Consider the following 67542-nt stretch of genomic DNA (forward strand, 5'->3'; position numbering starts at 1 on the left):
GGCGGGTGGGAGGGCAGACGGGGAACAGGTGTCACAAGGAGTGTGTGGGTAACTAATTCACAATACTTCCGCTCAACATGGCACTGCTGGTCCTTCATCTCCCATGTCTCTTCACCAGGTGGCGGGCGGCCCGGAAATTAAATGATGTGTTGTGCAGCAGTCAGTGTGAAGTGACTGTGAGTAACACTGGTGGTGCTGATGATGCTGCTGCAGAATCGGGAAGCAATTAATTCATAAATATAATGTACTTTATCAGTGTATTATACATACATAAACATGTACATACGTGTATTTGTGTATACATGTATATACATGAGTGTGTGTGTGTGTGTGTGTGTGTGTGTGTGTGTATATATATATATATATATATATATATATATGTATATATGACTTGGGGTTTGTTTTATTAGATAGAGCATGTCCCAGTGAAGTGCCTTTTGGGGTTGTGGTTTTTCAGAAAGTTACAGGTTTTTTTTAATTAAGAGAAATATGCCCCATTATAGAGATCGGGCATTTCAATTTGTTGCGCCTGCACAGTGGCCGCCAGCAGGGGGTGTACTAGAGTGCCTTCACTTGAGAGCCGCAATATGGCCGCCTTCTCCCCGGTTATTCTGTAAATAGGAAAATAACCTCACAGGTTCACATAGGGCAGAGTTGCCACTACTAGTGCAGGGCTGTAACGTACAGTACTAAGGAAAAGCCATATACTAAAGCGGCACGGTGACCTCACCCTTCTCAGAGACACCAGGGCGCAGCACACTGTACGGGGTACACTTGGTACACACACCTGTTAGCTCAGGGCAGCACTATAGGACCCTCCTGTAATGCTGTGCTGGCGGCGTGTAGTGATCAGGGCACTGGGAGACTGGCTGGCTGGTCTCCGTCTCTGCTGCCTATAGAACTTCCACCTCTGTTATATATCAGGGCTGCTCTCCTGTGTGTTCTCTTCCTCTCCTACCTCACACTGGAACTGGCCGCCCAGAGAACGAGAGGGCAGCGGCTGACATCAGAGAGGGTGCAGCAATCTGTGTGGGCAGAGCCCCTCACAGCAAGGTGTCCTTATGCTGTGCCCCGTGTAATCACTGTGATCCATACAGACTCTCACCCTGGTATGCTCTCTATTTATTATTTTTTTTTTACACTGCGGCATGCTCGAGGGAAGGGAACAGGCACCCCCCCACCCCACCGCCACTACTCCTCCGCCAGCATCACTGCCGAGCCGGTCAGTGTTCCGGCGGCAATGAGCAGTAGGCAGCCACCAGCAACAACAGCCAGGAAGCTGTTACTCCCGGCAGCAGTAGCGTCAAGCTGCAATTCAGCCAGCGGCACGATGATCCGGGAGACAGTGGCAGCACAGGGAAGCAGTACCCCCTCCAATCGCAGCACCAACCAGGAGACTGAGGCAGCAACCCACCCCCAGCAGCAGCACCACCCTGATGATAGGTGAGATGCATTTTGGTGTCACAAGAAGGTGGCCGGAGTAGTGGCTGGCTGTGGTCACACCCCGGGCAAAAGTGATAGTGATTTCAGTGTTCCCTTGCGCGGGGATTGGATGTGTAGATGTATGGAGGCTATGTTTGTATAGATGTGAGCGGCAGTGTGCGGATGTATGAGAGCGGCAGTGTGCGGATGTATGAGAGCGGCAATGTACGGCTGTATAACTGCGTCGGTGTGCGGCTGTAAGAGTGCGATGGTGTGCGGCTGTAAGAGTGCGATGGTGTGCGGCTGTAAGAGTGCGGCAGTGTGCGGATGTATGAGAGCGGGGTTGTACGGATGTATGAGAGCGGCAGTGTATGGATGTATGAGAGCAGCAGTGTACAGTAGTGTGAGAGCGGCAGTGTGCGGATGTATGAGAGTGGCGGTGTACGGATGTATGAGAGCGGCAGTGTATGGATGGCAGCGTCATAGGGAGGGATGTCGGAATGCTGTTATAGGGTTCCTAATACAAAATGGAATCCGTATAGTGGGCGGGGCTGGCACCATGGCACCACGTTGGGCTTGATGGGCAGGTAGTGCGGCAAGTACCCCCAAATTGGCGTCTGACGTCGCCCGCAGTCCACACTGTTGTGAGGAGTCAGAGTTAATTTTGACTGTGTAGTGTACTCACAGAGGACCTACCGCCAGTCCCCTCCTCGCATCTGAGCAGCAGCTCAAGCTCTTATTTTCTTTTTAATCAGGAGAGGCCGAGTGAACTGTGAGCAGGGGGGCAGAGCTACATGGGACCCAGAGGGGCTGCTGTGCTGTCAGAGAGGGAGAGGAAGAGAGAGATGAAGCTACTGCAGATCCCCAGCTGATTGTGAGGTGCCGGGTTGAAGGGTGATGTGATCACCCTTCTCCCTCGCTGCCGCTGGGGACCGCATCTAGGCTTCCTCCATCGAGGGCATGCGGCGCAGCAGTGGGCAGCGTGAATGAGTTTGTCTGACTCATTATACTGCTGCCTGTTGTGGACACCTCCGTCCGTACGGACTGGTGTACATGCCCAGCACAGAGGTGACAGTGTTGGTGGAAGTGCTGCCCAGCTCTGACCCTGCAGGCCTCCCTGATCTGGCTGCGGCCGCTGCTGCTGCGGCCTGAAACCCCTGCCGGTCCCCTCCATAGACTTCCGCCTGGCCAGCGCTGAGGTACTAGGGGTAGCCCAGCTGCGGGAAGGGTATGTCTCTGGCTTTCTCTCCGGCAGGGGAAGGTGACAGCGGCGGAGGAAGTGCTGCCCACCTCAGACACTACAGGCCTCCCCGATCCAGCTGCGGCCACAGCTGATGCTGCCAGAACCCCCTGCTGGTCTCCTTTGTTGACTGCCGCATGACCAGTGCTGAAGTACTGGGGGTAAGCCAGCTACGGGAAGAGTGTCTCTGCCTCGGGCTCTCTCTCTCTGGCAGGGGAAGGAAGGGCTGATTCTCTGGATCAACAGGGAGGGCTGGGCTGCAGGAACACAGCACTGGAAGAAACAGGAGGCCGAACTCATGACCAAAAAGTGAGCAGTGCAGTGATCAGCCCCCTGGTCTTTCCCTCTCTCTGGGTGCAGAGCTGTATTCTACAGAGAGAGCTGGGATGGGAAGAAGGGGAACGGCACTTGACATACACATACACGCGCAACACCTGACACACACACACATACACGTGCGGCACCTGACACACACACACGTAGCATCAGACACAATAAAATAAACATGCAGCACCTGACCCACACATACACGCGCAACACCTGACACACACACATATACACGTGCGGCACCTGACACACGTAGCATCAGACACAATAAAATAAACATGCAGCACCTGACACATGCATATACACGCAGCACCTGACACATACATATACACGCACACCATCAGACACACACATACACATGCAGCACCTTACTCACACACATAGACACGTGTAGCACCTGACGCACACACATGTACACGTGCAGCACCTGACGCACACTCATGTACACACGCAGCAACTGACGCACACTCGTGTACACGCGCAGCACCTAATGCACACTCATGTACACATGCAGCACCCGACGCACACTCATGTACACGCGCAGCACCTAATGCACACTCATGTACACGTGCAGCACCTGACGCACACTCATGTACACGCGCAGCACCTGACACAGACATACGTATTCATGCACAGCACCAGACATACACTTGTACACACGCGGAGCACCTGATACTCACACACATATGCACCCGCAACACCTGACACACACACGTGCGGCAGCTGACGCATACACACGCACCATCAGACAAACACACACACACACACAGGAGCTGATACACAGGCAGCACCTGACACACACACACATACACGCGCAGCACCTGACACCACACACTCACACGTACAAGCAATGCATTTCACGCTTACCTCCAGCCTCAGTCACAGGCTGCTGCCGCCTACCCCCCTCCCTGCATCAGCTGCAAAGGCAGCAAAATATTTTGACTAAAGTCTCAAGGCCAATACACATTAAACGATGTCGCTCTGTGAGCGACATCGTCTAATGTTTCCCCCTCCCGGGCCGGCCGGCGGCCGACTGTACACACTGAGCGATATGACCGCTCATATCGCTCAGTGACGTCACGCCCCCGCCAGCCCTGCATGAAGGTCGTGGACGACAGTCCACATCCTTCATGCATGACCTACCGACAGCGACGATTGTTGCCGACCCGCGGGGCCGCGCATCGTTCGTCGCTGGCGGCATACACACTTAACGATAAAACGAGCGACGTCGCTCAAGGAGGGGGAAAATGAGCGACGTTGCTCATTAAATCGTTAAGTGTGTATGGACCTTAAACAATTCGGTTTGGTTAATAAAATAATTTTGCACAGAACAGTGATGTTATACGAACATTTTCATTAAACATTTAAATAATCAAATGTTTATTCTTACAGTGAAATTTTACATTTCTGAATAAAAAAAATAAATTTAAAAAAAGCGATGAAATTCCATAGACAAAAAACCTTACGGTTTCACATGTCCCATTAAGGCTTCTTAGACATGATCGAAATTTCAGAAACCTGTTGTAACTCTTCCACTCAAACTCCAAAAAGCAATGAAATTCCGATCATTAAGGCTGACGCCTTAATGGACGTGTTCCTTGCGCAATACAGATATGGTATGCCATCACAGCCTGTGGGTAAGTGCAGATTCAGCACTCTCACAGAGTGAGATTGCTGTCACTCACACAATGGTGGAGCTGCTAATTCACAGATTTGTGTGCTCATTGGAATACACACATGCAGTCTATGCAACTGAAAGTCTGAGCGGAAGACAAAGCTGCTCAGATGAGGTAAGAGTGTTGTTGATTGGAGGGAGGAGAGCGGTGTGGATGGGGGAACAGAAGTGTGTGGATAGAGGGAACACTAAGCAGCACTGATGGGGGGGACAAAGAAACACAGGGGGTAATTCAGACCGCAGCAGCAGCAATCGCAGTCTGAATTAGTTTGTGAGGTGCGCACGTGCAATGGCCGCACTGCGCGTGCGTACCCCAGGAGCCCAGTGAGGTGCTATCAGCATTTCAATGGCTGCGATCACCCTGCCTGATTGATAGGCAGAGATGGTTGCGGGGAAGGAGGGGGGCGTGCAAACAGCGTTAGAATGCCATTGGCAGGGCATGGTCTGCACAACGGAGGCGTTTCCGGACCACTGGGGGGTGGGCTGTAGCGGTTATCCCCTGCCAAGAGCGCAGGATCCACGAAATTTACCTTCAGGATGTCAGCTACATGAATGGGGTAAGAGTGGTGTGGATAGGGGGTAGATTAAGCAGCAAGTATGGGAAGGGAGACAGAGCGGTGCAGATGGGTTGAAAACACTGGCATGGATGGGTAGAAAACTGATGCAGATGGGAGAGAAGATAGTGTGCCATGTACTGAAGGAGGCAGAGTGACGTTGAAGAAGGAAACACTGAGCAGCACAGAGAGAAGGAAACGGTGGTACAGACAAGGCACAGGTGGGGAAAAACAGATGGTACAGATAAGTTAGTACAGACTAGCACAGATGGGAGAACACAGCAGTAGGGATTGGGGAAGACAGGGCAGCATGGGGGTGTATAGGGGAAGTAAGTGTAGATGCATAGACCGTAGATAGGGTATTATAGTTTTAGCAATTAACCAAGATGTTTGAGGGAGCTAAATGTGTATACTAAGTGAGATGGATGTATGGAGTTAGAAGGATGTTGTAACAAGGTGGGATTGTTGTGGTGACCGAATGGGATGGTTGTGGGCACTGTGTGGGATGGGAGCACCACAAAACTGCTCAGACCTTCAGTTGCATAGACTGCATGTGTGTATTCCAATGAGCACACAAATCTGTGAATTAGCAGCTCCACCATTGTGTGAGTGACAGCAATCTCACTCTGTGAGAGTGCTGAATCTGCACTTACCCACAGGCTGTGATGGCATACCATATCTGTATTGCGCAAGGAACACGTCCATTAAGGCGTCAGCCTTAATGATCGGAATTTCATTGCTTTTTGGAGTTTGAGTGGAAGAGTTACAACAGGTTTCTGAAATTTCGATCATGTCTAAGAAGCCTTAATGGGACATGTGAAACCGTAAGGTTTTTTGTCTATGGAATATATATATATATATATATATATATATATATATAAATATATATATAAAAAAACAACAACCTTGAGTTGGGCTTTTTTTGGGGCTTTTTAGGATTGGTTTGGGCTTGTTTTGGGCTTATTTTTCAGTCATCGGTTGCTTGTTTTCCATTTCAGAGTTGGCAACACTGGTGTAGGCTGGCCTGTGCTGTAGTTCTTGAACTGTACTATACCGACAGCATTTGTATTGTGTTTTGGCTGTGCTGCAACACAGTACTTATGTGTGTAATGTTTATGTATGTTTTTTTGCTTCTTTATGTCAATAAAGACTGCTTTTTCAATCCAATATCTGAAAACAATCAATGTTTATCTTTGATGGCAATAGAAGTGGTATGATATTTGCTGCTTTTGAAAGGCAATATCTGATATGTCCCCTATCTGGGAACCATATATTAAATGGCTTTTCAGAAAAGGAAGATGGTAGAAGAGCTTTCAGTACTTGTTGGACCGATGCACATTTCCTATTCTAGCCTCCAAAAACAGATTCAGTTGCATTTTCCAGTGTGTTTTAAATGCGCCTTTGCAAATGTCTTACATCGACAAACTTATTTAGTACTATTTTGCAAATAGGGTTACATTGTTGCAACATTGTGTTCCCTAATTGCTTGATTTTTTAAATGCAACAATTGATAAAGACACCTGATAACTGCTCTGTGGAGTCTTATTTTGCGTCTACTTCTTATCTTCATTTAATTCCCTACCTCTAATCAAGGCATTTTTAAATGCTGGGGGCTGCCAGGACGTGAGGCCTACCTAGACTTTAGATCTGAATTTGAATGTACTTGTGAACTAACTTAATTTCCTACTTCTAAATTCATTCCTAAATTCACTACTTACATGAATCCTGTAGTTGGGCATTTTGGGACTTCGATTGTGGGCATTGTTTTGTGTCCAGACCAGCAGCAGGTGGTGTGCATTTGCTGGAAAGGCAACGAAGACCTCCGATATGCTGCATCTCCTGATGTGTGTCTACTTCAAGTGGCTGTCAGCAAATGCCTGCTAGATACCCCATTCCAAGCTGATTGTGACTTCACGGAACATGCATCATAGAACAGGCATGCTAGAACATGGGTCTTCAACCTGCGACCCTCCAGCTGCTGTGGAACTACACATCCCAGCATGCCCTGCCTCAGTTTTAGCATACCTTAATAGCAAAACTGTGGCAGGGCATGCTGGGATGTGTAGTTTCACAGCAGCTGGAGGGCCACAGGATGAAGACCCATGTGCTAGAGCCAAGCCGCAGGTACATTGAATGCTAGCAAGCTGAATGTTTAAATCCTTTTTGTTCCGCAGCATTCCAATGCGGAAGATTCCATGGAACCAGAGATTATTCCATTGAGAAGGACATGCTGCCTGGATGACTGCACTGTGCAAATTAAGTCACGGAGCCAGTTGGCTTGTGGGTGGCTCTGGTGACTGGGTGGTTGGGTGGGCGGTGTGTCGGAGGTGGAGCACATGCAAATGAATGTGTATCATCCAGCTAGTGAGAGTGAAAACTCATGCAGGAGTGTGCCTGCTTGTCAGTGGGTTATGCACCTTGCCTGACGTCAAATCTACATGGAGCAGCTGGAGGGGACAAGAGCAGGTTTGCAAAATATAGATAGAAGAGCATATATGCTGGCGCATTCTCCATGATTGTGTCAGCTTATGTTTTGGTGCACTGCACTTTCCTCCACTAAGTTTTAGCTATTTTGGTTAAACGCAAGTGTAGTTGCTTCTCGCCCTTTTGGCTGTGATCTTGTATCGTGGTTGAAGAGTCTGCTGGAGGGATTGTTTTCTTCATTGGCGAGAGACTGAAGATATTCCAGGATGGAAGGCTTGGGAACACTATCCGTTTTTAAGTTGTGGAAGAGTTGAAAGACCGGATTGGACTACATTCTATAGTAAAGGATATCTTTGTATTTATTAATCCTCCCTTTATATGTGTCGGTCTTTCAATAAAGCTTCGGGCTTGTGATTCCCTCACCCTCTTACACTCCACACCCATAGCCTTATTAACTGTTGTATTATTGTATTGTTTAAATGTATAGTGCAGTTCATGATTTATAGTGTAGGCTGGCCTGTGCTGTAGTTCTTGAACTGTACTATACCGACAGCATTTGTATTGTGTTTTATCTGTGCTGCAACACAGTACTTATGTGTGTAATGTTTATGTATGTTTTTTTTCTTCTTTATGTCAATAAAGACTGCTTTTTCAATCCAATATCTGAAAACAATCAATGTTTATCTTTGATGGCAATAGAAGTGGTATGATATTTGCTGCTTTTGAAAGGCAATATCTGATATGTCCCCTATCTGGGAACCATATATTAAATGGCTTTTCAGAAAAGGGAGATGGTAGAAGAGCTTTCAGTACTTGTAGGACCGATGCACATTTCCTATTCTAGCCTCCAAAAACAGATTCAGTTGCATTTTCCAGCGTGTTTTGGATGCGCCTTTGCAAATGTCTTACATCGACAAACTTATTTAGTACTATTTTGCAAATAGGGTTACATTGTTGCAACATTGTGTTCCCTAATTGCTTGATTTTTTAAATGCAACAATTGATAAAGACACCTGATAACTGCTCTGTGGAGTCTTATTTTGTGTCTACTTTTTATCTACATTTAATTCTCTACCTCTTATCAAGGCATTTTTAAGTGCTGGGGGCTGCCAGGACGTGAGGCCTACCTAGACTTTAGATCTGAATTTGAATGTACTTGTGAACTAACTTCATTTCCTACTTCTAAATTCATTCCTAAATTCACTACTTACATGAATCCTGTAGTTGGGCATTTTGGGACTTCGATTGTGGGCATTGTTTTGTGTCCAGACCAGCAGCAGGTGGTGTGCATTTGCTGGAAAGGCATCGAAGACCTCCGATCTCCTGATGTGTGTCTCCCTCAAGTGGCTGTCAGCAAATGCCTGCTAGACACCCCATTCCAAGCTGATTGTGACATCACGGTACATGCATCATAGAACAGGCATGCTAGAACATGGGTCTTCAACCTGCGACCCTCCAGCTGCTGTGGAACTACACATCCCAGCATGCCCTGCCTCAGTTTTAGCATACCTTAATAGCAAAACTGTGGCAGGGCATGCTGGGATGTGTAGTTTCACAGCAGCTGGAGGGCCACAGGATGAAGACCCATGTGCTAAAGCCAAGCCGCAGGTACATTGAATGCTAGCAAGCTGAATATTTAAATCCTTTTTATTCCGCAGCATTCCAATGTGGAAGATTCCATGGAACCAGAGATCCTTCCATTGAGAAGGACATGCTGCCTGGATGACTACACTGTGCAAATTAAATCACGGTGCCAGTTGGCTTGTGGGTGGCTCTGGTCACTGGGTGGTTGGGTGGGTGGTGTGTCGGAGGTGGAGCACATGCAAATGATTGTGTATCATCCAGCTAGTGAGAGAGAAAACTCATGCAGGAGTGTGCCTGCTTGTCAGTGGGTTATGCACCTTTCCAGACGTCAAATCTACATGGAGCAGCTGGAGAGGACAAGAGCAGGTTTGCAAAATATAGACAGAAGAGCTCTCCAGCCTAGTTTGCTGTCTGTTTCCACTTCTCTTTTCTTGAGCCGCTCCCTTCTATGCCCTTGCGCACTATCCTGACTTCTCCCATCTGCTTACTTTGTGCCTTCCAACGCACAATGCGAACTACAGGTAGTGCTGCAGGGCCCACACCCTTTTACTTGCCATACAGAGCAGCTCTGGAGCTGTTACAGTGCCCAGCTTCTGCAAGAAATCAGCTTGAATGCTTCAGGGGCTGGGGCATAGCCAACATGAGCCCCACACCGAAGGAGGGTGGAGGTGTTTAATGCGAACTAGGGGTCATCCAAGCGCCGCAAAAGGCCGCCATGCCCTGCACGCCCCTTTTCTCTTTTCATATGCAGACGAGGGTTGAAGCCAAATTTGACCCACTGCTTGGATGACATCACCATATGCAAATCCATCTGCTGCAGGCCTTCCCCCAGGAATGCTTGCACTAGTTGTTGCATTTGGTTTGTTGTTTGGGGGTGCTTCAGTATTAGGCAGCCTTCTGCCCTCCCATGTTCATCTGAAAATATGTGTTCTCCCTGCAGTTGTTGTCCCCAGATGAGAGTTCCCTTGTGCTGCCTCAGTTGAATCTTCTTTACTTGACAGAGATGTGCCTGAGCAGCGGCCCTCCCCAGCCCTATCCCAAATCATACTTATTTTGCATAGGAGATACCATGGTCATGAAGATTGTTCTCCCAGGGTGAGGTTCATTCATTGCATTCTGGGTATGCTGACCCCTGTGATTTCCCCAAATGTGGGAAACTTGACTGCATTATTTGTGGTAGTGGGGGACTGTGTTTGTGCTTTCCTCTGGTCAGCTCTGGTAAAAGTCAGATTTATTTATCTCAGATCTTCCTCTAGCCTTGTTCCTCTTTCGAGAGTTCCCTTGTGCTGCCTCAGTTGGATCTCCTTTACTTGACAGGGGGGTGCCCAAGCTGCGACCCTCCCCAGCTCTAGCCCAACTCCTACTTACCTGCCAGGTGAGATACTATGATCATGAAGGTGCTTCTCCCAGGGCAAGGCTCACCCATTGCACTCTGGGTGTGCTGCCCCTGTGATTTCCCCAAATGTGGGAAACTTGACTGCATAATTTGTGTTTCCACTGGTCGGCTTTCATATAATTCAGATCTCTTTGTCTCAGGTCTCTCTCCAGCTTAGTTTGCAGTCTGTTTCCACTTCTTTTTTTTTGAGCCCCTCCCTTCTATACCCTTGTGCACTATCCTGACTTCTCCTCCTGTCTGCTTACTTTGTGCCTTCCAATGCACAATGCAAACTACAGGTAGTGCTGCAGGGCCCACAAACTTTTACTTGCATTACAGAGCAGCTCTGGAGCTGTTACAGTGCCAAGCTGCTGCAAGAAATCAGCTTGAATGCTTCAGGGGCTGGGGCATTGCCAACATGAGCCCCACACCGAAGGAGGGTGGGGGTGTTTAATGCGAACTAAGGGTCATCCAAGCGCCGCAAAAGGCCGCCATTCCCTACATACCCCTTTTCTCTTTTCATATGCAGATGAGGGTTCCAGCCAACTTTGGCCCACTGCTTGGATGACATCACCATATGCAAATCCATCTGCTGCAGGCCTTCCCCAGGAATGCTTGCACTAGTTGTTGCATTTGGTTTGTTGTTTGGGGGTGCTTCAGTATTAGGCAGCCTTCTGCCCTCCCATGTTCATCTGAAAATATGTGTTCTCCCTGCAGTTGTTGTCCCAAGATGAGAGTTCCCTTGTGCTGCCTCAGTTGAATCGCCTTTACTTGACAGAGATGTGCCTGAGCAGCGGCCCTCCCCAGCCCTATCCCAAATCATACTTATTTTGCATAGGAGATACCATGGTCATGAAGATTGTTCTCCCAGGGTGAGGTTCATTCATTGCATTCTGGTTATGCTGACCGCTGTGATTTCCCCAAATGTTGGAAACTCGACTGCATTATTTGTGGTAGTGGGGGGCTGTGTTTGTGCTTTCCTCTGGTCAGCTCTGGTAAAAGTCAGATTTCTTTGTCTCAGATCTTCCTCTAGCCTTGTTCTTCTTTCGAGAGTTCCCTTGTGCTGCCTCAGTTGGATCTCCTTCACTTGACAGGGGGGTGCCCGAGCAGCGACCCTCCCCAGCTCTAGCCCAACTCCTACTTACCTGCCAGGTGAGATCCTATGATCATGTAGGTGCTTCTCCCAGGGCAAGGCTCACCCATCGCACTCTGGGTGTGCTGCCCCTATGATTTCCCCAAATGTGGGAAACTTGACTGCATAATTTGTGTTTCCCCTGGTCGGCTCTCGTATAATTCAGATGTCTTTGTCTCAGGTCTCTCTCCAACCTAGTTTGCTGTCTGTTTCCACTTCTCTTTTCTTGAGCCGCTCCCTTCTATGCCCTTGCGCACTATCCTGACTTCTCCCGTCTGCTTACTTTGTGCCTTCCAACGCACAATGCGAACTACAGGTAGTGCTGCAGGGCCCACACCCTTTTACTTGCCTTACAGAGCAGCTCTGGAGCTGTTACAGTGCCCAGCTGCTGCAAGAAATCAGCTTGAATGCTTCAGGGGCTGGGGCATAGCCAACATGAGCCCCACACCGAAGGAGGGTGGAGGTGTTTAATGCGGACTAGGGGTCATCCAAGCGCCGCAAAAGGCCGCCATGCCCTGCACGCCCCTCTTCTCTATTCATATGCAGATGAGTGTTGAAGCCAACTTTGACCCACTGCTTGGATGACATCACCATATGCAAATCCATCTGCTGCAGGCCTTCCCCCAGGAATGCTTGCACTAGTTGTTGCATTTGGTTTGTTGTTTGGGGGTGCTTCAGTATTAGGCAGCCTTCTGCCCTCCCATGTTCATCTGAAAATATGTGTTCTCCCTGCAGTTGTTGTCCCCCGATGAGAGTTCCCTTGTGCTGCCTCAGTTGAATCTCCTTTACTTGACAGAGATGTGCCTGAGCAGCGGCCCTCCCCAGCTCTATCCCAAATCATACTTATTTTGCATAGGAGATACCATGGTCAAGAAGATTGTTTTCCCAGGGTGAGGTTCATTCATTGCATTCTGGGTATGCTGACCCCTGTGATTTCCCCAAATGTGGGAAACTGGACTGCATTATTTGTGGTAGTGAGGGACTGTGTTTGTGCTTTCCTCTGGTCAGCTCTGGTAAAAGTCAGATTTCTTTGTCTCAGATCTTCCTCTAGCCTTGTTCTTCTTTCGAGAGTTCCCTTGTGCTGCCTCAGTTGGATCTCCTTCACTTGACAGGGGGGTGCCCGAGCAGCGACCCTCCCCAGCTCTAGCCCAGCTCCTACTTACCTGCCAGGTGAGATACTATGATCATGAAGGTGCTTCTCCCAGGGCAAGGCTCACCCATTGCACTCTGGGTGTGCTACTCCTGCGGTTTCCCCAAATGTTGGACACTTGACTGCATAATTTGTGTTTCACCTGGTCGGCTCTCGTATAATTCAGATCTCTTTGTCTCAGGTCTCTCTCCAGCCTAATTTGCAGTCTGTTTCCACTTCTCTTTTCTTGAGTTGCTCCCTTCTATGCCCTTGCGCACTATCCTGACTTCTCCCGTCTGCTTACTTTGTGCCTTCCAACACACAATGCAAACTACAGGTAGTGCTGCAGGGCCCACACCCTTTTACTTGCCTTACAGAGCAGCTCTGGAGCTGTTACAGTGCCCAGCTGCTGCAAGAAATCAGCTTGAATGCTTCAGGGGCTGGGGCATAGCCATCATGAACCCCACACCGAAGGAGGGTGGAGGTGTTTAATGCGAACTAGGGGTCATCCAAGCACCGCAAAAGGCCGCCATGCCCTGCATGCCAATTTTATCTTTTCATAAGCAGACGAGGGTTGAAGCCAACTTTGACCCACTGTTTGGATGACATCACCATATGCAAATCCATCTGCTGCAGGCCTTCCCCCAGGAATGCTTGCACTAGTTGTTGCATTTGGTTTGTTGTTTGGGGGTGCCTCAGTATTAGGCAGCCTTCTGCCCTCCCATGTTCATCTGAAAATATGTGTACCTCCTGCAGTTGTTGTCCCCAGATGAGAGTTCCCTTGTGCTGCCTCAGTTGAATCTCCTTTACTTGACAGAGATGTGCCTGAGCAGCGGCCCTCTCCAGCCCTATCCCAAATCATACTTATTTTGCATAGGAGATACCATGGTCATGAAGATTGTTCTCCCAGGGTGAGGTTCATTCATTGCATTCTGGGTATGCTGACCCCTGTTATTTTCCCAAATGTGGTAAACTTGACAGCATTATTTGTGGTAGTGGGGGACTGTGTTTGTGCTTTCCTCTGCTCAGCTCTGGTAAAAGTCAGATTTCTTTGTCTCAGATCTTCCTCTAGCCTTGTTCTTCTTTCGAGAGTTCCCTTGTGCTGCCTCAGTTGGATCTCCTTCACTTGACAGGGGGGTGCCCGAGCAGCGACCCTCCCCAGCTCTAGCCCAACTCCTACTTACCTGCTAGGTGAGATACTATGATCATGAAGGTGCTTCTCCCAGGGCAAGGCTCACCAATTGCACTCTGGGTGTGCTGCTCCTGCGATATCCCCAAATGTGGGAAACTTGACTGCATAATTTGTGTTTTCCCTGGTCGGCTCTCGTATAATTCAGATCTCTTTGTCTCATGTCTTTCTCCAGCCTAGTTTGCTGTCTGTTTACACTTCTCTTTTCTTGAGCCACTCCCTTCTATGCCCTTGCGCACTATCTTGACTTCTCCCGTCTGCTTACTTTGTGCCTTCCAACGCACAATGCGAACTACAGGTAGTGCTGCAGGGCCCACACCCTTTTAGTTGCCTTACAGGGCAGCTCTGGAGCTATAACAGTGCCCAGCTGCTGCAAGTAATCAGCTTGAATGCTTCAGGGGCTGGGGCATAGCCAACATGAGCCCCACACCGAAGTAGGGTGGAGGTGTTTAATGCGAACTAGGGGTCATCCAAGCGCCGCAAAAGGCCGCCATGCCCTGCACGCCCCTTTTCTCTTTTCATATGCAGACGAGGGTTGAAGCCAACTTTGACCCACTGCTTGGATGACATCACCATATGCAAATCCATCTGCTGCAGGCCTTCCCCCAGGAATGCTTGTACTAGTTGTTGCATTTGGTTTGTTGTTTGGGGGTGCTTCAGTATTAGGCAGCCTTCTGCCCTCCCATGTTCATCTGAAAATATGTGTTCTCCCTGCAGTTGTTGTCCCCAGATGAGAGTTCCCTTGTGCTGCCTCAGTTGAATCTCCTTTACTTGACAAGGGAGGCATTTTGGATTTTTTCTTTGGGTACCCTTACACCTGATGGTCTGAATGAGAGCATCGAACTGAACAACATTGGCAGTCTCTGAAGATTTTATCTATTGATTTACCTAATATATTATTTATTGAATATCCATTTATTGTATGTTTAATAAATAAACAAAATTATTAGAAGTAGCTATTTTGGAAACAGCTTTCCTTTTAGGATGAAACTGTATAATCCTGTTGTATGTGTTCCTTTAAAGTTCTTTAGTAAAATCCACTAGTAATGATGAACATCAGATTTCTTCCTCCATCCTCTTTTTACACTTTCTCTTGGTTCTATATATATATATATTTTTTTTTATTTTTATTTTTTCCCCTCCTTCTCCCAAAAGGCCCCCCTCCCTCCCCCCCCTCCCTGTTTTAAATTTTAAAATCTTTAAATATTTAAATCTTCGAATCCTTAAATTGTCTGTTTAATATTTATTTTTTCTTCAATTCTTTTTGTTGTTTAAACAGCAATGTAGTTATTCCAGGGGTTAAAATAATGAAATATAGAAATAATATTAACAAAAATTAAAGGTAAAAATGAATTGATAGAATGATCCCATTAAAAGTAAATAAATAATATGGATGTTAAGCTGAGCGGGTTGGATTCAAACATGGGACTAGCTGCATAGAGTGCATTTGATGTTTCCCCTGCGCCACAAGAACTGCTTTAGTAGTGGCATGGATTTATGTTACCCTAAAAGGTTTTATATAAGTAAATGGGGATCCTTAGTGCTGAGTCTCTGAATTATGTATATGTGATTATAGATATGAGGTATTGATTGAAAGATTATAGGTTAATCTGTATATAGATTATATATTTTCTGTTATTTTTTAAACCACCTTGTTGCTTATTTTATTATTATTTTTAATCACCATGTTGCTTATTTTTATATTATGAAATGCCTTTATATGTGCAATTGCAATTAGAAAGTTGTTCCATATGTGAGTCATTACATGTATGCATCCAATTAGTACATGTATGTATCCAATCAACTAATTAGTAATGCTATTGGTCCGGTGCATTTTAAAAAGAGCCTGCTAGGCTGCTGATGTATCCTCTGACGAAACCGCTCTTGGATAACAGCGGAGAAACGCGTAAGGAAGGTGATTACCGGACACTCTGATTGCTGAGATATAAGCCCGTTCATGAACGAGCTACATCACGGCGGACGTCTAATGTAAAGACAGCGGTGAAGGGGAAAAAGCAATTTGAGACCGAGCAAAAGGAGGTCTCTACCCCACGGCAGGGAGAAATATCCCGACCGCGAGTGCCAATAAGATCCATCCACGGTTAACGGGGGTCGTAGCATACCGCTGTGTTTCACCAACCATCACAGCGCTCTCCCCCTGTTTTCTTTCATTACTCACGTGAGTTACATATGAACTTTAACTGCAGTAAATAATAAGAATTTACTTACCGATAATTCTATTTCTCATAGTCCGTAGTGGATGCTGGGGACTCCGTAAGGACCATGGGGAATAGCGGCTCCGCAGGAGACTGGGCACATCTAAAGAAAGCTTTAGGACTATGTGGTGTGCACTGGCTCCTCCCCCTATGACCCTCCTCCAAGCCTCAGTTAGGATACTTTGCCCGGACGAGCGTACACAATAAGGAAGGATTTTGAATCCCGGGTAAGACTCATACCAGCCACACCAATCACACCGTATAACTTGTGATCTGAACCCAGTTAACAGTATGATAACAGAGGAGCCTCTGAAAAGATGGCTCCCAACAATAATAACCCGATTTTTGTAACAATAACTATGTACAAGTATTGCAGACAATCCGCACTTGGGATGGGCGCCCAGCATCCACTACGGATTATGAGAAATAGAATTATCGGTAAGTAAATTCTTATTTTCTCTAACGTCCTAAGTGGATGCTGGGGACTCCGTAAGGACCATGGGGATTATACCAAAGCTCCCAAACGGGCGGGAGAGTGCGGATGACTCTGCAGCACCGAATGAGAGAACTCCAGGATAAAGCCGCCAATTCTGACACGCGCCTGGCCCAGGCCAAGGCCAACAGCATGACCACTTTCCATGTGAGATATTTTAACTCCACAGATTTAAGTGGTTCAAACCAATGTGACTTTTGGAACCCAAACTACATTGAGATCCCAAATTGCCACTGGAGGCACAAAAGGAGGCTGTATATGCAGTACCCCTTTTACAAACGTCTAAACTTCAGGGACTGAAGCTAGTTCTTTTTTGGAAGAAAATTGACAGGGCCGAAATCTGAACCTTAATGGACCCCAATTTCAGGCCCATAGACACTCCTGTTTGCAGGAAATGTAGGAATCGACCCAGTTGAATTTCCTCCGTCTGGCCTTACTGGCCTCGCACTACGCAACATATTTTCGCCAATTGCGGTGATAATGTTTTTGCGGTTACATCCTTCCTGGCTTTAGATCAGGATATGGATGACTTCATCCGGAATGCCTTTTTTCCTTCAGGATCCGGTGTTCAACCGGCATGCCGTCAAACGCAGCCGCGGTAAGTCTTGGAACAGACAGGGTCCTTGCTGGAGCAGGTCCCTTCTTAGAGGTAGAGGCCACGGATCCTCCGTGAGCATCTCTTGAAGTTCCGGTTACCAAGTCCTTCTTGGCCAATCCGGAGCCACGAATATAGTGCTTTCTCCTCTCCATCTTATCAATCTCAGTACCTTGGGTATGAGAGGCAGAGGAGGGAACACATACACTGACTGGTACACCCACAGTGTTACCAGAGCGTCTACAACTATTGCCTGAGGGTCTCTTGACCTGGCGCAATACCTGTCGAGTTTTTTAATCATGTGGACGACTTCTGGGTGAAGTCCCCACTCTCCCGGGTGGAGGTCGTGCTGAGGAAGTCTGCTTCCCAGTTGTCCACTCCCGGAATGAATACTGTTGACAGTGCTATCACATGATTTTCCGCCCAGCGAAGAATCCCTGCAGCTTCTGCCATTGCCCTCCTGCTTCTTGTGCCACCCTGTCTATTTACGTGGGTGACTGCCATGATGTTGTCCGACTGGATCAACACCGGCTGACCTTGAAGCAGAGGTCTTGCTAAGCTTAGAGCATTGTAAATGGCCCTTAGCTTCAGGATATTTATGTGAAGTGATGTATCCAGGCTTGACCCTAAGCCCTGGATATTCCTTCCCTGTGTGACTGCTCACCAGCCTCGCAGGCTGGCATCCGTGGTCACCAGGACCCAGTCCTGAATGCCGAATCTGCGGCCCTCTAGAAGATGAGCACTCTGCAACCACCACAGGATGGATACCCTTGTCCTTGGTGACAGGGTTATCCGCTGATGCATCTGAAAATGCGACCCGGACCATTTGTCCAGTAGGTTCCACTGGAAAGTTCTTGCGTGGAATCTAACGAATGGGATTGCTTCGTAGGAAGCCACCATTTTTACCCAGAACCCTTGTGCATTGATGCACTGAGACTTGGTTCGGTTTTAGGAGGTTCCTGACTAGCTCGGATAACTCCCTGGCTTTCTCTTCCGGGAGAAACACCTTTTTTCTGGACTGTGTCCAGGAACATCCCTAGGAAACAGAAGACAAGTCGTCGGAACCAGCTGCGATTTTGGAATATTGAGAATCCAATCGTGCTGCCGCAACACTACCTGAGATAGTGCTACACCGACTTCCAACTGTTCCCTGGATCTTACCCTTATCAGGGAATCGTCCAAGTAAGGGATAACTAAAATTCCCTTCCTTCGAAGGGATATCATTTCGGCCATTACCTTGGTAAAGACCCGGGGTGCCGTGGACCATCCCTACGGCAGCGTCTGAACTGATAGTGACAGTTTTGTACCATAACCTGAGGTACCCTTGGTGAGAAGGGTAAATTTTGACATGAAGGTAAGCATCCTTGATGTCCCGAGACATCATGAAGTCCCCTTCTTCCAGGTTCGCAATCACTGCTCTGAGTGACTCAATCTTGAATTTGAACCTCTGTATGTAAGTGTTCAAAGATTTTAGATTTTAGATTTAGAATCGGTCTCACCGAGCCGTCTGGCTTCGGTACCACAATAGTGTGGAATAATACCCCGTTCCCTGTTGCAGGAGGGGTACCTTGATTATCACCTGCTGGGAATACAGCTTGTGAATGGCTTCCAAAACTGCCTCCCTGTCAGAGGGAGACGTCGGTAAAGCCGACTTTTGGAAACGGCGAGGGGGAGACGTCTCGAATTCCAATATGTACCCTTGAGATATTACCTGAAGGATCCAGGGGTCTACTTGCGAGTGAGCCCACTGCGCACTGAAATTCATTGAGAACGGGCCCCCACCGTGCCTGAGCTTGTAAGGCCCTAGCGTCATACTGAGGGCTTGGCAGAGGCGGGAAAGGGTTTCTGTTCCTGGGAACTGGCTAATCTCTTCAGCCTTTTTCCTCTCCCTCTGTCACGAGCAGAAAAGAGGAACCTTTTGTCCGCTTGCCAACAAAGGACTGCGCCTGATAATACGGCGTCTTATTTTGAGAGGCGACCTGGGGTACAAACGTGGATTTCCCAGTTGTTGCCGTGGCCACCAGGTCTAAAAGACCGACCCCAAATGTCCCCTTTCAAAGGCAATACTTCCAAATGCCGTTTGGAATCCGCATCACCTGACCATTTTACTGGTAGAATTGGACAACGCACTTATACTTGATGCCAGTCGGCAAATATTCCGCTGTGCATCATGCATATATAGAAATGCATCTTTTAAATGCTCTATAGGCAATAATATACTATCCTTATCTAGGATATCAATATTTCCAGTCAGGGAATCCGACCATGCCAACCCAGCACTGCACCTCCAGGCTGAGGCGATTGCTGGTCGCAGTATAACACCAGTATGTGTGTGAATACATTTTTGGATACCCTCCTGCTTTCTATCAGCAGGATCCTTAAGGGCGGCCATCTCATGAGAGGGTAGAGCCCTTGTTCTTACAAGCGTGTGAGCGCCTTATCCCCCCTAGGGGGTGTTTCCCAACGCACCCTAACCTCTGGCGGGAAAGGGTATACAGCCAATACTTTTTAAGAAATTATCAATTGTTATCGGGGGGGAAACCCACGCATCATCACACACCTCATTTTATTTCTCAGATTCAGGAAAACTACAGGTAGTTTTTCCCTCACCGAACATAATACCCCTTTTTGGTGGTACTCGTATTATCAGAAATGTATAAAACATTTTCCATTGTCTCAATCATGTAACGTGTGGCCCTACTGGAAATCACGGTTGTCTCTTCACCGTCGACACAGGAGTCAGTATCCGTGTCGGCGTCTGTATCTGCCATCTGAGGTAACGGGCGCTTTAGAGCCCCTGACGGCCTATGAGACGTCTGGACAGGCACAAGCTGAGTAGCCGGCTGTCTCATGTCAACCACTGTTTTTTTGTTTTGTTTTTTTATACAGAGCTGACACTGTCACGTAATTTTCAACAGTACATCCACTCAGGTGTCGACCCCCTAGGTGGTGACATCACTGTTACAGACACTCTGCTCCGTCTCCACATCATTTTTCTCCTCATACATGTCGACACAAACGTACCGACACACAGCACACACACAGGGAATGCTCTGATAGAGGACAGGACCCCACTAGCCCTTTGGGGAGACAGAGGGAGAGTATGCCAGCACACACCAGAGCGCTATATATATATATACAGGGATAACCTTATATAAGTGTTTTTCCCCTTATAGCTGCTGTATGTTTTAATACTGCGCCTAATTAGTGCCCCCCTCTCTTTTTTTAACCCTTTCTGTAGTGTAGTGACTGCAGGGAAGAGCCAGGGAGCTTCCCTCCAACTGAGCTGTGAGGGAAAATGGCGCCAGTGTGCTGAGGAGATAGTCTTCGCCCCCTTTTCGGCGGCCTTATCTCCCGTTTTTCTGTATATTCTGGCAGGGGTCAAATGCATCCATATAGCCCAGGAGCTATATGTGATGTATTTTTTGCCATGTAAGGTATTTTTATCATGTTTTATTGCGTCTCGGGGCGCCCCCCCCAGCGCCCTGCACCCTCAGTGACCGGAGTATGAAGTGTGCTGAGAGCAATGGCGCACAGCTGTGCGCTACCTTATTGAAGACAGGAACGTCTTCTGCCGCCGATTTTTCCGGACCTCTTCGCTCTTCTGGCTCTGTAAGGGGGCCGGCGGCGAGGCTCTGGGACCCATCCAGGCTGGGCCTGTGATCGTCCCTCTGGAGCTAATGTCCAGTAGCCAAGAAGCCCAATCCACTCTGCACGCAGGTGAGTTCGCTTCTTCTCCCCTTAGTCCCTCGATGCAGTGAGCCTGTTGCCAGCAGGTCTCACTGATAATAACAAACCTAAACTAAAACTTTCACTAAGAAGCTCAGGAGAGCCCCTAGTGTGCACCCTTCTCGTCGGGCACAGAAATCTAACTGAGGCTTGGAGGAGGGTCATAGGGGGAGGAGCCAGTGCACACCACATAGTCCTAAAGCTTTCTTTAGATGTGCCCAGTCTCCTGCGGAGCCGCTATTCCCCTTGGTCCTTACGGAGTCCCCAGCATCCACTTAGGACGTTAGAGAAAAGAGGCGTTGGTTACAACTGTTGCTGTTCATCCACAAGAAGGAATTTAATGTATCAATTACAATTGGAAAGTAACGATTAAATTACAACAGCTGTATCCAGTAGGATTTTTTGGACCCTTTAATAAACATTCCGTTGTCATCAAGAGCAATATGAAATAGATCCTGATTACATTTAGATATGGATAGTGGTGCCTATATATGTTGACTCCATTGTATTTTATTGAATGTGGGTTTCTTCTGTCTATATATATTTTTTAAAAATAAAGAGCTTGTATATTTTATTTTTTGCGCTCCCTTGATAACAAGTGTGATTATCTTTAAAATTTGGTTTATTATTGGTAGAACAGTACTACCTATGGGAGCAGCATTTTATAATATATGGTGAAAATTAATAGATGTATAAAGATTAAATAAGCAACAAATTGGTGAAATAGATAAGTTTTGATAGGAGCGCTGGGTTCTATATATATATATTGACATTTGGTTATATATATGTATAGACTTTATAAATTCTTGACAGAGATGTGCCTGAGCAGCGGCCCTCCCCAGCCCTATCCCAAATCATACTTATTTTGCATAGGAGATACCATGGTCATGAAGATTGTTCTCCCAGGGTGAGGTTCATTCATTGCATTCTGGGTATGCTGACCCCTGTGATTTCCCCAAATGTGGGAAACTCGACTGCATTATTTGTGGTAGTGGGGGACTGTTTTTGTGCTTTCCTCTGGTCAGCTCTGGTAAAAGTCAGATTTATTTGTCTCAGATCTTCCTCTAGCCTTGTTCTTCTTTCGAGAGTTTCCATGTGCTGCCTCAGTTGGATCTCCTTCACTTGACAGGGGGGTGCCCGAGCAGCGACCCTCCCCAGCTCTAGCCCAACTCCTACTTACCTGCTAGGTGAGATACTATGATCATGAAGGTGCTTCTCCCAGGGCAAGGCTCACCCATTGCACTCTGGGTGTGCTGCTCCTGCGGTTTCCCCAAATGTTGGACACTTGACTGCATAATTTGTGTTTCCCCTGGTCGGCTCTCGTATAATTCAGATCTCTTTGTCTCAGGTCTCTCTCCAGCCTAGTTTGCTGTCTGTTTCCACTTCTCTTTTCTTGAGTTGCTCCCTTCTATGCCCTTGCGCACTATCCTGACTTCTCCTGTCTGCTTACTTTGTGCCTTCCAACGCACAATGCAAACTACAGGTAGTGCTGCAGGGCCCACACCCTTTTACTTGCCTTACAGAGCAGCTCTGGAGCTGTTACAGTGCCCAGCTGCTGCAAGAAATCAGCTTGAATGCTTCAGGGGCTGGGGCATAGCCCCACACCGAAGTAGGGTGGAGGTGTTTAATGCGAACTAGGGGTCATCCAAGCGCCGCAAAAGGCCGCCATGCCCTGCACGCCCCTTTTCTCTTTTCATATGCAGACGAGGGTTGAAGCCAACTTTGACCCACTGCTTGGATGACATCACCATATGCAAATCCATCTGCTGCAGGCCTTCCCCCAGGAATGCTTGCACTAGTTGTTGCATTTGGTTTGTTGTTTGGGGGTGCTTCAGTATTAGGCAGCCTTCTGCCCTCCCATGTTCATCTGAAAATATGTATTCTCCCTGCAGTTGTTGTCCCCAGATGAGAGTTCCCTTGTGCTGCCTCAGTTGAATCTCCTTTACTTGACAGAGATGTGCCTGAGCAGCGGCCCTCCCCAGCCCTATCCCAAGTCATACTTATTTTGCATAGGAGATACCATGGTCATGAAGATTGTTCTCCCAGGGTGAGGTTCATTCATTGCATTCTGGGTATGCTGACCCCTATGATTTCCCCAAATGTGGGAAACTCGACTGCATTATTTGTGGTAGTGGGGGACTGTGTTTGTGCTTTCCTCTGGTCAGCTCTGGTAAAAGTCAGATTTCTTTGTCTCAGATTTTCCTCTAGCCTTGTTCTTCTTTCGAGAGTTCCTTTGTGCTGCCTCAGTTGGATCTACTTCACTTGACAGGGGGGTGCCCGAGCAGCGACCCTCCCCAGCTCTATCCCAAATCCTACTTACCTGCCAGGTGAGATACTATGATCATGAAGGTGCTTCTCCCAGGGCAAGTCTCACCCATTGCACTCTGGGTGTGCTGCTCCTGCGATTTCCCCAAATGTGGGAAACTTGACTGCATAATTTGTGTTTCCCCTGGTCGGCTCTCGTATAATTCAGATCTCTTTGTCTCAGGTCTCTCTCCAGCCTAGTTTGCTGTCTATTTCCTCTTCTTTTTTCTTGAGCCGCTCCCTTCTATGCCCTTGCGCACTATCCTGACTTCTCCCGTCTGCTTAATTTGTGCCTTCCAACGCACAATGCGAACTACAGGTAGTGCTGCAGGGCCCACGCCCTTTTACTTGCCTTACAGAGCAGCTCTGGAGCTGTTACAGTGCCTAGCTGCTGCAAGAAATCAGCTTGAATGCTTCAGGGGCTGGGGCATAGCCAACATGAGCCCCACACCGAAGGAGGGTGGAGGTGTTTAATGCGAACTAGGGGTCATCCAATCGCCGCAAAAGGCCGCCATGCCCTGCACGCCCCTTTTCTCTTTTCATATGCAGACGAGGGTTGAAGCCAACTTTGACCCACTGCTTGGATGACATCACCATATGCAAATCCATCTGCTGCAGCCTTCCCCCAGGAATGCTTGCACTAGTTGTTGCATTTGGTTTGTTGTTTGGGGGTGCTTCAGTATTAGGCAGCCTTCTGCCCTCCCATGTTCATCTGAAAATATGTGTTCTCCCTGCAGTTGTTGTCCCCAGATGAGAGTTCCCTTGTGCTGCCTCAGTTGAATCTCCTTTACTTGACAGAGATGTGCCTGAGCAGCGGCCCTCCCCAGCCCTATCCCAAATCATACTTATTTTGCATAGGAGATACCATGGTCATGAAGATTGTTCTCCCAGGGTGAGGTTCATTCATTGCATTCTTGGTATGCTGACCCCTGTGATTTCCCCAAATGTGGAAACTTGACTGCATTATTTGTGGTAGTGAGTGACTGTGTTTGTGCTTTCCTCTGGTCAGCTCTGGTAAAAGTCAGATTTCTTTGTCTCAGATCTTCCTCTAGCCTTGTTCTTCTTTCGAGAGTTTCCTTGTGCTGCCTCAGTTGGATCTCCTTCACTTGACAGGGGGCTGCCCGAGCAGCGACCCTCCCCAGCTCTAGCCCAACTCCTACTTATCTGCCAGGTAAGATACTAAGATCATGAAGGTGCTTCTCCGAGGGAAAGGCTCACCCATTGCACTCTGGGTGTGCTGCTCCTGCGATTTCCCCAAATGTGGGAAACTTGACTGCATAATTTGTGTTTCCCCTGGTCGGCTCTCGTATAATTCAGATCTCTTTGTCTCTGGTCTCTCTCCAGCCTAGTTTGCTGTCTGTTTCCACTTCTCTTTTCTTGAGCCGCTCCCTTCTATGCCCTTGCGCACTATCCTGACTTCTCCCGTCTGCTTACTTTTTGCCTTCCAACGCACAATGCGAACTACAGGTAGTGCTGCTGGTCCCACACCCTTTTATTTGCCTTACAGAGCAGCTCTGGAGCTGTTACAGTGCCCAGCTGCTGCAAGAAATCAGCTTGAATGCTTCAGGGGCTGGGGCATAGCCAACATGAGCCCCACACCGAAGGAGGGTGGAGGTGTTTAATGCGAGCTAGGGGTCATCCAAGCGCCGCAAAAGGCTGCCATGCCCTGCACGCCCCTTTTCTCTTTTCATATGCAGACGAGGGTTGAAGCCAACTTTGACCCACTGCTTGGATGACATCACCATATGCAAATCCATCTGCTGCAGGCCTTCCCCCAGGAATGCTTGCACTAGTTGTTGCATTTTGTTTGTTGTTTTGGGGTGCTTCAGTATTAGGTAGCCTTCGGCCCTCCCATGTTCATCTGAAAATATGTGTTCTCCCTGCAGTTGTTGTCCCCAGATGAGAGTTCCCTTGTGCTGCCTCAGTTGAATCTCCTTTACTTGACAGAGATGTGCCTGAGCAGCGGCCCTCCCCAGCCCTATCCCAAATCATACTTATTTTGCATAGGAGATACCATGGTCATGAAGATTGTTCTCCCAGGGTGAGGTTCATTCATTGCATTCTGGGTTTGCTGACCCCTGTGATTTCCACAAATGTGGGAAACTCGACTGCATTATTTGTGGTAGTGGGGGACTGTGTTTGTGCTTTCCTCTGGTCAGCTCTGGTAAAAGTCAGATTTCTTTGTCTCAGATTTTCCTCTAGCCTTGTTCTTCTTTCGAGAGTTCCCTTGTGCTGCCTCAGTTGGATCTCCTTCACTTGACAGGGGGCTGCCCGAGCAGCGACCCTCCCCAGCTCTAGCCCAACTCCTACTTACCTGCCAGGTGAGATACTATGATCATGAAGTTGCTTCTCCCAGGGCAAGGATCACCCATTGCACTCTGGGTGTGCTGCCCCTGTGATTTCCCCAAATGTGGGAAACTTGACTGCGTAATTTGTGTTTCCCCTGGTCGGCTCTCATATAATTCAGATATCTTTGTCTCAGGTCTCTCTCCAGCCTAGTTTGCTGTCTGTTTCCACTTCTTTTTTCTTGAGCCCCTCCCTTCTATACCCTTGTGCACTATCCTGACTTCTCCTCCCGTCTGCTTACTTTGTGCCTTACAATGCACAATGCAAACTACAGGTAGTGCTGCAGGGCCCACACCCTTTTACTTGCCTTACAGAGCAGCTCTGGAGCTTTTACAGTGCCCAGCTGCTGCAAGAAATCAGCTTGAATGCTTCAGGGGCTGGGGCATGGCCAACATGAGCCCCACACAGAAGGAGGGTGGGGGTATTTAATGCAAACTAGGGGTCATACAAGCGCGGCAAAAGGCCGCCATGCCCTGCATACCCCTTTTCTCTTTTCATATGCAGATGAGGGTTCCAGCCAACTTTGGCCCACTGCTTGGATGACATCACCGTATGCAAATCCGTCTTCTGCAGACCTTCCCCCAGGAATGCTTGCACTAGTTGTTGCATTTGGTTTGTTGTTTGGGGGTGCTTCAGTATTAGGCAGCCTTCTGCCCTCCCATGTTCATCTGAAAATATGTGTTCTCCCTGCAGTTGTTGTCCCCAGATGAGAGTTCCCTTGTGCTGCCTCAGTTGAATCTCCTTTACTTGACAGAGATGTGCCTGAGCAGCGGCCCTCCCCAGCCCTATCCCAAATCATACTTATTTTGCATAGGAGATACCATGGTCATGAAGATTGTTCTCCCAGGGTGAGGTTCATTCATTGCATTCTGGGTATGCTGACCCCTGTGATTTCCCCAAATGTGGGAAACTTGACTGCATTATTTGTGGTAGTGAGGGACTGTGTTTGTGCTTTCCACTGGTCAGCTCTGGTAAAAGTCAGATTTCTTTGTCTCAGATCTTCCTCTAGCCTTGTTCTTCTTTCGAGAGTTCCCTTGTGCTGCCTCAGTTGGATCTCCTTCACTTGACAGGGGGGTGCCCGAGCAGCGACCCTCCCCAGCTCTAGCCCAACTCCTACTTACCTGCCAGGTGAGATACTATGATCATGAAGGTGCTTCTCCCAGGGCAAGGCTCACCCATTGCACTCTGGGTGTGCTGCTCCTGCGATTTCCCCAAATGTGGGAAACTTGACTGCATAATTTGTGTTTCCCCTGGTCGGCTCTCGTATAATTCAGATCTCTTTGTCTCAGGTCTCTCTCCAGCCTAGTTTGCTGTCTGTTTCCACTTCTCTTTTCTTGAGCCGCTCCCTTCTATGCCCTTGCGCACTATCCCAGGATAATTATTGTAGCTCGTCTGCGGGTAACAGCTCTCAGATCCACTTCTAGAAAAAATGCAACAATGTAATTTGAGTGACAAACTGCAGAGATGAACCCTTTCTGTGACTGCTGCACAGGGATCACACAAACTCTATTCATAGGGCTGACTTCACTTAGGGGAGATGTTCTCGCCCCGCAAAGAAGTGCAAGTATATACCGCACTTACGGTACCATTGGATTTACAGATATTTTCTTGCAATACACTATGGGGGTCATTCTGAGTTGATTGCTCGCTAGCAGTTTTTAGCAGCCTTAAAACGGTGGAGTTAACATATCTCACGTGGAAGGTGGTCATGTTATTAGCCTTGGCTTCGGCTAGGCGAGTGTCGGAATTAGCGGCTTTGTCACATAAAAGCCCATATTTGGTGTTCCATGTGGATAGAGCGGAATTGCGGACCCATCCTCAATTCCTACCAAAAGTGGTCTCATCTTTTCATATGAACCAATCTATTGTGGTGCCTTTGGCTACGCGTGACTTGGAGGATTCCGAGTTACTTGATGTGGTCAGGGCTTTGAAAATTTACGTGGCCAGGACGGCTAGAGTCAGGAAAACTGAAGCGCTGTTTGTCCTGTATGCAACCAACAAGATTGGTGCCCCTGCTTCAAAGCAGGCTATTGCTCGCTGGATTTGTAACACGATTCAGCAAGCGCATTCTATGGCTGGATTGCAGTTACCGAAATCGGTCTATGCCCATTCCACGAGGAAAGTGGGCTCTCCTTGGGCGGCTGCCCGAGGGGTCTCGGCACTACAGCTGTGTCGAGCTGCTACTTGGTCAGGTTCAAACACCTTTTCAAAATACTATAAGTTTGATACCCTGGCTGAGGAGGAACTCATGTTTGCTCAATCGGTGCTGCAGAGTCATCCGCACTCTCCCGCCCGTTTTGGAGCTTTGGTATAATCCCCATGGTCCTTACGGAGTCCCCAGCATCCTCTAGGACGTTAGAGAAAATAAGATTTTAAACCTACCGGTAAATCTTTTTCTCGTAGTCCGTAGAGGATGCTGGGCGCCCGTCCCAAGTGCGGACTACTTCTGCAATACTTGTATATAGTTATTGCTTCAATAAGGGTTATGTTATAGTTGCATCGGTCCTGCACTGATGCTACAGTATGTTGTTTTTTCGTACTCATAACTGGGTAGTTTATCACAAGTTATACGGTGTGATTGGTGTGGCTGGTATGAATCTTGCCCTGGATTAACAAAATCCTTTCCTCATACTGTCAGTCTCCTCTGGGCACAGTTTCTCTAACTGTGGCATAGAGGCGCATAGAGGGAGGAGCCAGTGCACACCCAGAACTAAAGTCTTTCTTAAAGTGCCCATGTCTCCTGCGGAGCCCGTCTATCCCCATGGTCCTTACGGAGTCCCCAGCACCCTCTACGGACTACGAGAAAAAGATTTACCGGTAGGTTTAAAATCTTATTTTCTACTTTATTCTTTTCTATCCTAGTTTATTACGACCAACTCTCATCCAAGGAGTTTGATATTCTACTACCTGCATGCAATTTAAATTGCTTAAATTGTTTATATGGTTGATTTGTCCTTCACAACCCATAATCTGCAACTTGGATGTACTTGTGTCATTGAAAATCTTATAATAAAAATGTTTATATATTGAAAAAAAAAGTTATAAGACATATGCATTCAATATTTGAAGAAACAAAATAAAATAAAGCTATGTATTGGGTTTCACTAACAAGCACATTGGAAGACTTGACTACTGTTAAAAGACATGCATTACATGGTATAGAGCCACAAACCACAATGTAGTAAAATAAAAACAAACTTACATGTGCTAGAGCTGGGGAGGGTCGCTGCTCGGGCAGCCCCCTGTCAAGTGAAGGAGATCCAACTGAGGCAGCACAAGGGAACTCTCGAAAGAAAAACAAGGCTAGAGGAAGATCTGAGACAAAGAAATCTGACTTTTACCAGAGCTGACCAGAGGAAAGCACAAACACAGTCACTCACTACCACAAATAATGCAGTCAAGTTTCCCACATTTGGGGAAATCACAGGGGTCAGCATACCCAGAATGCAATGAATGAACCTCACCCTGAGAGAACAATCTTCATGACCATGGTATCGCCTATGCAAAATAAGTATGATTTGGGCTGGGGAGGGCCGCTGCTCAGGCACATCTCTGTCAAGTAAAGGAGATTCAACTGAGGCAGCACAAGGGAACTCTCATCTGGGGACAACAACTGCAGGGAGAACACATATTTTCAGATGAACATGGGAGGGCAGAAGGCTGCCTTATACTGCAGCACCCCCAAACAACAAACCAAATGCAACAACTAGTGCAAGCATTCCTGGGGGAAGGCTGCAGCAGATGGATTTGCATATGGTGATGTCATCCAAGCAGTGGGTCAAAGTTGGCTTCAACCCTCGTCTGCATATGAAAAGAGAAAAGGGGTATGCAGGGCATGGCGGCCTTTTGCGGCGCTTGGATGACCCCTAGTTTGCATTAAATACCCCCACCCTCCTTCTGTGTGGGGCTCATGTTGGCCATGCCCCAGCCCCTGAAGCATTCAAGCTGATTTCTTGCAGCAGCTGGGCACTGTAACAGCTCCAGAGCTGCTCTGTAAGGCAAGTAAAAGGGTGTGGGCCCTGCAGCACTACCTGTAGTTTGCATTGTGCATTGTAAGGCACAAAGTAAGCAGATGGGAGGAGAAGTCAGGATAGTGCACAAGGGTATAGAAGGGAGGGGCTCAAGAAAAAAGAAGTGGAAACAGACAGCAAACTAGGCTGGAGAGAGACCTGAGACAAAGAGATCTGAATTATATGAGAGCCGACCAGGGGAAACACAAATTACGCAGTCAAGTTTCCCACATTTGGGGAAATCACAGGGGCAGCACACCCAGAGTGCAATGGGTGATCCTTGCCCAGGGAGAAGCACATTCATGATCATAGTATCTTACCTAGCAGGTAAGAAGGAGTTGGGCTAGAGCTGGGGAGGGTCGCTGCTCGGGCACCCCCCTGTCAAGTGAAGGAGATCCAACTGAGGCAGCACAAGGGAACTCTCGAAAGAAGAACAAGGCTAGAGGAAGATCTGAGACAAAGAAATCTGACTTTTACCAGAGCTGACCAGAGGAAAGCACAAACACAGTCCCCCACTACCACAAATAATGCTGTCAAGTTTACCACATTTGGGGAAATCACATGGGTCAGCATACCCAGAATGCAATGAATGAACCTCACCCTGGGAGAACAATCTTCATGACCATGGTATCTCCTATGCAAAATAAGTATGATTTGGGATAGGGCTGGGGAGGGCCGCTGCTCAGGCACATCTCTGTCAAGTAAAGGAGATTCAACTGAGGCAGCACAAGGGAACTCTCATCTGGGGACAACAACTGCAGGAGGTACACATATTTTCAGATGAACATGGGAGGGCAGAAGGCTGCCTAATACTGAAGCACCCCCAAACAACAAACCAAATGCTACAACTAGTGCAAGCATTCCTGGGGGAAGGCCTGCAGCAGATGGATTTGCATATGGTGATGTCATCCAAGCAGTGGGTCAAAGTTGGCTTCAACCCTCGTCTGCATATGAAAAGAGAAAATTGGCATGCAGGGCATGGCGGCCTTTTGCGGTGCTTGGATGACCCCTAGTTCGCATTAAACACCTCCACCCTCCTTCGGTGTGGGGCTCATGTTGGCTATGCCCCAGCCCCTGAAGCATTCAAGCTGATTTCTTGCAGCAGCTGGGCACTATAACAGCTCCAGAGCTGCTCTGTAAGGCAAGTAAAAGGGCGTGGGCCCTGCAGCACTACCTGTAGTTCGCATTGTGCGTTGGAAGGCACAAATTAAGCAGACGGGAGAAGTCAGGATAGTGCGCAAGGGCATAGAAGGGAGTGGCTCAAGAAAAGAGAAGTGGAAACAGACAACAAACTAGGCTGGAGAGAGACCTGAGACAAAGAGATCTGAATTATACGAGAGCCGACCAGGGGAAACACAAATTATGCAGTCAAGTGTCCAACATTTGGGGAAACCGCAGGAGCAGCACACCCAGAGTGCAATGGGTGAGCCTTGCCCTGGGAGAAGCAACTTCATGATCATAGTATCTCACCTGGCAGGTAAGTAGGAGTTGGGCTAGAGCTGGGGAGGGTCGCTGCTCGGGCACCCCCCTGTCAAGTGAAGGAGATCCAACTGAGGCAGCACAAGGGAACTCTCGAAAGAAGAACAAGGCTAGAGGAAGATCTGAGACAAAGAAATCTGACTTTTACCAGAGCTGACCAGAGGAAAGCACAAACACAGTCCCCAACTACCACAAATAATGCAGTCAAGTTTCCCACATTTGGGGAAATCACAGGGGTCAGCATACCCAGAATGCATTGACTGAATCTCACCCTGGGAGAACAATCTTCATGACCATGGTATCTCCTATGCAAAATAAGTATGATTTGGGATAGGGCTGGGGAGGGCCGCTGCTCAGGAACATCTCTGTCAAGTAAAGGAGATTCAACTGAGGCAGCACAAGGGAACTCTCAGCTTGGGACAACAACTCCAGGGAGAACACATATTTTCAGATGAACATGGGAGGGCAGAAGGTTGCCTAATACTGAAGCACCCCCAAACAACAAACCAAATGCAACAACTTGTGCAAGCATTCCTGGGGGAAGGCCTGCAGCAGATGGATTTGCATATGGTGATGTCATCCAAGCAGTGGGTCAAAGATGGCTTCAACCCTCGTCTGCATATGAAAAGAGAAAAGGGGCATGCAGGGCATGGCAGCCTTTTGCGGCGCTTGGAAGACCCCTAGTTCGCATTAAACACCTCCACCCTCCTTCGGTGTGGGGCTCATATTGGCTATGCCCCAGCCCCTGAAGCATTCAAGCTGATTTCTTGCAGCAGCTGGGCACTGTAACAGCTCCAGAGCTGATCTGTAAGGCAAGTAAAAGGGTGTGGGCCCTGCAGCACTACCTGTAGTTCGCATTGTGCGTTGGAAGGCACAAATTAAGCAGACGGGAGAAGTCAGGATAGTGCGCAAGGGCATAGAAGGGAGTGGCTCAAGAAAAGAGAAGTGGAAACAGACAGCAAACTAGGCTGGAGAGAGACCTGAGACAAAGAGATCTGAATTATACGAGAGCCGACCAGGGGAAACACAAATTATGCAGTCAAGTTTCCCACATTTGGGGAAATCGCAGGAGCAGCACACCCAGAGTGCAATGGGTGAGCCTTGCCCTGGGAGAAGCTCCTTCATGATCATAGTATCTCACCTGGCAGGTAAGTAAGATTTGGGATAGAGCTGGGGAGGGTCGCTGCTCGGGCACCCCCCTGTCAAGTGAAGGAGATCCAACCGAGGCAGCACAAGGAAACTCTCGAAAGAAGAACAAGGCTAGAGGAAGATCTGAGACAAATAAATCTGACTTTTACCAGAGCTGACCAGAGGAAAGAACAAACACAGTCCCCCACTACCACAAATAATGCAGTCGAGTTTCCCACATTTGGGGAAATCATAGGAGTCAGCATACCCAGAATGCAATGAATTAACCTCACCCTGGGAGAACAATCTTCATGACCATGGTATCTCCTATGCAAAATAAGTATGATTTGGGATAGGGCTGGGGAGGGCCGCTGCTCAGGCACATCTCTGTCAAGTAAAGGAGATTCAACTGAGGCAGCACAAGGGAACTCTCATCTGGGGACAACAACTGCAGGGAGAACACATATTTTCAGATGAACATGGTAGGGCAGAAGGCTGCCTAATACTGAAGCACCCCCAAACAACAAACCAAATGCAACAACTAGTGCAAGCATTCCTGGGGGAAGGCCTGCAGCAGATGGATTTGCATATGGTGATGTCATTCAAGCAGTGGGTCAAAGTTGGCTTCAACCCTCGTCTGCATATGAAAAGAGAAAAGGGGCGTGCAGGGCATGGCGGCCTTTTGCGGCGCTTGGATGACCCCTAGTTCGCATTAAACACCTCCACCCTCCTTCGATGTGGGGCTCATGTTGGCTATGCCCCAGCCCCTGAAGCATTCAAGCTGATTTCTTGCAGCAGCTGGGCACTGTAACAGCTCCAGAGCTGCTCTGTAAGGCAAGTAAAAGGGCGTGGGCCCTGCAGCACTACCTGTAGTTTGCATTGTGTGTTGGAAGGCATAAAGTAAGCAGACGGGAGAAGTCAGGATAGTGCGCAAGGGCATAGAAGGGAGCGGCTCAAGAAAAGAGAAGTGGAAACAGACAGCAAACTAGGCTGGAGAGAGACCTGAGACAAAGAGATCTGAATTATACGAGAGCCGACCAGGGGAAACACAAATTATGCAGTCAAGTTTCCCACATTTGGGGAAATCACAGGAGCAGCACACCCAGAGTGCAATGGGTGAGCCTTGCCCTGGGAGAAGCACCTTCATGATCATAGTATCTCACCTGGCAGATCAGTAGGAGTTGGGCTACAGCTGGGGAGGGTCGCTGCTCGGGCACCCCCCTGTCAAGTGAAGGAGATCCAACTGAGGCAGCACAAGGGAACTCTCGAAAGAAGAACAAGGCTAGAGGAAAATCTGAGACAAATAAATCTGACTTTTACCAGAGCTGACCAGAGGAAAGCACAAACACAGTCCCCCACTACCACAAATAATGCAGTCGAGTTTCCCACATTTGGGGAAATCACAGGGGTCAGCATACCCAGAATGCAATGAATGAACCTCACCCTGGGAGAACAATCTTCATGAAAATGGTATCTCCTATGCAAAATAAGTATGATTTGGGATAGGGCTGGGGAGGGCCGCTGCTCAGGCACATCTCTGTCAAGTAAAGGAGATTCAACTGAGGCAGCACAAGGGAACTCTCATCTGAGGACAACAACTGCAGGGAGAACACATATTTTCAGATGAACATGGTAGGGCAGAAGGCTGCCTAATACTGAAGCACCCCCAAACAACAAACCAAATGCAACAACTAGTGCAAGCATTCCCGGGGGAAGGCATGCAGCAGATGGATTTGCATATGGTGATGTCATCCAAGCAGTGGGTCAAAGTTGGCTTCAACCCTCGTCTGCATATGAAAAGAGAAAAGGGGCGTGCAGGGCATGGCGGCCTTTTGCGGCGCTTGGATGACCCCTAGTTCGCATTAAACACCTCCACCCTCCTTCGATGTGGGGCTAATGTTGGCTATGCCCCAGCCCCTGAAGCATTCAAGCTGATTTCTTGCAGCAGCTGGGCACTGTAACAGCTCCAGAGCTGCTCTGTAAGGCAAGTAAAAGGGCGTGGGCCCTGTAGCACTACCTGTAGTTTGCATTGTGCGTTGGAAGGCACAAAGTAAGCAGACGGGAGAAGTCAGGATAGTGCGCAAGGGCATAGAAGGGAGCGGCTCAAGAAAAGAGAAGTGGAAACAGACAGCAAACTAGGCTGGAGAGAGACCTGAGACAAAGAGATCTGATTTATACGAGAGCCGACCAGGGGAAACACAAATTATGCAGTCAAGTGTCCAACATTTGGGGAAACCGCAGGAGCAGCACACCCACAGTGCAATGGGTGAGCCTTGCCCTGGGAGAAGCACCTTCATGATCATAGTATCTCACCTGGCAGGTAAGTAGGAGTTGGGCTAGAGCTGGGGAGGGTCGCTGCTCGGGCACCCCCCTGTCAAGTGAAGGAGATCCAACTGAGGCAGCACAAGGGAACTCTCGAAAGAAGAACAAGGCTAGAGGAAGATCTGAGACAAAGAAATCTGACTTTTACCAGAGCTGACCAGAGGAAAGCACAAACACAGTCCCTTACTACCACAAATAATGCAGTCCAGTTTCCCACATTTGGGGAAATCACAGGGATCAGCATACCCAGAATGCAATGAATGAACCTCACCCTGGGAGAACAATCTTCATGACCATGATATCTCCTATGCAAAATAAGTATGATTTGGGATAGGGCTGGGGAGGGCCGCTGCTCAGGCACATCTCTGTCAAGAATTTATAAAGTCTATACATATATATAACCAAATGTCAATATATATATATAGAACCCAGCGCTCCTATCAAAACGTATCTATTTCACCAATTTGTTGCTTATATATTTGTTGCGCTCCCTTGATAACAAGTGTGATTATCTTTAAAATTTGGTTTATTATTGGTAGAACAGTACTACCTATGGGAGCAGCATTTTATAATATATGGTGAAAATTAATAGATGATCATGAAGGTGCTTCTCCCAGGGCAAGGCTCATCCATTGCACTCTGGGTGTGCTGCTCCTGCGATTTCCCCAAATGTGGGAAAGTTGACTGCATAATTTGTGTTTCCCCTGGTTGGCTCTCGTATAATTCAGATCTCTTTGTCTCAGGTCTCTCTCCAGCCTAGTTTGCTGTCTGTTTCCACTTCTCTTTTCTTGAGCCGCTCCCTTCTATGCCCTTGCGCACTATCTTGACTTCTCCCGTCTGCTTACTTTGTGCCTTCCAACGCACAATGTGAACTACAGGTAGTGCTGCAGGGCCCACACCCTTTTACTTGCCTTACAGAGCAGCTCTGGAGCTATTACAGTGCCCAGCTGCTGCAAGTAATCAGCTTGAATGCTTCAGGGGCTGGGGCATAGCCAACATGAGCCCAACACCGAAGTAGGGTGGAGGTGTTTAATGCGAACTAGGGGTCATCCAAGCGCCGCAAAAGGCCGCCATGCCCTGCACGCCCCTTTTCTCTTTTCATATGCAGACGAGGGTTGAAGCCAACTTTGACCCACTGCTTGGATGACATCACCATATGCAAATCCATCTGCTGCAGGCCTTCCCCCAGGAATGCTTGTACTAGTTGTTGCATTTGTTTTGTTGTTTGGGGGTGCTTCAGTATTAGGCAGCCTTCTGCCCTCCCATGTTCATCTGAAAATATGTGTTCTCCCTGCAGTTGTTGTCCCCAGATGAGAGTTCCCTTGTGCTGCCTCAGTTGAATCTCCTTTACTTGACAGAGATGTGCCTGAGCAGCAGCCCTCCCCAGCCCTATCCCAAATCATACTTATTTTGCATAGGAGATACCATGGTCATGAAGATTGTTCTCCCAGGGTGAGGTTCATACATTGCATTCTGGGTATGCTGACCCCTGTGATTTCCCCAAATGTGGGAAACTCGACTGCATTATTTGTGGTAGTGGGGGACTGTGTTTGTTCTTTCCTCTGGTCAGCTCTGGTAAAAGTCAGATTTATTTGTCTCAGATCTTCTTCTAGCCTTGTTCTTCTTTCGAGAGTTTCCTTGTGCTGCCTCGGTTGGATCTTCTTCACTTGACAGGGGGGTGCCCGAGCAGCGACCCTCCCCAGCTCTAGCCCAACTCCTACTTACCTGCCAGGTGAGATACTATGATCATGAAGGTGCTTCTCCCAGGGCAAGGCTCACCCATTGCACTCTGGGTGTGCTGCTCATGTGATTTCCCCAAATGTGGGAAACTTGACTGCATAATTTGTGTTTCCCCTGGTCGGCTCTCGTATAATTCAGATCTCTTTGTCTCAGGTCTCTCTCCAGCCTAGTTTGCTGTCTGTTTCCACTTCTCTTTTCTTGAGCCGCTCCCTTCTATGCCCTTGCGCACTATCCTGACTTCTCCCGTCTGCTTAATTTGTGCCTTCCAACGCACAATGCGAACTACAGGTAGTGCTGCAGGGCCCACACCCTTTTACTTGCCTTACAGAGCAGCTCTGGAGCTGTTACAGTGCCCAGCTGCTGCAAGAAATCAGCTTGAATGCTTCAGGGGCTGGGGCATAGCCAACATGAGCCCCACACCGAAGGAGGGTGGAGGTGTTTAATGCGAACTAGTGGTCTTCCAAGCGCCGCAAAAGGCCGCCATGCCCTGCACGCCCCTTTTCTCTTTTCATATGCAGACGAGGGTTGAAGCCAACTTTGACTCACTGCTTGGATGACATCACCATATGCAAATCCATCTGCTGCAGGCCTTCCCCCAGGAATGCTTGCACTAGTTGTTGCATTTGGTTTGTTGTTTGGGGGTGCTTCAGTATTAGGCAGCCTTCTGCCCTCCCATGTTCATCTGAAAATATGTGTTCTCCCTGGAGTTGTTGTCCCCAGATGAGAGTTCCCTTGTGCTGCCTCAGTTGAATCTCCTTTACTTGACAGAGATGTGCCTGAGCAGCGGCCCTCCCCAGCCCTATCCCAAATCATACTTATTTTGCATAGGAGATACCATGGTCATGAAGATTGTTCTCCCAGGGTGAGGTTCATTCATTGCATTCTGGGTATGCTGACCCCTGTGATTTCCCCAAATGTGGGAAACTCGACTGCATTATTTGTGGTAGTGGGGGACTGTGTTTGTGCTTTCCTCTGGTCAGCTCTGGTAAAAGTCAGATTTATTTGTCTCAGATTTTCCTCTAGCCTTGTTCTTCTTTCGAGAGTTCCCTTGTGCTGCCTCAGTTGGATCTCCTTCACTTGACAGGGGGGTGCCCGAGCAGCGACCCTCCCCAGCTCTAGCCCAACTCCTACTTACCTGCCAGGTGAGATACTATGATCATGAAGGTGCTTCTCCCAGGGCAAGGCTCACCCATTGCACTCTGGGTGTGCTGCTCCTGTGATTTCCCCAAATGTGGGAAACTTGACTGCATAATTTGTGTTTCCCCTGGTCGGCTCTCGTATAATTCAGATCTCTTTGTCTCAGGTCTCTCTCCAGCCTAGTTTGCTGTCTGTTTCCACTTCTCTTTTCTTGAGCTGCTCCCTTCTATGCCCTTGCGCACTATCCTGACTTCTCCCGTCTGCTTACTTTGTGCCTTCCAACGCACAATGCAAACTACAGGTAGTGCTGCAGGACCCACGCCCTTTTACTTGCCTTACAGAGTAGCTCTGGAGCTGTTACAGTGCCCAGCTGCTGCAAGAAATCAGCTTGAATGCTTCAGGGGCTGGGGCATAGCCAACATGAGCCCCACACCGAAGGAGGGTGGAGGTGCTTAATGCGAGCTAGGGGTCATCCAAGCGCCGCAAAAGGCCGCCATGCCCTGCACGCCCCTTTTCTCTTTTCATATGCAGACGAATCTCCTTTACTTGACAGAGATATGCCTGAGCAGCGGCCCTCCCCAGCCCTATCCCAAATCATACTTATTTTGCATAGGAGATACCATGGTCATGAAGATTTTTCTCCCAGGGTGAGGTTCATTCATTGCATTCTGGGTATGCTGACCCCTGTGATTTCCCCAAATGTGGGAAACTTGACTGCATTATTTGTGGTAGTGGGGGACTGTGTTTGTGCTTTCCTCTGGTCAGCTCTGGTAAAAGTCAAATTTCTTTGTCTCAGATCTTCCTCTAGCCTTGTTCCTCTTTCGAGAGTTCCCTTGTGCTGCCTCAGTTGGATCTCCTTCACTTGACAGGGGGGTGCCCGAGCAGCGACCCTCCCCAGCTCTAGCCCAACTCCTACTTACCTGCCAGGTGAGATACTATGATCATGAAGGTGCTTCTCCCAGGGCAAGGCTCACCCATTGCACTCTGGGTGTGCTGCTCCTGCGGTATGCCTGAGCAGCGGCCCTCCCCAGCCTATGCAAAATAAGTATGATTTGGGATAGGGCTGGGGAGGGCCGCTGCTCAGGCACATCTCTGTCAAGAATTTATAAAGTCTATACATATATATAACCAAATGTCAATATATATATATAGAACCCAGCGCTCCTATCAAAACTTATCTATTTCACCAATTTGTTGCTTATTTAATCTTTATACATCTATTAATTTTCACCATATATTATAAAATGCTGCTCCCATAGGTAGTACTGTTCTACCAATAATAAACCAAATTTTAAAGATAATCACATTTGTTATAAAGGGAGCGCAAAAAATAAAATATACAAGCTCCTTATTTTTAAAAAATATATATAGACAGAAGAAACCCACATTCAATAAAATACAATGGAGTCAACATATATAGGCACCACTATCCATATCTAAATGTAATCAGGATCTATTTCATATTGCCCTTGATGACAACGGAATGTTTATTAAAGTGTCCAAAAAATCCTCCTGGATACAGCTGTTGTAATTTATTCGTTACTTTCCAATTGTAATTGATACATTAAATTCCTTCTTGTGGATGAACAGCAACAGTTGTAACCAACGCCTCTTATTTACTGCAGTTAAAGTTCATATGTAACTCACGTGAGTAATGAAAGAAAACAGGGGGAGAGCGCTGTGATGGTTGGTGAAACACAGCGGTATGCTACGACCCCCGTTAACCTTGGCTGGATCATATTGGCACTCGCGGTCGGGATATTTCTCCCTGCCGTGGGGTAGAGACCTCCTTTTGCTCGGTCTCAAATTGCTTTTTCCCCTTCACCGCTGTCTTTACATCAGACGTCCGCCGTGATGTAGCTCGTTCATGAACGGGCTTATATCTCAGCAATCAGAGTGTCCTGTAATCACCTTTCTTACGCGTTTCTCCGCTGTTATCCAAGAGCGGTTTCGTCAGAGGATACATCAGCAGCCTAGCAGGCTCTTTTTAAAATGCACCGGACCAATAGTATTACTAATTAGTTGATTGGATACATACATGTACTAATTGGATGCATACATGTAATGACTCACATATGGAACAACTTTCTAATTGCAATTGCACATATAAAGGCATTTCATAATATAAAAATAAGCAACATGGTGATTAAAAATAATAATAAAATAAGCAACAAGGTGGTTTAAAAAATAACAGAAAATATATAATCTATATACAGATTAACCTATAATCTTTCAATCAATACCTCATATCTATAATCACATATACATAATTCAGAGACTCAGCACTAAGGATCCCCATTTACTTATATAAAACTGTCAAAGTCAGAAAAATATCACTATGCACACTGCCATATCTGCACCTCATGCGAGCTCCCGCTGCGCGTGCAAGAGCTCTCCCGTGCGTGCGCATACTCGCAGTCGCGTGCACCCGCAGGCGCACGATATGCGGATTTACGGTAGAGTTTGTATGCGTCTAGCGGGCGACTCAATCGATATATATTTTAACCATATAATGTATTTTGTAGATTATGGTCCCTTTGATAGAATCTGAAAGTTTAGTTAATATAGCATGTTCATGGACAGAGAGATCCCTCTTTGTTTGATACGAAGGGTCAGACATGAGTCATACAGTGGTGTTTAGTATCCATCGGAAGAGTATTTAATTAGCAATATTCCGGTGTTGGTTTGAAGCAGATTAATCGCTCGTGCGAATAGTTATGGACATAAGAAGTTTATGTACTTTTACTATTATTTGCACTTACTTATCCATGCGGCGGGAAACCTAGTTTCCCACCCACCTGAGCAGTTGGAAATAGTCACAGCCCACCTGTATGAATCAACCTATAACCTTTTGTTATAATGCGAAGACGAATTCCTGTGTCCAATGAACAATGAGATTGTAGGGACCATTGAATTGTATTGTGTGTGTGGGGCATAAATAGACAAGCCGATCATATCCAGCTCTCACTCTTCAACGGTTCTCATTGCTGATAATCGGGAGCTGGATATCCAGAGGCGCATGCGATCGTTCCCCTTGGGCGTAAGTTTTTCTCCGCAATCATATTGTCTTTATTGGTATTGTGGGCCATATCTCTCTCTCTCTCTCCTCTCCTCTTTCTCTCATTTTTTTCCTTAAACGTACTTGTATTGTATTGTATTTCCTGTGTAGTTATCTGGTTAGTTAGTCTATGTTATATTGGTAGTGTATGACTTGTATTGTATTATTCTTTTGCAAGTATAACATTCATATAAGGCGTTAGACCCTAAGCCCGGCATTTGTGTATTTCTTAGGGTGTTAAGTATTCTCTGGTCTGTCGGAGACGCTCGAACAGCTTTAAGTTAATAAGGTAACATTGTGTTGCATCTACACCCCACCATTACACTAAGGTTTTTCCTGTATAATACATTGTTCATGGTTTACATGTAAAGGTTTAACATTGTGAGCGTCTGCGCCGCTGGTGATCTCCTCGTGGTCCCGAGCGTACGCTACGCTAAGCGATTGTTACGCAACGTGCGTACCCTTACGGTACTCCAGACGTCAATAGCGTACAGTGTTCTTAGGCCTCTTAAAGGGTTTTAAGTAAGATAAATATTTAGCTTTATCAATTGGCGGCTCGTCCGTCCTTCACATATCTGCACTAGGTAATTTCAGCAGACATTATCCATCAGCAAAGGGCGGGAGGTCATATTCCTCGTAGTGCTGTCTGGATAAGCGTCTGCTTCGCTTAGTAAAGGGTGCTGAGGGAATCCGGAACCGGAGGTAAGAACAACACGCTAGTGTCTTTTAAAACTGTTTATTTCTGTCTTGCGTACGCACGCACATATCTGCATTTCTTTTCATTTTCGTGTATTTTCATATATCACTCTTCTGTTTGCCATTTTATAATTGATAAACGTGCTAAGAGAGATTTGCCGCTATTTCATAGTTAAAGAGTAAAAGTAATACATTAAGGTGTAAATTGAAAAGCACGCACGCAGCTCTACCTAAAGATACAAGGAGAGATTGGTGTGGTGTTCGGTAGATGATCGAGGATCATCTACATTGATAAACGTGTAAAATTGTGTTACGGTGGATATTTGCTTTGTGTACACGTGTCTCTAACAAAGGGTGAGACTCGCGTACGCAACTCAAAGGCCGACGCACGCAGCGTATATTACGCAACGGAGCGTCCGGGTACGCCCACGTAACTCAAATCACACGCTAGTGTTATTGTAACAGGCGAAAAGGTGGCAACGCGATAAATAGCGCAAATCTATTTTAGTGTCCGAAATTTAGATTAACAGATCCTTCTCCAAATTTACAACACATCTGGTCTAAAGGAAAGAAAATTTCTGCGCAGAAATAGAAATAGAAACAAAAGTGTACATGTGGTGAGTGAGTGTTTGCATATATAAGTTTATACAATTTTTTGAGGTTGAACCACAAGAAGTCGAGTTCTCGCAGGGTACATACATGTAAGTGACGTGCATGGTGGCAAGGGAGGCATCCTTTGTTAAACATAAAATCTGAGCATTAGAGTATAGCAGACCAGGAGGTCTATTGTAGCACAGACCAGGAGGTCCGGAATTGACCAGGAGGTCCAGGTACAGCAGACAAGGAAGTCCGCTATAAATAGAGAAAAGAGCACAACCCAGGGGGTTGGTGCAGAACCCATATAGGCCATTAAAGCTCATGCTGAAGGAATTCGCAGCCGCAATTTTCGATTCCACTGGTCGCTCTGCACATAAGATTAGTTGCTTATGTGCAGACTGATTGTACCGCACGTAATTGTGTGCATTAGTTAATCTGACCAGTACCATTTGTGTACGAAACGGGTCATAAACACTATTTGTACATTCTGACGTGATTTGTGTAATTTTTTATTTTCTGAAGGGAAGTTCGCTGGTCACTCAGGAATTATCCAACAACCAACAGTTACTGGAAAGGGTTAATGCTCTGCGGATCACACTCACATGTTTCAGTAAACGAAGGTTCATAGGGGCCCTGGGTCGAGTACGCCAGCACTAGGGCAGTGTGTAGGTCGTATTGGTCGGCGTGGGCGAGTGAGTGAGGTACTCGGTAAACCGCCACCGTCAGCCTATCTTGAACATTTTGGTTTTTGTAAGGGTTCGCTGAAGACCCTGATTGAAGGTCAGAGGTGGTGAAAGCAACACCTACAGGTATGGGGGCCAATTGTTCAGGTAGGGGGCGATCAACCTCGGTTCGGGTTGATTCAGTAAACCGACCAATCGGGTCGGCAAGGTACGTAATGTGTGAAAAATACGGTTCACACACAGAGGTTTTATGTGATGAATGGGAGAGAATGACGGTACATGACGGGGAGAAGTTCCCAAGAGTAGGCAGCTTTAGCCCAGAAGTGTTACAAAATCTAAGGAGGAGGATATGTCTCATTAAATCAACAAAGAGACGGATTAAACATTATGATTATTTGCAGTTATGGCAACAGGAGGGTGAAATACAGAGAGGATTGGCTCAGGCGGCAAGATCTAACCCTATCAGGAAACTGATAGCCACGGCACCGCCGCCACCATACATATCAGGAGAGAAATCGGTTGCGGAGAATGACGCATTAGGGTGTAACAAACAAACACTTAGCAACTGTGTAAATGTTAATAAGTTAACCAATGCAAGTATTAACCCGTGCAAGTTGTACCCTGTTTTGAACTTTCCCCAGGAGTGTGATCAAGAGGACGAATCGGCAACAATATCGGCGCTCTCTCTAGCAGCCACCATATCAGAAACAACAGTAGGCACGGCCCAACCCTTAAGATTAGTAACAAAGGCCCCTAGCGGAGGGACAGGTGAGGTCGTATCAACAGGTAAGTACGGCACCATACACTATGCTGAAACCATTTCACCACAGGCTGTAGAATCTACACAGAATGATGTTATTAAACTTGCTCCCGTTAGGGTAATAGCAGTTCCAAATGGGAAAACGGACACTACAGGAGTCACTCCTATCAGGAACATTGCCATGTACAGCCCGTTTTCCCGAATGGAATTAAGAACCATAGTGTCTGAATTCCCTGACCCTAGGAAAGACTTAGTTGCTAGCCAGAAATACATCAGTGACCTAGGGAACACTTTAGAGCCCAATAACAAAGACTGGCAGGTATTGCTGAGGGCTTGTTTACCCTCCAATGTCGACTCAGCTCAATTTTTAGCTGACTGTGGATTGGATCAGGATGTACCTCTTACAGATGTGTACAACAAAGACAATGTAAAAAGGATAAGTTTACAGTTAAAGGAGTATTTTCCAGCTGTAGTTAAATGGAACAAGATTTTCTCCATTAAACAAAAGGAGTCAGAAACAGCTGCAGAGTATTTTCACAGGGCATTACTAGATATGGCAAAATACACAGGCATAGAGGACATTAAAACAAACATAAACCATCGAGAAGTAGCAGTATCTGTACTAATGGATGGTTTAAAAGAGGCATTAAAGACAAGGGTACAGACCACGCAACCATGTTGGCGAGGTCTGTCGGTGGCTACTTTGAGAGAGGCAGCTGTGGATCACGATCGGAATATCACCAGACACAGGGAATTACAAGGTGATAAGTTAATGGCCGTAAGTATACAGGCCCTGACCACAAGGCAGCCTTTGTATAAATCACCAAACCCTGTGGGTAAGTCGAATGTGGTAACCTGTTATTTCTGTCATAGAGAGGGACACTTTGCACGAGACTGTAAATCGAGAAACATACAAAAGTCTTTTCAACCCCCTAGACAACGACACGACATACGACATTGGGAGCAGGGTCCGCAGAAACGGAGTTATGAGCCACATGCAGGGGAAACAAAAAGATACCCCCCGAACAGAGACTGGCAAGCCTCTGGCAGTTCCCAGTTAACCCCTTCACAAGTAGTTGCTGCCAGCGGGATTCAGGGAGGTCACCATACCCAATAGGGGTGTGGCCATACCTGTAATCTGCAGCCAGTAAAATTGATTGCAAGTCTTGGTAGTGAACCCGAAATTGCAATTGATGTAGCTGGTAAAACATTAAACTTTCTTGTAGATACGGGGGCGGCCAAATCAGTGATAAATTCGACAGTGGGCATGAGAACCACTGGTAAGACAATTCCAGCCATGGGAGTAACGGGAGTAGTCCAGCATTACCCTGCTAGCAAACCAGCCGAGATTACAATAGGGCCTTTACATACCAAGCATTCCTTTTTGCTGGCTGCATCGGCACCGACAAATCTCTTGGGAAGAGACTTATTGTGTAAAATGGGGTGCGTCATTTATTGTACTCCTGAAGGTGTATTCTTGGACATACCTGAGAATCACGCTCAGGAAGTGCGAGACATGTTAGACTCCCCATCAAAATTAATGTCACATACCATTATGACAAATAGGACTCCATCCCAAGTAGAAGAAATGCCATCCCAGATACCAGAGTCACTGTGGACTAAAGACGGACAAGACACTAGATTGATGGCAAACGTAGCTCCAGTAGTTGTGCAAGTAAAAGATGGTAGGATAGCTCCAAAAATCCCACAATACCCTCTGAAGCCAGAGGTGGAGTTAGGAGTATACCCAGTAATAGAGCGCTTGCTACAACAGGGCATCCTGGTAAGAACATCCAGCACAGCCAATAGTCCCATCTTCCCTGTGAAAAAGAGTGGGGGGAGGGGTTACCGGCTAGTGCAGGATTTAAGGGGGATTAACAAAATAGTTGAGAGTCAGTTCCCCGTAGTGCCAAATCCAGCTGTCATCCTTATGCAAATCCCTCCCACTGCGAAATTTTTCACTGTTATTGACCTCTGCTCCGCTTTCTTTTCGGTACCTCTGCACCCTGACAGCCAATATTTGTTTGCATTTACATACAGAGGAGTCCAATACACATGGACTCGATTACCACAAGGTTTCATAGACAGTCCAAGTATATTTTCCCAGGCTTTGCATGATTGTTTACAGTCTTTCCAACCAGAGAGTGGATCAATATTGATACAGTACGTGGGTGATTTACTACTGTGTTCAGATTCATTGGAAGCATCCCTGAAGGATACGAAACAGCTCCTGTTTCATCTTTCAGACACAGGACACAAGGTTTCCAAAGACAAGTTGCAATTATGCCAAACTAAAGTAAAATATTTGGGACACTGTCTAACACAAGGACTGAGACACCTGACCGCTGATAGAATTCAAGCAATTAGAGACATGACTCTGACTCAAACCCAGCAACAGATCAGAACGTTTTTAGGAATGTGTGGGTATTGCCGTAACTGGATCCCAGGATTTTCCATTCTAGCATTACCTTTGCAGGAGATGGTCTCCTCAAACAAGCCTGATCGGATTTCGCACACAGACGAGTCCGAGATGGCATTTGAGAGACTTAAACAGTGCCTAACGCAGGCACCAGCATTAGGTATGCCAGACTATGGGAAACCCTTTGAGCTGTACGGAACAGAAAGTGCTGGTTGCGCAGCAGGCGTCCTAACCCAAAAGCACGGTGATGCCAGCAGGCCGGTAGCATACTACAGCGCTCAGCTAGATACGGTAGCGCGATCCCTCCCCACATGCTTGCGAAGCGTTGCTGCGATAGCATTGCTAGTAACGAAAAGCGAAGATGTAGTGCTAGGTCACAACCTCACAATTCATACACCACATGCAGTGTCAGCCTTGCTAAATTCTGCCCAAACCAGACACGTCTCATCAGCGCGGTTTACAAGATGGGAATTGGCACTAATGGCCCCCGTAAACATCACCATAAGGAGATGCAGTGCATTAAATCCTGCAACATATCTCCCAGGTGTGCCTGGACAGGCACAAAGGGTGGAGGATGAGAGTGGTGGGGAAGGAGAATTTAATACAAAGGAGGACACACATGATTGTATGGAATATTTGACCCAAAATTTTACCGCAAGGCCTGACATCAGTGACAACCCACTGGAAGATGTAGATCTTACCTTCTACACGGATGGTAGTTGTCACAGACAGTCGGACTCGGGAGACTTGTGTACTGGATACGCAGTCGTAGATGATCAAGGCACCATAGAAGCAGAACCACTAGGCCCACCTCACTCAGCCCAGGTTGCTGAACTGGTCGCCCTAACCAGAGCATGTGAATTGGCTAAGGGCAAATCAGCCAATATCTACACCGACTCTAGATACGCATTTGGGGTAGTCCATGATTTCGGAGCCCTATGGCGCCTCAGAAATTTCATGACGGCAGCTGGTACACCGGTAGCGCATGCAGCTCACATCAAAAGGCTTCTAGCAGCGATACAGGAACCCGACAGAGTGGCTGTTATCAAGTGTAAAGCACACACATATAGCCAGGACCCAGTATCACTTGGTAACAGCCGAGCAGATGAAGCTGCTAAGTTAGCAGCTGGTACCCCCAGACAGACAGACAGACACCACACAACTGATGGTATTTAATACCATCAACACACAGAAGTTGTGTGAGATGCAAAATTTGTGTTCCACACAGGAAAAGGCAGTCTGGAAGGCAAAAGGATATGGCCAGGAGTCCTCAGGACTCTGGACGGATGGACAGGGTAAACCAGTGGCCCCCAGAGCATATCTTCCATGTTTAGCTGAGGCAGCACACGGGCTGACTCATCTGGGCAAGGAGGGAATGTGCAAGTTGGTAAGAGCATATTGGTGCGCCCCAGGATTTTCATCTCATGCAGGTAAGAGAGCAATGTCATGCCTTACCTGTTTGAGGAAGAACATCGGAAAGGCAATACCAACAGAACCATCTCATATCCCACCTACAGGCGGCCCTTTTCAGGTAATACAGATTGACTTTATTCAATTACCCCCTTGTCGAAATTTGAAATATGTACTTGTTTGTATAGATGTATTCTCAAATTGGGTTGAAGCATTTCCTGCGGCCACAAATACCACTATGTTTACTGCTAAGAAAATTGTGCAGGAATTTGTGTGTAGATATGGTATCCCTAGAATAATCGAAAGTGATAGGGGTACCCATTTTACAGGTGATGTCTTTCAAGGAATGTGTAAGTTGATGGGAATTGATAGTAAGCTGCACACTCCATACCGTCCACAGGCGAGTGCGAAGGTGGAAAGAGTGAACAGCACTATTAAAAATAAACTGAGCAAAGTTATGGCAGAAACAGGATTGGCATGGCCAGAAGCTTTACCCATAGTACTGTACAGCATCAGAACCACTCCCAGGTCCCCTCTTAATCTGTCTCCCTTTGAAATCTTGTTTGGTCGACAACCGCATGTTATGATTAACCCTCAGGATGATTTGAAGTGTAACAATGAAGTGACTGTAAAGTACCTGATTAACATGAGTAAACAGCTAAGGAATCAAAATGATAATTTGAAGTTATTGATTCCTGATTTACCAGATAGTAATTGTCATGACATTGAACCTGGGGATTATGTAATGATACGGAATTTTCTACGCTCAGGTTGCCTTATTGACAGATGGTCAGACCAAGTCTTATTGACTAGCACTACAGCATTGAAGGTTGTCCAGAGAGAGACTTGGGTTCATTCGTCCCATTGTAAGAAGGTTGCTGATCCAGAGAGGTCCCGTGATAAGGAACAGACGGTAGAGGAAGTTGTATCACTGGAGTGTCTGTTCCAGGAGGACTGAGGCGGCACCTGAGCATTGAAAATCACAAGATCAAAAGCAGTTGTCGATTCCCTGTTCCCTTTTATTGTTTTTCTCCACTTCCCATCCCCTCTCCCTCAAATTATTTTTTCCCCCTTCTCATTCTTCTTCGTTTCCTCCTATAAGATGGACTTGCCCCAAGAGACTGTGATCCGGATTTTCCTGTTGACCATGATGTTGACCAGAGCAGTCTGTTCCGGCGAGAGTACCATGGAGGTCGAGAAAGGTTCTGGAATGGGTTCTGATGACAAAGATGGAGGCGTAGTTTTCCAAGAACAACTTAACCAACAAGTAAAGGCGAGTATCAGAAAACGATCCGATAGCATTGACAATAGAAGGAATTGTGAAGGATTGTTAGCTGAAGAAAACTGTATCTGTAGGCTCTGTGACAATGTAGTTGAGGATGGGTGCATCAAGAAATGCCAATCCAGTTTTAATATCCACATGGACCGGCAGCCCTTGAGTGACTATCACTCCTTAGTGGGTAGTGTGTTAAATCAAACAGATTGTTGGGTATGCTCTCAAGTACCTCAAGGTCATAGCAAATCAGGACTAGTACCATTTCCTTTAATGGTAGGGGAGGTACTTGAGCTAAAGGGTGGGGGACCGGTGGACAGGAGGTTTAATATCTCCAGTCCTCCTAGTTTGAAGCTCCACCAATATCATGTGGATAGATCCCTAATATGTTTTAACATTTCCAATCCCCGAAAGTCGGGAAATTGGGAAGTGTCATGGAGTAACCAAACCATGACCTTTTCATATAGAGCAGATAGAATGCCGACAGATACAGAGCTTATACGCCACATAGCCAGTAGAGAAAAATCTTTCCGATATAGGTATACCCTAGGAAGTAGGATTACGAGAGTTGGAGAGGTATCACCAGGATACTGTGCACATATCGTACAAGCTGATACGTGTACTAGACAGATGGGAGAATTAGGGTTAGGAGATTTCACATGGAAGATGTGTAATATGGTTATGTCCTACTCCGTCCCATATGTTCTCCCCGATAATGCATATTTCATATGCGGGAGGAAGGCGTATAAGTGGCTTGCCCCAAACTCTGAAGGATTGTGTTATATTGGAAAAGTACTGCCTGAAGTAATGACTGTATCACATGCCAAAATGAAAGATATACACTGTGTTGCCCAAGCTCCTTATACTCACACCCACTACGAGCACGTAGTTAAACGGCACCTGATAGAAAGAACAGAGCATCCGGCCTCTGACATGATCCATGAATCCACCGGGATTCAGGTTCTACTCGCGTTAGACATCACTTGCACCGCCAGAGGAGTGTTGAATTATAAATACATATCTGCGCTTGCAAATTTGTTAGACAATATCACAGAAATGTATGATGACACTTTTAGGTATACTGGAAGAGAGCTTCAAGCTTATAAAACAGAACTGGTTCAGCATAGAATGGTTCTTAATTATCTCACAGCAGTAACAGGTGGATATTGTGTCACACTGGCAACGCAGTACGGCGTGAAATGCTGCACATATATAACGAATAGTACCGAGGATCCGGTCGAGGTCATAGACCAAAAGATGGACGATATTCTCCAATTAAAGTGGGAATTTCGCAGGAGACATAATCTCACCCTTGCTGCTGTGGGTAATGAGCTGACTGGTTGGGTGTCATGGTTGAACCCGTGAAATTGGTTCTCTGGTTTAGGAGAATGGGCTCAAGGAGTCATAATGGATGTAGGGAAGTTTCTTCTATGTATCTTAGGTGTTGTCATAACGATTGGCTTGACATTAGATGCGGTCAGGCTTTAATGAAGTGCAAACGTAGTACCAGGGTAATGAGTCTAAGGAGTGAGGAAATTGTAATTCCAATGGATTTGATTTATGACCCAACTGTAGAAACAATGATGTGATGAAAATGCGATTATACGGTCCGTTTCTTTCACCTGTTTTTCCGTTTTTTCCAAGGTAAAAAGACCCACTTTTTGACGAGGAATTTGATGACCCTGTATACAGACAACTGATGGATTAAAGAAGAAGTTTTGACAACCTTATACACAGATATTTGATGAACTATGCCATAGACCCCCAGTTTCCCTAGAAATTTTAAAATTACGCTAGCCCAACACTTTTGTAAGTCTATGGACATTGACAAAGCTTTTTGCCCACACCTTTTGACAAAAGCCCAAAGAAGACTGCATTCAACAGACACCGAACAAGACTTCAACCGACAAATGTTCATTAACCTGACATAGAATACCACTGCATTTACCATAATTGTGTCTTATCTTCATCTCTACAACCTTCAGGTAATTACACACATAGGGGTAAATTTACTAAGGTCCCGATTTTGACCAAGATGCCGTTTTTTTATCAAAGTGTCATCTCGGTAATTTACTAAGCAATAATCACGGCAGTGATGAGGGCATTCGTAATTTTTTGGAAGTCCAACAAAAAAATACAAATGAATACACCATTGGTCAAAACGCGGCTGTTTAAGTATGAATCTCGGTAATTTACTAAGAAGTGCAAAGCAAAAAAAAAACAAACACTGCCGTGAAAAATTACAACTCGTACAAAAGTGCTAAAAAAAAACAGACCTGCTTTTTTAATCCGTGATTGTATAGGCATGCACGGATCCATGAGATCCGTGCATGTATATCAGTGGGAAGGGGTTGGAAAGTGGTTATTTTCTTAAAAAAAATTGCGTGGGGTCCCCCCTCCTAAGCATAACCAGCCTCGGGCTCTTTGAGCCGATCCTGGTTGCAGAAATATGGGGAAAAAATTGACAGGGGTTCCCCCATATTTAAGCAACCAGCATCGGGCTCTGCGCCTGGTCCTGGTTCCAAAAATATGGGGGACAAAAAGAGTAGGGGTCCCCCGTATTTTTAAAACCAGCACCGGGCTCCACTAGCTGGACAGATAATGCCACAGCCGGGGGTCACTTTGATATAGTGCCCTGCGGCCGTGGCATCAAAAATCCAACTAGTCACCCCTGGCCGGGGTACCCTGGGGGAGTGGGGACCCCTTCAATCAAGGGGTCCCCCCCCCAGCCACCCAAGGGCCAGGGGTGAAGCCCGAGGCTGTCCCCCCCCATCCAATGGGCTGCAGATGGGGGGGCTGATAGCCTTTTGTGATAATGAAAATATATTGTTTTTAGTAGCAGTACTACAAGGCCCAGCAAGCCTTCCCCGCATGCTGGTACTTGGAGAACCACAAGTACCAGCATGCGGCGGAAAAACGGGCCCGCTGGTACCTGTAGTACTACTACTAAAAAAATACCCCAAAAAAGACAAGACACACACACCGTGAAAGTAAAGATTTATTACATACATGCACACAAACATACATACATACTTACCTTATGTTCACACGAGGGTCTGTCCTCTTCTCCAGTAGAATCCAAGGGGTACCTGTTGAATAAATTCTACTCACCAGATCCCGGGTCCCAGGGTCCTCGGGGCAACCATTTGTAATCCAGGTACTTGCATAAAATAACAAAACGGAAAGCCGAGCCACGAACTGAAAGGGGCCCCATGTTTTCACATGGGACTCCTTTCCCCGAATGCCAGAAACCCACTCTGACTTCTGTCTAAGTGGGTTTCTTCAGCCAATCAGGGAGCGCCACGTTGTCGCACCCTCCTGATCGGCTGTGTGCTCCTGTACTGAGTGACAGGCGGCACACGGCAGTGTTACAATGTAGCGCCTATGCGCTCCATTGTAACCAATGGTGGGAACTTTCTGCTCAGCGGTGACGTCACTTTAGGTCAACCGCAGGGCAGAAAGTTCCGACCATTGGTTACAATGTAGCGCATAGGCGCTACATTGTAACACTGCCGTGTGCCGCCTGTCACTCAGTACAGGAGCACACAGCCGATCAGGAGGGTGCTACAACGTGGCGCTCCCTGATTGGCTGAAGAAACCCACTTAGACAGAAGTCAGAGTGGGTTTCTGGCATTCGGGGAAAGGAGTCCCATGTGAAAACATGGGGCCCCTTTCAGTTCGTGGCTCGGCTTTCCGTTTTGTTATTTTATGCAAGTACCTGGATTACAAATGGTTGCCCCGAGGACCCTGGGACCCGGGATCTGGTGAGTAGAATTTATTCAACAGGTTCCCCTTGGATTCTACTGGAGAAGAGGACAGACCCTCGTGTGAACATAAGGTAAGTATGTATGTATGTTTGTGTGCATGTATGTAATAAATCTTTACTTTCACGGTGTGTGTGTCTTGTCTTTTTTTGGGTATTTTTTTTAGTAGTAGTACTACAGGTACCAGCGGGCCCGTTTTTCCGCCGCATGCTGGTACTTGTGGTTCTCCAAGTACCAGCATGCGGGGGAGGCTTGCTGGGCCTTGTAGTACTGCTACTAAAAACAATATCTTTTCATTATCACAAAAGGCTATCAGCCCCCCCATCCGCAGCCCATTGGATGGGGGGGGACAGCCTCGGGCTTCACCCCTGGCCCTTGGGTGGCTGGGGGGGGGACCCCTTGATTGAAGGGGTCCCCATTCCCCCAGGGTACCCCGGCCAGGGGTGACTAGTTGGATTTTTGATGCCACGGCCGCAGGGCACTATATAAAAGTGACCCCCGGCTGTGGCATTATCTGTCCAGCTAGTGGAGCCCGGTGCTGGTTTTAAAAATACGGGGGACCCCTACTCTTTTTGTCCCCCGTATTTTTGGAACCAGGACCAGGCGCAGAGCCCGATGCTGGTTGCTTAAATATGGGGGAACCCCTGTCAATTTTTTCCCCATATTTCTGCAACCAGGATCGGCTCAAAGAGCCCGAGGCTGGTTATGCTTAGGAGAGGGGACCCCACGCAATTTTTTTTTTGGATTTTACAGTGTTTAATTAAAAAAAAAAAAAAAAAATGAACCCCAGCACGGATCACACAGATCCGGCCGAGATTCATTGTAAAAAAGTCGGCAGTGTTTTGCTAATCACTGCCGTAAAAATAAAAAAATAAAACACGAATGACATCGACATCGGAACAAAAGAAAAACCCGAATACGACAGCTTAGTAAATCCGTCGTAACAAATTTAAAAAGTTGCAGTTTTACACTTTCGATGTCATTCGTGATTGAACTTTGACCTGAAACGGGAAAACACGAATCTTAGTAAATTTACCCCATAGTCGATAGGGAATACCCGCACAGATATCAGCATTCACATATTCCCCCATTCATGTATCATCACCAAAAATGTGCTCCCCCATTTTGTTACAACCACAGCCGAAAAGAGCTCGGTAAAGTTTGACAGCCCATCCACAGACCCGTACCACGGGATAAGAAGGAATTCAAATGTATACTTCGCAATACCTCGAAGCTTGATTTAAAACACGTACGGCACGATAATACATGACCCCCCAAACATGGATTCATACACACATGCTTCTGCTATCTCAATAGGTCATACCCTTTTCCTACCTTCTCCTCTCCTCCCTTACCCAATCATAGAAATGTATTTACACTTGATATATATTTTTCTCGTTTTGAAATGTTTTAGGAAGTGGCAGTTATTGTTGACTGCCAAAGGGTGGACTGTCAAAGTCAGAAAAATATCACTATGCACACTGCCATATCTGCACCTCATGCGAGCTCCCGCTGCGCGTGCAAGAGCTCTCCCGTGCGTGCGCATACTCGCAGTCGCGTGCACCCGCAGGCGCACGATATGCGGATTTACGGTAGAGTTTGTATGCGTCTAGCGGGCGACTCAATCGATATATATTTTAACCATATAATGTATTTTGTAGATTATGGTCCCTTTGATAGAATCTGAAAGTTTAGTTAATATAGCATGTTCATGGACAGAGAGATCCCTCTTTGTTTGATACGAAGGGTCAGACATGAGTCATACAGTGGTGTTTAGTATCCATCGGAAGAGTATTTAATTAGCAATATTCCGGTGTTGGTTTGAAGCAGATTAATCGCTCGTGCGAATAGTTATGGACATAAGAAGTTTATGTACTTTTACTATTATTTGCACTTACTTATCCATGCGGCGGGAAACCTAGTTTCCCACCCACCTGAGCAGTTGGAAATAGTCACAGCCCACCTGTATGAATCAACCTATAACCTTTTGTTATAATGCGAAGACGAATTCCTGTGTCCAATGAACAATGAGATTGTAGGGACCATTGAATTGTATTGTGTGTGTGGGGCATAAATAGACAAGCCGATCATATCCAGCTCTCACTCTTCAACGGTTCTCATTGCTGATAATCGGGAGCTGGATATCCAGAGGCGCATGCGATCGTTCCCCTTGTGCGTAAGTTTTTCTCCGCAATCATATTGTCTTTATTGGTATTGTGGGCCATATCTCTCTCTCCTCTCCTCTTTCTCTCATTTTTTTCCTTAAACGTACTTGTATTGTATTGTATTTCCTGTGTAGTTATCTGGTTAGTTAGTCTATGTTATATTGGTAGTGTATGACTTGTATTGTATTATTCTTTTGCAAGTATAACATTCATATAAGGCGTTAGACCCTAAGCCCGGCATTTGTGTATTTCTTATGGTGTTAAGTATTCTCAGGTCTGTCGGAGACGCTCGAACAGCTTTAAGTTAATAAGGTTACATTGTGTTGCATCTACACCCCACTATTACACTAAGGTTTTTCCTGTATAATACATTGTTCATGGTTTACATGTAAAGGTTTAACATTGTGAGCGTCTGCGCCGCTGGTGATCTTCTCGTGGTCCCGAGCGTACGCTACGCTAAGCGATTGCTACGCAACGTGCATACCCTTACGGTACTCCAGACGTCAATAGCGTACAGTGTTCTTAGGCCTCTTAAAGGGTTTTAAGTAAGATAAATATTTAGCTTTATCAAAACCTTTTAGGGTAACATAAATCCATGCCACTACTAAAGCATTTCTTGTGGCGCAGGGGAAACATCAAATGCACTCTATGCAGCTAGTCCCATGTTCGAATCCAACCCGCTCAGCTTAACATCCATATTATTTATTTACTTTTAATGGGATCATTCTATCAATTCATTTTTACCTTTAATTTTTGTTAATATTATTTCTATATTTCATTATTTTAACCCCTGGAATAATTACATTGCTGTTTAAACAACAAAAAGAATTGAAGAAAAAATAAATATTAAACAGACAATTTAAGGATTCGAAGATTTAAATATTTAAAGATTTTAAAATTTAAAACAGGGAGGGGGGGAGGGAGGGGGGCCTTTTGGGAGAAGGAGGGGGGGGGAAATAAAAATAGAAAAAAAATATATATATATAGAACCAAGAGAAAGTGTAAAAAGAGGATGGAGGAAGAAATCTGATGTTCATCATTACTAGTGGATTTTACTAAAGAACTTTAAAGGAACACACACAACAGGATTATACAGTTTCATCCTAAGAGGAAAGCTGTTTCCAAAATAGCTACTTCTAATAATTTTGTTTATTTATTAAACATACAATAAATGGATATTCAATAAATAATATATTAGGTAAATCAATAGATAAAATCTTCAGAGACTGCCAATGTTGTTCAGTTCGATGCTCTCATTCAGACCATCAGGTGTAAGGGTACCCAAAGAAAAAATCCAAAATGCCTCCCTTGTCAAGTAAAGGAGATTCAACTGAGGCAGCACAAGGGAACTCTCATCTGGGGACAACAACTGCAGGGAGAACACATATTTTCAGATGAACATGGGAGGGCAGAAGGCTGCCTAATACTGAAGCACCCCCAAACAACAAACCAAATGCAACAACTAGTACAAGCATTCCTGGGGGAAGGCCTGCAGCAGATGGATTTGCATATGGTGATGTCATCCAAGCAGTGGGTCAAAGTTGGCTTCAACCCTCGTCTGCATATGAAAAGAGAAAAGGGGCGTGCAGGGCATGGCGGCCTTTTGCGGCGCTTGGATGACCCCTAATTCACATTAAACACCTCCACCCTCCTTCGGTGTGGGGCTCATGTTGGCTATGCCCCAGCCCCTGAAGCATTCAAGCTGATTACTTGCAGCAGCTAGGCACTGTAATAGCTCCAGAGCTGCTCTGTAAGGCAACTAAAAGGGTGTGGGCCCTGCAGCACTACCTGTAGTTCGCATTGTGCGTTGGAAGGCACAAAGTAAGCAGACGGGAGAAGTCAAGATAGTGCGCAAGGGCATAGAAGGGAGTGGCTCAAGAAAAGAGAAGTGTAAACAGACAGCAAACTAGGCTGGAGAGAGACATGAGACAAAGAGATCTGAATTATACGAGAGCCGACCAGGGGAAACACAAATTATGCAGTCAAGTTTCCCACATTTGGGGATATCGCAGGAGCAGCACACCCAGAGTGCAATTGGTGAGCCTTGCCCTGGGAGAAGCACCTTCATGATCATAGTATCTCACCTAGCAGGTAAGTAGGAGTTGGGCTAGAGCTGGGGAGGGTCGCTGCTCGGGCACCCCCCTGTCAAGTGAAGGAGATCCAACTGAGGCAGCACAAGGGAACTCTCGAAAGAAGAACAAGGCTAGAGGAAGATCTGAGACAAAGAAATCTGACTTTTACCAGAGCTGACCAGAGGAAAGCACAAACACAGTCCCCCACTACCACAAATAATGCTGTCAAGTTTACCACATTTGGGGAAATAACAGGGGTCAGCATATCCAGAATGCAATGAATGAACCTCACCCTGGGAGAACAATCTTCATGACCATGGTATCTCCTATGCAAAATAAGTATGATTTGGGATAGGGCTGGAGAGGGCCGCTGCTCAGGCACATCTCTGTCAAGTAAAGGAGATTCAACTGAGGCAGCACAAGGGAACTCTCATCTGGGGACAACAACTGCAGGAGGTACACATATTTTCAGATGAACATGGGAGGGCAGAAGGCTGCCTAATACTGAAGCACCCCCAAACAACAAACCAAATGCAACAACTAGTGCAAGCATTCCTGGGGGAAGGCCTGCAGCAGATGGATTTGCATATGGTGATGTCATCCAAGCAGTGGGTCAAAGTTGGCTTCAACCCTCGTCTGCATATGAAAAGAAAAAAGGGATGTGCAGGGCATGGCGGCCTTTTGCGGCGCTTGGATGACCCCTAATTCACATTAAACACCTCCACCCTCCTTCGGTGTGGGGCTCATGTTGGCTATGCCCCAGCCCCTGAAGCATTCAAGCTGATTTCTTGCAGCAGCTGGGCACTGTAACAGCTCCAGAGCTGCTCTGTAAAGCATGTAAAAGGGTGTGGGCCCTGCAGCACTACCTGTAGTTTGCATTGACGTTGGAAGGCACAAAGTAAGCAGACAGGAGAGGTCATAATAGTGCGCAAGGGCATAGAAGGGAGCGGCTCAAGAAAAGAGAAGTGGAAACAGACAGCAAACTAGGCTGGAGAGAGACCTGAGACAAAGAGATCTGAATTATACGAGAGCCGACCAGGGGAAACACAAATTATGCAGTCAAGTTTTCCACATTTGGGGAAATCGCAAGAGCAGCACACCCAGAGTGCAATGGGTGAGCCTTGCCCTGGGAGAAGCACCTTCATGATCATAGTATCTCACCTGGCAGGTAAGTAGGAGTTGGGCTAGAGCTGGGTAGGGTCGCTGCTCGGGCACTTCCCTGTCAAGTGAAGGAGATCCAACTGAGTCAGCACAAGGGAACTCTCGAAAATAGAACAAGGCTAGAGGAAGATCTGAGACAAATAAATCTGACTTTTACCAGAGCTGACCAGAGGAAAGCACAAACACAGTCCCCCACTACCACAAATAATGAAGTCGAGTTTCCCACATTTGGGGAAATCACAGGGGTCAGCATACCCAGAATGCAATGAATGAACCTCACTCTGGGATAACAGTCTTCATTACCATGATATCTCCTATGCAAAATAAGTATGCTTTGGGATAGGGCTGGGGAGGGCCGCTGCTCAGGCACATCTCTGTCAAGTAAAGGAGATTCAACTGAGGCAGCACAAGGGAACTCTCATCTGGGGACAACAACTGCAGGGAGAACACATATTTTCAGATGAACATGGGAGGGCAGAAGGCTGCCTAATACTGAAGCACCCCCAAACAACAAACCAAATGCAACAACTAGTACAAGCATTCCTGGGGGAAGGTCTGCAGAAGACGGATTTGCATACAGTGATGTCATCCAAGCAGTGGGCCAAAGTTGGCTGGAACCCTCATCTGCATATGAAAAGAGAAAAGGGGTATGCAGGGACTGGCGGCCATTTGCGGCGCTTGGATGACCCTTAGTTCGCATTAAACACCCCCACCCTCCTTCGGTGTGGGGCTCATGTTGGCAATGCCCCAGCCCCTGAAGCATTCAAGCTGATTTCTTGCAGCAGCTTGGCACTGTAACAGCTCCAGAGCTGCTCTGTAATGCAAGTAAAAGTTTGTGGGCCCTGCAGCACTACCTGTAGTTTGCATTGTGCATTGGAAGGCACAAAGTAAGCAGACAGGAGGAGAAGTCAGGATAGTGCACAAGGGTATAGAAGGGAGGGGCTCAAAAAAAAAGAAGTGGAAACAGACTGCAAACTAGGCTGGAGAGAGACCTGAGACAAAGAGATCTGAATTATATGAAAGCCGACCAGTGGAATCACAAATTATGCAGTCAAGTTTCCCACATTTGGGGAAATCGCAGGGGCAGCACACCCAGAGTGCAATGGGTGAGCCTTGCCCTGGGAGAAGCACCTTCATGATCATAGTATCTCACCTGGCAGGTAAGTAGGAGTTGGGCTAGAGCTGGGGAGGGTCGCTGCTTGGGCACCCCCCTGTCAAGTAAAGGAGATCCAACTGAGGCAGCACAAGGGAACTCTCGAAAGAAGAACAAGGCTAGAGGAAGATCTGAGACAAAGAAATCTGACTTTTACCAGAGCTGACCAGAGGAAAGCACAAACACAGTCCCCCACTACCACAAATAATGCAGTCAAGTTTCCCACATTTGGGGAAATCACAGGGGTCAGCATACCCAGAATGCAATGAATGAACCTCACCCTGGGAGAGCAATCTTCATGACCATGGTATCTCCTATGCAAAATAAGTATGATTTGGGATAGGGCTGGGGAGGGCCGCTGCTCAGGCACATCTCTGTCAAGTAAAGAAGATTCAACTGAGGCAGCACAAGGGAACTCTCATCTGGGGACAACAACTGCAGGGAGAACACATATTTTCAGATGAACATGGGAGGGCAGAAGGCTGCCTAATACTGAAGCACCCCCAAACAACAAACCAAATGCAACAACTAGTGCAAGCATTCCTGGGGGAAGGCCTGCAGCAGATGGATTTGCATATGGTGATGTCATCCAAGCAGTGGGTCAAAGTTGGCTTCAACCCTCGTCTGCATATGAAAAGAGAAAAGGGGCGTGCAGGGCATGGCGGCCTTTTGCGGCGCTTGGATGACCCCTAGTTCGCATTAAACACCTCCACCCTCCTTCGGTGTGGGGCTCATGTTGGCTATGCCCCAGCCCCTGAAGCATTCAAGCTGATTTCTTGCAGAAGCTGGGCACTGTAACAGCTCCAGAGCTGCTCTGTATGGCAAGTAAAAGGGTGTGGGCCCTGCAGCACTACCTGTAGTTCGCATTGTGCGTTGGAAGGCACAAAGTAAGCAGATGGGAGAAGTCAGGATAGTGCGCAAGGGCATATAAGGGAGCGGCTCAAGAAAAGAGAAGTGGAAACAGACAGCAAACTAGGCTGGAGAGCTCTTCTGTCTATATTTTGCAAACCTGCTCTTGTCCTCTCCAGCTGCTCCATGTAGATTTGACGTCTGGAAAGGTGCATAACCCACTGACAAGCAGGCACACTCCTGCATGAGTTTTCTCTCTCACTAGCTGGATGATACACAATCATTTGCATGTGCTCCACCTCCGACACACCACCCACCCAACCACCCAGTGACCAGAGCCACCCACAAGCCAACTGGCTCCGTGATTTAATTTGCACAGTGTAGTCATCCAGGCAGCATGTCCTTCTCAATGGAAGGATCTCTGTTTCCATGGAATCTTCCACATTGGAATGCTGCGGAACAAAAAGGATTTAAATATTCAGCTTGCTAGCATTCAATGTACCTGCGGCTTGGCTTTAGCACATTGGTCTTCATCCTGTGGCCCTCCAGCTGCTGTGAAACTACACATCCCAGCATGCCCTGCCACATTTTTGCTATTAAGGTATGCTAAAACTGAGGCAGGGCATGCTGGGATGTGTAGTTCCACAGCAGCTGGAGGGTCGCAGGTTGAAGACCCATGTTCTAGCATGCCTGTTCTATGATGCATGTACCGTGATGTCACAATCAGCTTGGAATGGGGTGTCTAGCAGGCATTTGCTGACAGACACTTGAGGGAGACACACATCAGGAGATGCAGCATATCGGAGGTCTTCGATGCCTTTCCAGCAAATGCACACCACCTGCTGCTGGTCTGGACACAAAACAATGCCCACAATCGAAGTCCCAAAATGCCCAACTACAGGATTCATGTAAGTAGTGAATTTAGGAATGAATTTAGAAGTAGGAAATTAAGTTAGTTCACAAGTACATTCAAATTCAGATCTAAAGTCTAGGTAGGCCTCACGTCCTGGCAGCCCCCAGCACTTAAAAATGCCTTGATTAGAGGTAGAGAATTAAATGTAGATAAAAAGTAGACACAAAATAAGACTCCACAGAGCAGTTATCAGGTGTCTTTATCAATTGTTGCATTTAAAAAATCAAGCAATTAGGGAACACAATGTTGCAACAATGTAACCCTATTTGCAAAATAGTACTAAATAAGTTTGTCGATGTAAGACATTTGCAAAGGCGCATCCAAAACACGCTGGAAAATGCAACTGAATCTGTTTTTGGAGGCTAGAATAGGAAATGTGCATCGGTCCTACAAGTACTGAAAGCTCTTCTACCATCTCCCTTTTCTGAAAAGCCATTTAATATATGATTCCCAGATAGGGGACATATCAGATATTGCCTTTCAAAAGCAGCAAATATCATACCACTTCTATTGCCATCAAAGATAAACATTGATTGTTTTCAGATATTGGATTGAAAAAGCAGTCTTTATTGACATAAAGAAGCAAAAAAACATACATAAACATTACACACATAAGTACTGTGTTGCAGCACAGATAAAACACAATACAAATGCTGTCGGTATAGTACAGTTCAAGAACTACAGCACAGGCCAGCCTACACTATAAATCATGAACTGCACTATACATTTAAACTATACAATAATACAACAGTTAATAAGGCTATGTGTGTGGAGTGTAAGAGGGTGAGGGAATCACAAGACCGAAGCTTTATTGTAACACAGTCACATATAAGGGGAGGGGCAATAAATAGAAAGGTATCCTTTACTATAGAATGTAGTCCAATCCGACCTCTGTGCTCTTCCACAACTGAAAAACGGATAGTGTTCCCAAGCATTCCATCCTGGAATATTTTTGGTCTTTCGCCAATGAAGAAAACAATCCCTCCCTCCAGCAGACCCTTCAACCACGATACAAGATCACAGCCAAAAGGCCGAGAAGCAACTACACTTGAGCTTAACAAAAATGGCTAAAACTTAGTGGAGGAAAGTGCAGTGCACCAAAACATAAGCTGACACAATCATGGAGAATGCGCCAGCATATATGCTCTTCTATCTATATTTTGCAAACCTGCTCTTGTCCCCTCCAGCTGCTCCATGGAGATTTGACGCCTGGCAAGGTGCATAACCCACTGACAAGCAGGCACACTCCTGCATGAGTTTTCACTCTCACTAGCTGGATGATACACATTCATTTGCATGTGCTCCACCTCCGACACACCGCCCACCCAAATACCCAGTCACCAGAGCCACCCACAAGCCAACTGGCTCCGTGACTTAATTTGCACAGTGCAGTCATCCAGGCAGCATGTCCTTCTCAATGGAATAATCTCTGGTTCCATGGAATCTTCCACATTGGAATGCTGCGGAACAAAAAGGATTTAAACATTCAGCTTGCTAGCATTCAATGTACCTGCGGCTTGGCTCTAGCACATGGGTCTTCATCCTGTGGCCCTCCAGCTGCTGTGAAACTACACATCCCAGCATGCCCTGCCACAGTTTTGCTATTAAGGTATGCTAAAACTGAGGCAGGGCATGCTGGTATATGTAGTTCCACAGCAGCTGGAGGGTCGCAGGTTGAAGACCCATATTCTAGCATGCCTGTTCTATGATGCATGTTCCGTGATGTCACAATCAGCTTGGAATGGGGTGTCTAGCATGCATTTGCTGACAGCCACTTGAGGGAGACACACATCAGGAGATGCAGCATATCGGAGGTCTTCGATGCCTTTCCAGCAAATGCACACCACCAGCTGCTGGTCTGGACACAAAACAATGCCCACAATTGAAGGCTCAAAATGCCCAACTACAGGATTAATGTAAGTAGTGAATTTAGGAATGAATTTAGAAGTAGGAAATTAAGTTAGTTCACAAGTACATTCAAATTCAGATCTAAAGTCTAGGTAGGCCTCACGTCCTGGCAGCCCCCAGCATTTAAAAATGCCTTGATTAGAGGTAGGGAATTAAATGTAGATAAGAAGTAGACACAAAATAAGACTCCACAGAGCAATTATCAGGTGTCTTTATCAATTGTTGCATTTAAAAAAAATCAAGCAATTAGGGAACACAATGTTGCGACAATGTAACCCTATTTGCAAAATAGTACTAAATAAGTTTGTCGATGTAAGACATTTGCAAAGGCGCAAACAAAACACGCTGGAAAATGCAACTGAATCTGTTTTTGGAGGTTAGAATAGATGCAGGATCAAGTAGCTCAATGGGTAGGGTATTTGATTAGAATTCAACAGGTTATAGGTTTGAATCCTGGGTATGATAGTTTGAGGTGTTATTTAATAAAGTATGTTTATATATTAGTCACACATGGCTTACTTGTACAAATGGCATGTCACCAGTTAGTGCTGACTGCTGATATGCCATTTGCACAAACACGCCATGTGTGACTGTATATGCATTTAAGGAGGGCACCCCGGCAATACCACAAACCATTGAGTGTCAAGTATACTAGATATATCTTCATATCTCATGTGCTTTCTCTGAGAGCAATCTTGTTATGCCCCTTCCCCACAAGGCATGCGCCTTTTGTCCATATTGCAAAAATGGGGAGGGGGGGGCATATAATTATCTGTCACAGGGCACCAAAAAGTCTAGTTATGGCTCTGGTATGCATTATGTAATCTGGCAGACCATATCTCCAACACTGGCTGGTTGGAATAGAAATCCGGTTATCTATGTGAGCAAATGACCATCAACGATTTACTCTCAAACACTAGAAAATGGACAAAAATGGTCCCCTAAACAAATTGGTTAAATTTTGGGTTTAACTAATTTGTGTAATGACCATTTTTGACCACTTTTCTAGTGTTTGGGAGCAAATGGTTAATTGACATTTGCTCCTATACATTACCAGATTTTCATTCCATCCATCCAGACTGGATAGATAGCCTGACAGATAATTGTGTAGTGTACGCCCAGGATAACTGTCAGTTGTGCTTTCTTTTATGACGGCACATAAATGGGTGGGCAGATCCAGAGCAAGCACTGCCCACTCATGCATAGTTGTCAACTGATGTGAAGTTCCAGGGGGCAATCTCAGTTATAAAGAAAAGTATCTGGAAATTGTCCCTAGTTTAAAAAATAAATAAAAAAAATTGATCAACTCCATTTATTTAGTATGATATCCCAGGTGAGAGGATGCCGGCAGTCAGAACAACATACTTTATTAAATAACACATCTCAAACTACCATACCCAGGATTCAAACCTATAACCTGTTGAATTCTAATCAAACACCCTACCTATTGAGCTATTTGATCCTGCATAAAAATTGTGAACATTATATGAAGCTATTGGTACTTTGAAAAAAAAAGTATTACAACGCAGCAGATCCATGCAGTTTGCAGCCACACACTACATGTATCTGCTCAGCCACAATGCTGATTATTTCTTCACAAAGTACAAGGTGAGCTCCAAACAGAATTCTCTAGCTTAGAATTATGCCAAACCTAGAAGTCGGGCCCCCCACCCTGGGATCCCCCAGAGGGAGGCCTGCACCGTCATGCGGCAGGCTTGTCCGTTTTGGAAGCAGGCTGATGGGCAGCCCAGGCTTGCTTCAGTCTGGGCTTGGCAGGTCTGGAAGCATGAGCTTGCTTTGGGTATGCCTGACCTTGGGTACGCTTTACCTTGAGGATGAAAGGGCCAAGGGAAAGTACTTTTAGCCTTCTGCGTGGTAGGAGTCATACTAGGTAGGCAAGCTGTTTTAGCAGTAGCCAGATCAGCTACAATCTTATTGAGGTCTTCTCCAAAGAGAGTGTCTCCCTTGAAAGGAAGCACCTCCAGGGTTTTCTTGGAATCCATATCCACCGACCAGGATCTCAACCAGCTGTATAAAGTATTACCTTGGAACTGGCTCTCCACTCCCCATTATCTGGTTATCATGGCTTCCTCCGCCAGTGTCCAGACTCGCTTGCTGAAGCTCGGCCACTTCTTCCTAGCAGCAGGCTCCTGGATCACTGGGCAGCAGAGGTGCTTTGGAGCCGGAGCAATCAGGCAGGCAGTTGCAGTGCTGCCCAGCTATCTGTGGTGTGAGAAGAAGCAGGGGCACCCCACCGCTGGCAGTGCTGCAGCTAGCGGTGGTGGCAGCGGCGAGGCTGCTGGGCTGGGTCTTGAAAAAGGTGGAAAGAAGGGTGTTACGGCATGGAATGTACAAACTGCGAGACCCTGCTGGTAGCGCCTTTGTCTATTTAGTAGGAAGGGCACGTAACAGCCGGAGGGCAATGGAGGAAGCCCCTTTAGGGCTGGAGCCCGGCGGCAACTGACTCCGTTGTCTCTGGCAGTTCCGCCCCTGGACTAGAGGAATGGTCAAGAACATGGCAACATTTAATGCCAAAAAATGCAAAATCATACACGTCTCAAAAATACAAAGGCTAACTATAATATTAAGGGCATTATAATGGCAAGAGGAAAGCTATCTAAGTATTACTATTTCAGGTGAGCAATGTAACAAAGCAATAGGAAAGGCAAGTCAGATGCTTGTTTGCATAGGTAAAGAACCAGTAGCAGAAAAAAGTAATACAGGTTGAGTATCCCATATCCAAATATTCCGAAATACGGAATATTCCGAAATACGGACTTTTTTGAGTGAGACTGAGATAGTGAAACCTTTGTTTTTTGATGGCTCAGTGTACACAAACTTTGTTTAATACTCAAAGTTATTAAAAATATTGTATTAAATGAACTTCAGACTGTGTGTATAAGGTGTATATGACACATAAATGAATTCTGTGAATGTACACACACTTTGTTTAATGCACAAAGTTATAAAAAATATTGGCTAAAATGACCTTCAGGCTGTGTGTATATGGTATATATGAAACATAAATGCATTCTGTGCTTAGATTTAGGTCCCATCACCATAATATCTCGTTATGGTATGCAATTATTCCAAAATACAGAAAAATCCGATATCCAAAATTCCTCTGGTCCCAAGCATTTTGGATAAGGGATACTCAACCTGTAATGCCACTGTATAGGTCCTTGGTACAGCCACATTTAGAATCCTGTGTTCAGTTCCAGAAGCCATATCTCAAGCGCCTTGAGTCCTGTTGGAGAAAGAGCACTATATAAATAAATAGTATCAAAATTTGTTTCACGGCACCCCTAGGCCAAAGTTTTTTTTATTGAGAAATTCAGAAAAAAATATAAAATTAAGTAAATTGTGTTTATAGCATGTCATCCTCAGGTTCAGTTATGTTGTGAGGGAATGGTTTTGCCAATTTAATAAAGTATAAATAATTTTAATTGGTCCTGGACCACCAAACTATGCTACCAGTGCAAGAACCCCAGTTTGGAAACTACTGCCATAAAATAAACCTTTTTTGTTTTTTTTAAACTACATGTAATACACCTTAGATCTCAGTTCCTAAAAGGTTTTAAACCCTTGCATACAGTAAACTACACATATTTAAAAATCCTACACCGGGCACAAGTGCTCACGGGCCAATTTCATGGCAGTCTCGGATAGGAGGGCATTGTGGATTCACCAAGGGAATGCTGATGCTGACTCCAAGAAGCCTCTTCAAGATCGCAGGAGCAGAGTCCTCTGCTTCTGCCAAATCCACTGCATGACGCTGGGGCTCTCTTGCAGGAGCCCACACCAGTGGGGGGCACCAGGGGCGGAACTACTGGCAGGGCAGGCAGTGCATTGCACTGGGGCCCCGCCGCACTCAAGGGCCCACAGCCGCCGGCATTACAATGAGTCACAATGACTCATTGTATCATGCCGCAGCCGCACACCAGCGCTCCCGTCGGGTCTGCGTCCTGCGACTCCAGCCGCCCGCCCGTCGTAACGAACAGATCAGGCCAGGGCACTACGGGCAGCAGCCGCAGCACCAGACACGCTGCCGCCTCTGTAACACACGAAGAGGGAGGAGGGTCGCTTGGAGATGAGAGGAGCAGCGGCACGGAGGGGGGGGGAGGAGGAGGAGGGAGGTGAAGGAAGGAGCCGCAGCAGCGCTTTGTTACTGGTGGAGGCGCTGCTGCTGCTGCCCCTCTGCTTCACTATAGGCTGTCTACCGAGAACAGCCTATAGTGAAGCAGAGGGGCAGCAGCAGCAGCGCCTCCACCAATAACACAGCGCTGCTGCGGCTCCCTCCTCTACCTCCCTCCTCCTCCTTCTCTACTGCCCGGGAATCGTCAAGCTGCACGAGGAGCCTGAGCCAGCGGAGAGGGTAAGTATAATTCTTCTTTCTTTCTTTCTTTCTTTCTTTCTTTCTTTCTTTCTTTCTTTCTTTCTTTCTTTCTTTCTTTCTTTCTTTCTTTCTTTCTTTCTTTCTTTCTTTCTTTCTTCTCTTTCTTGGGACTGCCTGCCGCTATGTGTAAAAAGGGGGAATCTGCCTGCCGCTATGTGTAAAAAGGGGGAATCTGCCTGCCGCTATGTGTAAAAAAGGGGGAATCTGCCTGCCGCTATGTGTAAAAAGGGGGAATCTGCCTGCAGCTATGTGTAAAAGGGGGGAATCTGCCTGCCGCAATGTGTTAAAAGGGAGAATCTGCCTGCAGCTATGTGTAAAAAGGGGGACTGCCTGCCGCAATGTGTAAAAAGGGGGAATCTGCCTGCCGCTATGTGTAAAAAGGGGGAATCTGCCTGCAGCTATGTGTAAAAAGGGGGACTGCCTGCCGCAATGTGTAAAAAGGGGGAATCTGCCTGCCGCAATGTGTAAAAAGGGGGAAGCTGCTTGCCGCAATGTGTAAAAAGGGGGAATCTGCTTGCCGCAATGTGTAACAAGGGGGAATCTGCCTGCCGTAATGTGTAACAAGGGGGATGCTGTCTGCCGTAATGTGTAACAAGGGCACGCTGTCTGCCAAAATGTGTAACAAGGGCAAGCTGTCTGCTGTAATGTGTAACAAGGGCAAGCTGTCTGCTGTAATGTGTAAAAAGTGTACGATGTCTGCCATTATGTGTAACAA

The 67542-nt window shown here is 46.7% G+C and overlaps 38 non-coding genes and 2 pseudogenes across 38 annotated transcripts; 23 read left to right on the forward strand and 17 right to left on the reverse strand.

The window, feature by feature from the left end:
- Positions 1-10270: 10270 nt before the first annotated feature.
- Positions 10271-10434, forward strand: LOC135040906 (U1 spliceosomal RNA). The gene has a single exon (XR_010234665.1). It is a non-coding gene; the product is annotated as a U1 spliceosomal RNA (small nuclear RNA).
- Positions 10435-10586: 152 nt separating this feature from the next.
- On the forward strand, positions 10587-10749 carry LOC135040931 (U1 spliceosomal RNA). Its single transcript, XR_010234688.1, has one exon. It is a non-coding gene; the product is annotated as a U1 spliceosomal RNA (small nuclear RNA).
- A 673-nt stretch (positions 10750-11422) lies between these two features.
- On the forward strand, positions 11423-11586 carry LOC135040922 (U1 spliceosomal RNA). Its single transcript, XR_010234680.1, has one exon. It is a non-coding gene; the product is annotated as a U1 spliceosomal RNA (small nuclear RNA).
- A 152-nt stretch (positions 11587-11738) lies between these two features.
- On the forward strand, positions 11739-11901 carry LOC135040944 (U1 spliceosomal RNA). Its single transcript, XR_010234700.1, has one exon. It is a non-coding gene; the product is annotated as a U1 spliceosomal RNA (small nuclear RNA).
- Positions 11902-12572: 671 nt separating this feature from the next.
- LOC135040915 (U1 spliceosomal RNA) lies at positions 12573-12736 on the forward strand. Its single transcript, XR_010234673.1, has one exon. It is a non-coding gene; the product is annotated as a U1 spliceosomal RNA (small nuclear RNA).
- A 152-nt stretch (positions 12737-12888) lies between these two features.
- On the forward strand, positions 12889-13051 carry LOC135040938 (U1 spliceosomal RNA). The gene has a single exon (XR_010234695.1). It is a non-coding gene; the product is annotated as a U1 spliceosomal RNA (small nuclear RNA).
- Positions 13052-13722: 671 nt separating this feature from the next.
- On the forward strand, positions 13723-13886 carry LOC135040917 (U1 spliceosomal RNA). Its single transcript, XR_010234675.1, has one exon. It is a non-coding gene; the product is annotated as a U1 spliceosomal RNA (small nuclear RNA).
- A 152-nt stretch (positions 13887-14038) lies between these two features.
- LOC135040940 (U1 spliceosomal RNA) lies at positions 14039-14201 on the forward strand. The gene has a single exon (XR_010234696.1). It is a non-coding gene; the product is annotated as a U1 spliceosomal RNA (small nuclear RNA).
- A 7739-nt stretch (positions 14202-21940) lies between these two features.
- LOC135040905 (U1 spliceosomal RNA) lies at positions 21941-22104 on the forward strand. The gene has a single exon (XR_010234664.1). It is a non-coding gene; the product is annotated as a U1 spliceosomal RNA (small nuclear RNA).
- A 152-nt stretch (positions 22105-22256) lies between these two features.
- LOC135040941 (U1 spliceosomal RNA) lies at positions 22257-22419 on the forward strand. The gene has a single exon (XR_010234697.1). It is a non-coding gene; the product is annotated as a U1 spliceosomal RNA (small nuclear RNA).
- A 661-nt stretch (positions 22420-23080) lies between these two features.
- LOC135040904 (U1 spliceosomal RNA) lies at positions 23081-23244 on the forward strand. Its single transcript, XR_010234663.1, has one exon. It is a non-coding gene; the product is annotated as a U1 spliceosomal RNA (small nuclear RNA).
- Positions 23245-23396: 152 nt separating this feature from the next.
- Positions 23397-23559, forward strand: LOC135040934 (U1 spliceosomal RNA). Its single transcript, XR_010234691.1, has one exon. It is a non-coding gene; the product is annotated as a U1 spliceosomal RNA (small nuclear RNA).
- A 670-nt stretch (positions 23560-24229) lies between these two features.
- LOC135040925 (U1 spliceosomal RNA) lies at positions 24230-24392 on the forward strand. Its single transcript, XR_010234683.1, has one exon. It is a non-coding gene; the product is annotated as a U1 spliceosomal RNA (small nuclear RNA).
- A 152-nt stretch (positions 24393-24544) lies between these two features.
- LOC135040901 (U1 spliceosomal RNA) lies at positions 24545-24707 on the forward strand. Its single transcript, XR_010234661.1, has one exon. It is a non-coding gene; the product is annotated as a U1 spliceosomal RNA (small nuclear RNA).
- Positions 24708-25378: 671 nt separating this feature from the next.
- Positions 25379-25542, forward strand: LOC135040909 (U1 spliceosomal RNA). Its single transcript, XR_010234668.1, has one exon. It is a non-coding gene; the product is annotated as a U1 spliceosomal RNA (small nuclear RNA).
- Positions 25543-25694: 152 nt separating this feature from the next.
- Positions 25695-25836, forward strand: LOC135040939 (U1 spliceosomal RNA; annotated as a pseudogene).
- Positions 25837-26531: 695 nt separating this feature from the next.
- Positions 26532-26695, forward strand: LOC135040916 (U1 spliceosomal RNA). Its single transcript, XR_010234674.1, has one exon. It is a non-coding gene; the product is annotated as a U1 spliceosomal RNA (small nuclear RNA).
- Positions 26696-26847: 152 nt separating this feature from the next.
- Positions 26848-27010, forward strand: LOC135040928 (U1 spliceosomal RNA). Its single transcript, XR_010234686.1, has one exon. It is a non-coding gene; the product is annotated as a U1 spliceosomal RNA (small nuclear RNA).
- Positions 27011-29085: 2075 nt separating this feature from the next.
- On the reverse strand, positions 29086-29249 carry LOC135040923 (U1 spliceosomal RNA). Its single transcript, XR_010234681.1, has one exon. It is a non-coding gene; the product is annotated as a U1 spliceosomal RNA (small nuclear RNA).
- Positions 29250-29937: 688 nt separating this feature from the next.
- Positions 29938-30079, reverse strand: LOC135040902 (U1 spliceosomal RNA; annotated as a pseudogene).
- Positions 30080-30231: 152 nt separating this feature from the next.
- LOC135040919 (U1 spliceosomal RNA) lies at positions 30232-30395 on the reverse strand. The gene has a single exon (XR_010234677.1). It is a non-coding gene; the product is annotated as a U1 spliceosomal RNA (small nuclear RNA).
- Positions 30396-31066: 671 nt separating this feature from the next.
- LOC135040942 (U1 spliceosomal RNA) lies at positions 31067-31229 on the reverse strand. Its single transcript, XR_010234698.1, has one exon. It is a non-coding gene; the product is annotated as a U1 spliceosomal RNA (small nuclear RNA).
- Positions 31230-31381: 152 nt separating this feature from the next.
- Positions 31382-31545, reverse strand: LOC135040921 (U1 spliceosomal RNA). Its single transcript, XR_010234679.1, has one exon. It is a non-coding gene; the product is annotated as a U1 spliceosomal RNA (small nuclear RNA).
- Positions 31546-32216: 671 nt separating this feature from the next.
- LOC135040933 (U1 spliceosomal RNA) lies at positions 32217-32379 on the reverse strand. The gene has a single exon (XR_010234690.1). It is a non-coding gene; the product is annotated as a U1 spliceosomal RNA (small nuclear RNA).
- Positions 32380-32531: 152 nt separating this feature from the next.
- LOC135040912 (U1 spliceosomal RNA) lies at positions 32532-32695 on the reverse strand. Its single transcript, XR_010234671.1, has one exon. It is a non-coding gene; the product is annotated as a U1 spliceosomal RNA (small nuclear RNA).
- A 671-nt stretch (positions 32696-33366) lies between these two features.
- Positions 33367-33529, reverse strand: LOC135040936 (U1 spliceosomal RNA). The gene has a single exon (XR_010234693.1). It is a non-coding gene; the product is annotated as a U1 spliceosomal RNA (small nuclear RNA).
- Positions 33530-33681: 152 nt separating this feature from the next.
- On the reverse strand, positions 33682-33845 carry LOC135040908 (U1 spliceosomal RNA). Its single transcript, XR_010234667.1, has one exon. It is a non-coding gene; the product is annotated as a U1 spliceosomal RNA (small nuclear RNA).
- A 671-nt stretch (positions 33846-34516) lies between these two features.
- Positions 34517-34679, reverse strand: LOC135040937 (U1 spliceosomal RNA). The gene has a single exon (XR_010234694.1). It is a non-coding gene; the product is annotated as a U1 spliceosomal RNA (small nuclear RNA).
- Positions 34680-34831: 152 nt separating this feature from the next.
- LOC135040920 (U1 spliceosomal RNA) lies at positions 34832-34995 on the reverse strand. Its single transcript, XR_010234678.1, has one exon. It is a non-coding gene; the product is annotated as a U1 spliceosomal RNA (small nuclear RNA).
- A 1079-nt stretch (positions 34996-36074) lies between these two features.
- On the forward strand, positions 36075-36238 carry LOC135040907 (U1 spliceosomal RNA). The gene has a single exon (XR_010234666.1). It is a non-coding gene; the product is annotated as a U1 spliceosomal RNA (small nuclear RNA).
- Positions 36239-36390: 152 nt separating this feature from the next.
- On the forward strand, positions 36391-36553 carry LOC135040935 (U1 spliceosomal RNA). The gene has a single exon (XR_010234692.1). It is a non-coding gene; the product is annotated as a U1 spliceosomal RNA (small nuclear RNA).
- Positions 36554-37224: 671 nt separating this feature from the next.
- Positions 37225-37388, forward strand: LOC135040903 (U1 spliceosomal RNA). The gene has a single exon (XR_010234662.1). It is a non-coding gene; the product is annotated as a U1 spliceosomal RNA (small nuclear RNA).
- A 152-nt stretch (positions 37389-37540) lies between these two features.
- On the forward strand, positions 37541-37703 carry LOC135040930 (U1 spliceosomal RNA). The gene has a single exon (XR_010234687.1). It is a non-coding gene; the product is annotated as a U1 spliceosomal RNA (small nuclear RNA).
- A 443-nt stretch (positions 37704-38146) lies between these two features.
- Positions 38147-38310, forward strand: LOC135040910 (U1 spliceosomal RNA). The gene has a single exon (XR_010234669.1). It is a non-coding gene; the product is annotated as a U1 spliceosomal RNA (small nuclear RNA).
- An 18001-nt stretch (positions 38311-56311) lies between these two features.
- Positions 56312-56474, reverse strand: LOC135040943 (U1 spliceosomal RNA). Its single transcript, XR_010234699.1, has one exon. It is a non-coding gene; the product is annotated as a U1 spliceosomal RNA (small nuclear RNA).
- A 152-nt stretch (positions 56475-56626) lies between these two features.
- LOC135040914 (U1 spliceosomal RNA) lies at positions 56627-56790 on the reverse strand. The gene has a single exon (XR_010234672.1). It is a non-coding gene; the product is annotated as a U1 spliceosomal RNA (small nuclear RNA).
- Positions 56791-57460: 670 nt separating this feature from the next.
- Positions 57461-57623, reverse strand: LOC135040932 (U1 spliceosomal RNA). Its single transcript, XR_010234689.1, has one exon. It is a non-coding gene; the product is annotated as a U1 spliceosomal RNA (small nuclear RNA).
- Positions 57624-57775: 152 nt separating this feature from the next.
- On the reverse strand, positions 57776-57939 carry LOC135040927 (U1 spliceosomal RNA). Its single transcript, XR_010234685.1, has one exon. It is a non-coding gene; the product is annotated as a U1 spliceosomal RNA (small nuclear RNA).
- A 674-nt stretch (positions 57940-58613) lies between these two features.
- On the reverse strand, positions 58614-58776 carry LOC135040926 (U1 spliceosomal RNA). Its single transcript, XR_010234684.1, has one exon. It is a non-coding gene; the product is annotated as a U1 spliceosomal RNA (small nuclear RNA).
- A 152-nt stretch (positions 58777-58928) lies between these two features.
- LOC135040911 (U1 spliceosomal RNA) lies at positions 58929-59092 on the reverse strand. Its single transcript, XR_010234670.1, has one exon. It is a non-coding gene; the product is annotated as a U1 spliceosomal RNA (small nuclear RNA).
- Positions 59093-67542: the final 8450 nt, after the last annotated feature.

The sequence above is a fragment of the Pseudophryne corroboree genome, unplaced genomic scaffold (assembly GCF_028390025.1).
Source record: "Pseudophryne corroboree isolate aPseCor3 unplaced genomic scaffold, aPseCor3.hap2 scaffold_780, whole genome shotgun sequence".
NCBI classification, from domain to species: domain Eukaryota; kingdom Metazoa; phylum Chordata; class Amphibia; order Anura; family Myobatrachidae; genus Pseudophryne; species Pseudophryne corroboree.